Source organism: Aulonocara sp. 'chitande type north' Nkhata Bay, linkage group LG11 (genome assembly GCF_057382095.1).
Source record: "Aulonocara sp. 'chitande type north' Nkhata Bay isolate Kocher_YH1m ecotype deep benthic linkage group LG11, A_spYH_male_GT1.1, whole genome shotgun sequence".
NCBI classification, from domain to species: Eukaryota; Metazoa; Chordata; class Actinopteri; order Cichliformes; family Cichlidae; genus Aulonocara; species Aulonocara sp. 'chitande type north' Nkhata Bay.
Genome location: NC_141354.1, coordinates 25,762,988 through 25,833,831, shown reverse-complemented (window position 1 = coordinate 25,833,831; position 70,844 = coordinate 25,762,988). Strand labels below are relative to the sequence as shown.

Below are 70,844 nucleotides of genomic sequence, written 5' to 3'. Positions count from 1 at the left end.
CAGAAGCGAGGGTTAGGGTTATCGCGCCATCGGCCCTTCTGGCCAACACCAGTAGGCGGTAGGTAAAGTGTCTTGCCCAAGGACACAACGACCGAGACTGTCCGAGCCGCCTTGTAACCTTCCGATTACAAGGCGAACTCCCAACTCTTGAGCCACGATCGCCCTAGTAACCTGCTTATGGCTAATGTTCTGTTTAGTCTCGGGAACTCTAACAGCCTTGGTTTGCTTGTCTGTATCTCAGAGCTGTTCTCAGAGCTGTTCGGAGCTGACTCAGAACAAAGTTCACACAGATGGTCAAAAGACAGTGAAGGGACTCAATGTCGCGACTCTAATGACCAGTGGCTGGTGTTTTTTTTTTTACATGGAGGTGCTTTGGTCAAACTCAACCCCTTGGATTTTGGGGGTTTTGGGGAGGCTTTAGTGCCATCTAAAGTCCAACTGGTGGAATTATTTGTATGTTTTGTGCATGTTTGTGAGCATAAAACTAAAATGCCTTTTTTTTCCCTTGTGATTTGTGATGTCAGCTCGATCCAGTATTTGTGGTACTCCAGTAGCAGTGGTTCCCATTCCAGATGTAATGCCTCGAGAGCAGCCTTCTTACTGCCAAGAAACCTGCATCATGCCCGACTGCAAGTTACCAATTTTTAACGAAGGTGAAGAATCACATCGACTCTTTTACATCATTTACACATAATGTTACCGACTTGTTCTCAAACAGCAGGATTTAAGTTTGAAACAAAGTCACTGCGTGCAACAAAAGTGCCCCAAGACTTTTGTGTTGGTGCAGCAGTCCACTTGTTTAGGCTCGAAAATCATTTTCTGTAAAACATTTTCACCCGTATTTAGTGCCATTATAAAACCTTGCTCACATGCTTGGCTTGTTGAAACATTATTGTTATTAATTTCACTATAATGATTGTTTTTCAACACTGTATCTACTCTAAGCACAGCCCCATAATGCCTAGAACAACTCAGTTATCTCTCCACACACACTTAGTGTTTGACATTGGAATTAGTGATTGCAGAAATACAAGAACAATGTATGTAAATAATAAATCTCCAATGATCTCAGCTTAATTCAACACCTAGGTGAGACTGTGGCAGCCTTGGTTGATAATCAAAACAGCATTTCCCCCTAAAATCGTCAAAACACGGCCTTAATTCATGTAGGACGAGCCTGCTTCATCTATGCTGGGGATGTGAAACTCTTTTTATATCGCAGGCCACGACTTTGATCTTATGTGGGCCAGATGGGTGAAACTACAATTTCTGTCAGTGTGAAAAGTTGAACTACACATTTAATCAATGAGATAACTTAAAATAGGACAAAGAACCACAATTTCAACAGTATGACTCATTTTTCCTACATGGTAAAGAAGTGCTGCTCTGGTGTCACCGTGAGTTTTTGAGCTTGGATCGTGAGAACGCGCATTAAATTACACAACTCTAGAAATCAATGATCTTGGTGTATTGTGAACAGTGTTGGTCAAGTTACTTCAAAAAAAGTAATCAGTAACGAATTACTGATTACTTCCCCCAAAAAGTAATCCCGTTACTACTTAGTTACTTAGTTACTTTTTTAAAACACGATTTACAACCTGAAGAGGTGATAAAGCGATAGATCTTTCAGCCCAATTCTACTTTTACTGCATAATCCATCATACAAAATGTAATCAAATGGAAAAGTCTCTTTTTTTAACTTGTTTTATCAGTTTTAATCTTTTAACTTTATGCATCAAGCAAAAATTTAATTATATGCAACATTCTCTGAGTTGAATAAATTAGTTTAACATTTAAACCTATTTTCTACACATTCCAGCACATAAAATAAAATATTTTTTGTGTTTACACTCACTCTTTCAAATAGATGCAAGTAAAACACAGCAGAACATAAATAAAGTCAAAGACTCAGCGGTCCTGTGCTCTATTTTCACCTGTAAAGCAGGACTGCAGTAGGCGGAGGTTTACCCTGGTGCAGGTGTGCCCCGGTCAATTGAAGAATCCGCGAGTTTCTCTGTGAGTTTCCCATTACATCGTTGCGCACTCGGTGCTTGCTTGGAAGTTTAGGGGGTTTTTTCGCTGTAAAAAGAAGTTTTCTTCTCACGCACGATGGACGCTAATGTTTTTGTCACTTTTTATGGAATCAAAATCAAAGTAAGGTCAGTACTTCCACGCTTTAAACGCTGCACGCTCATACTCTCTCCCACAATCGATATGTGATCCATTGTTGATCTGCACACAGCTGTTGTCACTAACGCTGCACTCGCGTCCGTCATCTTCGTGAGACATTCTCGCAAAAAATCACGGTTTTAGTAACGCAGTAACGCAGCGTTCCTACGGGAAAGTAACGGTAATCTAATTACCGTTTTTGCAATAGTAATCCCTTACTTTACTCGTTACTTGAAAAAAGTAATCAGATTACAGTAACGCGTTACAAGTAACAATCAGAGATGGGCAGTAATGCGTTACAAGTAACGCGTTACTGCCCATCTCTGATTGTGAATGGCGATGAGGGAGGGTTTTATGGGTAGAAATGGTCTAAAAGCTTCCAAAGCCATCCAGTGGGCCAGATTGGGGTCTTTCCTAGGTCAATTCTGGACCTGAGGCCTTATGTTTGACACTCTTGATCTATGTGACACAACACTAAAGCTGGATGCTATATGTTGGTCATTTCTGCAGTTTCTCAGGAACTCATTTACATTCATCTTACAAACATTGCAGCTCATAAAGTGCAAAACTGCATTTCCAGTGAGGAATGGTCATACTTAATGATTTTATCGTTCTCCTCAGATGATCCTTTGGTCATTTCCTGCACAGAGGACACCTTGAACACCAGCCACCCCATAACTCCACTGAAAGCTTCCGTTTCCTTTGTCGAATCCAGTAACACGAATGGAAACGCGAGTTACTGCAACAACTTCTTCAGGTCGCAATCCGAGCCACAGGAGGACGAGTACTGTGGGACATAATCCAGTGTAACGGCATACTTACCCAACCTCAGACCCTCACTGGATCGGAGGCAATGCAGTTCTTTTCAAGACCTTTAAACCCTTTTAATACCAAAAGAGAGAGACTGGGCTCTCTTTCAGGTCCCTTGAAGGTTGACTGATGCCACCTGCAGGACACTCATGAGAATTTCCTCTCAAATGAAGTGACATTTCTGTGCTGTCCTGACCACACAGCTGAAAAAACACTGGTGATGCACAGTGGTGTCCTGTTCTCAGGAATAATCTGACATGTTTTGTTTTTGTTTAGTTTTGTTACTACAACAATTCTCACGAAATGACCAAAAAAAATTAAGCGGTGATAGTAACAAACAGAGCCTAATATAGTTTACATTTTAAGTGAGCCAAAGTGACGCAGTGCGTGATATCATCCTTCATCATCCCACATCCTGCTGCTGCTATGAGTATTTTTGAGCAGCGGGAATAAATCCTACAAAAATAGCATCATTTCCACCCATTTCAAAAACATTTTTAGGTATCCCGATGACCAAAGGCTTTTTCTTTGCTTTTAAAAGATTTGCTTTCTTTATAGGAACAAATCGTTTTATTGCTGATAAGATAGTGAAATCAGAAAATACATGAATCTTTGTAGCTTTTCCTTGGATTTGTTGATAGTGGGAAATCTACTGCTATCCTGACCGTTTAATGGAATCTGTATATATTGAGTTGTTTAACTTATATTGTTCCCACTTAAGTCAGTAATTCAGATTTGAATGTATTGTATATGTAAATCATTATAATGCGCATGAACACACTGATTCAAGTTTTCCTTTCTGCCATGCAGCACACATCAGTAAATAGTCGGCTTCACATAGAATTTGAACCAGGGAACAGGAGGTTAAAGGCTAATGTCTGAGCTGACTCTGTCAGACTGTTTTGTTGTTTTGTTGTTTTGTTGTCGTTTTTGCATTTTTTTTACTTTGGTACTTTCTGTAAAAGTTCAGGGCTGCAGTTCATGAGTGAAAATGACTTTAGATATGAAGCAGCAACACGCACAGACACACACGCACACACACACACACACATTTTGTATAATTTAAAACACGGAATAGAAACACGACAGATGCATGAATTATGACTTCTTTATAACATTGTGCAATATGGGGAAGGACGCAGTCATTCTGCTAAACTGCTCTCTTCTCTTTGTTAAACCCATCAGACATATTCAGTTCATATTCTGTTTTCAATATTCAGTACTGCTGATTATAATAAAAATGCTATAAACGTGACTCTTGTACCGGCTACTTTGTTTTAATAGGATTATTCGCTGTAAAACATTTCCTGTGACTTCAGTTTGCCTTCTTGAAGACTTGCTTGGCTTTGATTCCTTGGACTCTCATCTCCTGCAGAGAGGAAGTGGAAAAGACGAGAAAAAAAAAAAAAAAAAAAAAACACGAAGTGAGAGGGTGTAAATGAATGGTGAGAAACAACGAGAACATTTGGCACATTAAAGACGAGCACAAAACTGGGATTGTGTCCAGGACACCATTTCCACCCCACCTCTCTCCTTCTCATCCTTTGACCTCGTAATCCGTCTTCTACTCTCTCACCATCTATTCATCAGGTCTTTTCAGCCCGCTCTCTACTTTCCTCCTCCGCCTCTATATTAGTCCCTCACTGTTCCCTTCCCCTGCTTTGTGTAACCTCTAAAACCCACCATTATAAGTCTTGATCCTAGCTGGCATTTCTTTCCCAATTCTCTCTTGAGTTTAGCATCAACAACACATTGTTTTCTCCCGATTGCAACAAAGGTATTAAAAAAACCTCGTGAGAGCTTCTTAGCGGAACAATGTAGATCGTTTGAAAACGTAACCAGTAATGAAAGATAAGCTATGAGCTTGAACTGTTTGAGCTCAAAAGTGCCTCTGAGCTTCACTCCATAAAGACGTGCATTCAGGGCTCCTCTGCCTCCTTTGTGTGTACTCCTTTGTCAGGTCGTAGTTTGGCCTTAGGCATGTACAAACTCCACTGACCTCTTAATAAAAACCTCTTCACACAAAGACGGTAACAGAAATGAATAACTTCTAAAACCTGCCTTATTTGAATACCCTCCCTCATTTAGCATATCAATTTCTCCATCACTTCCCTTTAAGCTTTCATTTTCCTTCTTCCCTCTTCCTTGCTTTCTCTCTGCACTGGCCTCTTCTTCCCCTCGTACATCCTTACCAAATGCAGCTTGTCGCCCTCCAGCCAGTGCGTCCAGCCTCGTCCCTCTTTCTCGCCTCGCTGTACACAAACCAGCTTGTCGCCGTCCCAATCTACTGTAGTCTGTGTAACCACAGAGATGCCGTTAGTGTGAGACATTAGCATGTACAGTAGCTCACACAACGCTTAGCCACACAGAGACAAGAAGCTTTGTGCAGCGCAAAGAGGGGAGACTAATACAGTGATCCGTGAAAGGTCATGAACCCTTTAAAATATACTTCATTTGTTCAAACATGTGACAAAAAACATCTGATTTTTATACAAGTGGATTTAAGTTTAAGATTTATATGTATTAGATTATTTAAGTCTGACTCTGGTTTGTTTGCTGAGAAAAATGATCTCTGAGTGGAAAAAATTTATGAACCTTTGCATTTTTTTGTATCATGTAGACAGCAATGACTACAAAAAATACATTTTACATCTTCATTCTTCTTTGCCTCACTTTGATGGGGGAACTTGTGAGTTTGAGGCCATTATCTTGTTGTATAACCCACATTCTCGTGGGATTTAGTCCACGGACAGGCATCCTGTCACCTCCCTGAGAGTTTGCTGGTATCATTCAGAATTCATTGCTTCATTAATGAGAAAAAGACAACTAAGAACAGCAAAACAAGCCACCATCAACATTTCCTTCATTTAAACTGGTTTCTCATTTTATACCAAAAAGCTCTGCTTCAATATCATCTTTACCTGAATTATAGTTCAGTGTCCTGGTTTTTCAATTAGATGGTAAATGGTAAATGGCCTGCATTTGTATAGCGCTTTTCTAGTCCCTAAGGACCCCAAAGCGCTTTACACTACATTCAGTCATTCACCCATTCACACACACATTCACACACTGGCGATGGCAAGCTACATTGTAGCCACAGCTGCCCTGGGGCGCACTGACAGAGGCGAGGCTGCCGGACACTGGCGCCACCGGGCCCTCTGACCACCACCAGTAGGCAAACACGGGGTTAGTATCTTGCCCAAGGATATTTGGCATGCAGCGAGGAGGCAGCCTGGGATCGAACCACCAACCTTCTGATTAGTGGCTGACCTGCTCTGCCACCTGAGCTACAGCCACCCATTAGATCTTTTGCAAGATCTAATGGAGATCAGCAGCTTTCTTCTGGTAGCCCTACTCCACACCCCATTGCTGTTTAAAGTTCTGCTGATGTTAGACTCAGTAAGCTGAAGATTGTCACTGTTAGAGAGGCCTTTAAGTTTTTGGATGTTGCTCCTGGAGTGATATTTGTTGGTTGACTACACCTGGGGAGGGCAACAACAACCTATGATTTCCATCATTTGTCTGACTGTGTTTTGGTGTAGACCAAACTCTTTAGGGGTGGTTTTAGCCTTCACAGCCTGATGAGCATCAGCAAATCCTTTTCTGAGGAGCCGCATCTATTCGGGCTGTGATGCACGTTCGTGTTTTGAACATCTGACCTTCGATTCCCGTCCCACTCACACCTGAACATCATGCAAAGCAATGAAACCTAACCCAGTTTCACCTTGGCAAGTGAAAATACATTACATATTTTTCCACAGCAGATCTGCTTTAAATGCTTATGTGACAAACATATTTATTTAGAAAAAAGTTCAAACTTTCAAGCACAAGGTCTCCTCCTATCTTGGACCTTTTCAAAATCATTGTGGAGTTAATGTACGTTACTGCAATTCTTAAGCCCTCCTCTAAGCAGCAAGTAGCAGCTATGGAAAAAAAAACCTCAGCAGGTGTGTTGACTTTGTTTGAACACTAAGCATGCAAATCAAACTTGTATAACAAGTAATGACTTAATAAAATCAATGTAATGTTAAAACTGCGTGCATGTACAAACATGCCGATGTGCACATTTGGAAAAACCAAAACACGTACCTGACACACACGGCCATCCACTGGCCCAAGGTCCTCAGTAAATTCTTTTCCAATAGTGAAATCCATGTTGAAGTTCTTGAAGGTGGTGAGTGTGCGGATTTTCATGGTTCCTGTGGCCGGGTCATGGGTGACCTCTTTAGTGGGCTTCAACAGACAGACGATCTTCCTCAGAGCAAAATTAACATCTAAGAGAAGAAAGAGAGAGAGAGATGTTGTAGCATGAGCCACAGTCTGTTACTTCAGTAAAGCAGGTTTTTTTGTCTCTCACACACACTGCAGGCAGAGGGGACGCACAGTGTGAGGGAGTGAATGGATCCGGGGTCACACAGAGGACAAGGTGGTGATTTCATTACACTAATGTGCTTCAGCAAATAAAGATGGTCCTCACCATTAAATCAGACACTTAAGGTTACTACCTTTTAAAGTAACCTAATGGCAACGAGTCAGTGAACATATGAATACTTAAAAAAATAAAAGACATGAAAGATTATTGTTACATTGGAGGGTTTTAACTGCACATCTGTTACAAAAAGCAACGCACTTGAAGATTACAAAAGTATTTAAAATACTGTATACAGATTTGTACCCAAAGCTCCGAGGTAGGAATCCATATTCTCCTGTTCCACCATATGATAAGTGCCGCTGTAATTAGGTTTTGCCATTTTTTTCTTCTTCTTTGTTGTTTCCGAAACTCCAGAAATCCCCGTTTTTCCTCGTTCTTGCTTTTCCTCCAGTCCCGTGTGGATCTCACAGACAAGCTGCCGGTTCCTGTGATATCACTTTCAGTTGCGCAACGTTTTGGACAATGGACCCGGATTTGACGGGAATGCGCGTGGAATGAGTGCTGCCTGTTGCAGATTGTTGCTGGAGTTTGGTGCTCGGTTATGCTGCAAGCTGCTCCAAATATGCAACTCTGGTGGTGACTCACGCTCAGTATATGCAATCGTTTCCAGGGAGGGAGCGGGGCCTTTTCTGCAGGACCTCATGCAGGGGGAGGTTCATTCATCTTTACTAATGCTTTTCTCAGAGGGATCAGTTGCAAGAAGAGGCGGCGCTTCGGATCCCAGACATGCAGAGGGTTGGTTGATGCACTAAGTAAACGGGTATGCTCGTGCACTAGCAGCTGAGCAGCACAAGGTCAAAGCGAGGAACAAAGAGACATCAAGGATAACCTGATATGCTCATTTCCAGCGCCATCTTTTATTCTTTGACCATACTAAAGAAGTTTTGCATGTTCCAAATCGTCCTTATTTACTTTGATGTACAGACCTCATTTAATCATTCCTCTCAAAAAGGCTGTTTTCTCCGTTTAAGCCAGCTTTCCTCTGATTGGTTGGTTTTAATGAAAGTCCTCTTCAGTACACATGGCTAACTGACCCTATTTATACAAAAGAAAACTCACAGAGGTTTTTCATGTTTTACTGATTGATGCTTTTGTAGGTGTTTCCTTGTTGGTAGCCTCCCAACTGGTACTGATGAAGTTTAGTATATATAGTATAGCAAGTTTTGTTACGCCAACAGGTGAGAGGCAGGAAAACAAGTTCATAGTTAACCAATGAAACATTTTAAAGGGCCAGATTGTGTCTCTTACCTGTGTGCCGCCTTCTGCTTTCTCCCAAGGGTGTTCCATCCAAAAAAGTGCAGATCAATCCAAATACCTATAGTATCAGTGCCAACAGTGGATTGAACTAGTTCATATACTTGAAACATGCGCTATAAAATGTCTGAATGTTTTTGTGTCTATTTTATTTACAGCCTATAGCAGCGGTCCCCAACCCCCGGGCCTCGGACCGGTACCGGGCCGCGAGGGTAGAGGCTCAGGTGTGAAATGTATGGTTTTCAGGGTTTTTATCGGTTTTCAGCGTTATTTTGTTATCGTTTTTATTGTTAACTCGGTTTTCCTCGGTCTTTTCACGTGTGTTATGAATAAATCTTATTTTTTTCGATACTGGTACTAGTTTTATTTTGTTGTATTTATCCGTGACACCTTAAAGGCCGGTCCGTGAAAATATTGTCGGGCATAAACCGGTCCGTGGCGCAAAAAAGGTTGGGGACCGCTGGCCTATAGCACATTTAAACAACTGAAGTTGACCCAGATCACTTTTAAATTCCAGGTCAAACTCAAAATACTTGAAAAGCTGAAAGGTGTGTTTTGTTTTATTAAGTCATTATTGATTCTGATTCAGTGGTTGCTACAGTTTGTTCAGAATCTACCTCATAACAGTGATTTATCTTATATGTCATGACACACTACTCTCCTCTACAACTGCCTTTATAAGTTAAAAGTATCGGTGCTGGTATCGCCAATGCTGGGCCTGTATTTACTTGGTATCAGATCAATACCAAAGTTAGCTACATAATCAGTATCAATTTGAGATTTAAAGGAGGTCTGAGCAGTCTGTTGGTTTCTGCAAACAGAAACTGGGTAAATGTAAGAAAAAATGAAAATAGAAACTAAAACAATTTTTTGAACTCAAATAAATAATTTTAGAGAAAATATCCTTAGTTTTAGGATGTGCTAATTTAGTAAGATTTTCTATCATGACTGCATGACTGAGTCAAATGCTTTCAGTAAGTTATGTGATTTGTTGCAATGGCTGTGGGGATTTTCCTTAAAATAATACTTCAAAAGACTAAAAGTAACACTGAAATGAATAAAAACTCATTTAAAACAAAACATTTTCAAACAATAAGAAGGAAACTGAAACAAGCAAAGCCACTCTGACATTAAACTGAATTCAAAACAAAAATTAAAAACAAAACAAAAATAAAAACTAGAGTAGAAAATACAAATTCAATAACACCTGCTGTGGGCGAAACTTCCAGAGAGGCAGAAAAAGTCTGCTTAATGCTTCTAACTGAAAATGAATTTGATGAGTTTATAAATGGTCCAACCCAGAGAAGCTTTAGAAATTGAATAAATGCAAAATAAAATAAAAAATAAATAAAAACAAAAGAGAATTTTTATGGTTTCGTATAGTTTTGCTAAAACTGTGTGAGATTCATACTACTACTGCTCATGTTTCGCTAAAATTAAAACCTGACACCAGTTTTCTTTATGCAAACAGAAGTAAAGCGAAATTAAAAATGTTTTTCCCTCCTGAATGAAAACCAGTGCTGAATCCCTCCTGCTTGAACTGCAAACAGGGAGAAGCTCCCATCGGTGTTGCATGCCTTATAGCTTCTGATGTTTCATCTTGGAGAACAGACATAAATAAAGATGCAGCACAGAAAGTGTACACACAGCCCGCCTTTATTTTGAACAAACATCAGCCAAGCAATCATGTAGCATAGACGATGTCATCAAGTTATGCTGTTTTTCTGAACCTTCCTTTTATTTTGCGTAAGGCTTCAACAAATAGATTGCATTAACAAGGGTGTCTGCATAAATATAACATGACATACTTTGATAAAACCTCCCAGTCTTCTATCTCTTTTTCACGGAGCCACTCTTCTTGTCCGACTTTGACTTTTTCGCGTCTTTCTTTCCTTTTGACAGATTCTCGTAAACGTCCTCTTTGTTTCTGGAAAGAGCCGAAGAGAAAGCTGATTAGTGATTTCATCCTAGCCGCCAAGACTGATTAAACACAGATCTGTGAGAAACGCATCAGAGAGAGTGGAGAGATTAATGAAGGTCACGCTGCATGAGAAACGTTTAAACAATCCATCACTCAAAGCTGCAGGCCATCTATTCAGCTCTCCAAGTGGGTCAAAGTTTACAGCGTTACAGTGAACCGGCCAATGTGTGTCTGCTTTCTCCTAATAATTAAGTTCATTAAAAGCCTCGTCCAGTATGAGCATCTCATAGTCCAGAGGTCACAACAGACAACAGGTAAACAATATGACTTCATTCATTCACACAGTGCAAAATGTAAAAAAAAATTTTTTACACTTTTTTACACCTACATCCATTAAAAGTCCTCTTTGCATTAAGTCATCATGATGGCTGAAAGCAGCTTTTAGCAGGATACTTGTGCTTCAAGCTCATAAAGCAGGATGTAGCAAATGTAGGATCCAGTGTTTTTGGAGTTTGACCAAGTGGCCAGTGCAGTAGAGCCAAAAAACTGCACTTTCTCAAACAGCCACTTGGGGCTGGTTTCTAAAGTGTTATGAGGGGCAAAAAGCTCAATGTGAGGCTTCAGAAGAGTGTCTGTGTCCATCTTTTATACACAACCTGTGTTTGACTAATAGTCAGATCAGCTGCTTTGATCTTTAATCGTTCCTTCTTAAACTTGTCTTTGGACTTAACGCTAAAGACCAAATCAGCTGAATTCTACTTTTATTTTCTCTTTACAGGTATTGAGGCGCGCTACTACATCTATGAATCATCTACGAAAAAACAAGATTGTGGAAAGTCTTTTATGGCTCCAGAGAGAGCTCTGAAACCGGCCTGAAAAAAACCCCAACAAATAAAAAGGTCAAAGGTCTACTGATGCCGACTGAAAACTAAACAAGTGTTTCTCTCATTAGTATTTTTACATTGCAGAGATTTTATCTCCATGAGGTTAGCACCTGTCCTTTTTTGCACTACCTACACAGGGAACTACACAATATTTAAATAATGAAATATTTGGGTCGAGCCCTGCCTATTTCTCGATTTCCTCTCTGTATCTTTTCTAACATAATAAAAAAAAAAAAGGCCAAAATTGCCACAAAAAATCTTTCAAAAGTAAAATTCTTTCTAATTTCCTCTTGTACTGATGTCCCTTTATTAAATTAAAATGAATCAATCTGTTTTTCTAAGAATATTTAAACACATAAATCAGATTTTAATTGGTTAATTAATTGGTTTAACTGGTTTAAACTAGAGTACGAACTACTCGCCGATAGCTCCCCACGTTAATGAAACAAGACTGTAAATCAGTTCTTCCTCCAGAAACTGCAGACATGAACCCGAAGACGGATCGTGTTTTTAAACAAAAATAGGGTGGCAGTGTGAGATTTAGAGGAACAACGTGAGTGCATTCGGGACACTCGATTCACAATCACACACACAGAGTCACTCACTTTGACACCACTCTGCCCGCTGGTTGGTGTTTGATTTGGAGATTTCCATACTCGGTCTCGGTTTCCTGAGGAAGAGAGAGGCAAAGACGTTTCACAAGTGACTGAGAAAGAATTAGTCAAACAGGGAGTGAGGTCACGTTGCTGGATCAGTCTGCGTGGTCGACTGTTTTCGCGTCTTTGGGTCAACGTTCATCTTTCATGAGGGACTCTGATAACTTATCATTCTGCTGGCATTGAACTGCTCCGCTGTAGTGTTTAAATCAATGATGAAATGAGCCAACACTCATTCACAGCCTCTTTTCTATGTTTCCCAATTTTAAACTATATTTGAGCCACAGTGACTAGATTCTCTGCTCCTCTCACCATTGAGGCGGAGTCTTTGGCCTTGGCGATCTGTATGTACTCAGCCACAGCCAGGTAGATGAATTTGTACTGGGCCTCAGTCTGCACCATACCGGAGCGCTGCTCTCGCACCATCTGAATGTATTTCGCAATGTCAATATCAATGTCCAGACCTGCAATGAAAGGGAAGTGAAAAAAGGGGGTGAACGGAGGCACAGCAACAAAGAGTAAAACACGTCGAATGGTTTCATTTTTACTTGACTGATTTATCAAGAACATATTTCTTTACTGTATTGTTACCTAAAGTATCAATGGTCTCGATGATCATGTCAATTACCACGATTGTGCCCGTTCGACCAATACCAGCACTGCAAAAATCACAAAAGAAGCAAAGTTAATCTCACCCACGGAGACAAACAGGTCAGAAATTTGGACCAGAAAAGAAAGCACAAATGGATTAATGATGCAAAGTCCATTAAGTGTTCTAGTAAGCGGCGATACTGAACCAACATGTGCAACAGTAAGATCTCTTCTAAGTGCAATACAAACATCAATAACAATGTGCTTTGAGAAGTACTTACCAACTTCCCAATTTCTTAGTCTGTCACTTTCATGTTTCAGATCATCAAACAGATTTTATTATTAGACAAAGACAACCCAAGTAAACACAAAATGCTGTTTTATTAAAACCTCTGGGTGGTCTTGGGTCGATTTGTGCCATTTTTCATTGTTCATTTACACGCCATTTGCACTGTGTTGAATGGAATATAGCGAAAGTCTGCAAAAAAAAGTTCGGTCACATTTACTGTTAAAATTTCAGTATGACTTCCGGAAATTAGCTTCAGTGGCTAAGCTACAGACAAACTTACACTATCGGTCCTAGTGGTCGATTTGTGCCCCATTGAAACCCATTATAAACGCTATTTTTCACGGCAAAAAAATTACGGTCAAATCGATCGTGATCGGTTATGTTTCCGTTTCCGTTTGCAGTACTGGCCTTAGAGTTGTAATTTTTTTATTTGTCCACCGGGTGGCGCCCTTGCTCCACATTTGACCCCGGGCTGGAAAACAGCGGGCTGCTTAAACAGACCTGCGGGAAACGAAGCCTCATTTCCGGCGTGCAGCAGCGGCTTCGCCCGCTGATCGGGCGGGACCATTTTCGGCCCCTAGGACCGTTTGAGGGTGCTTTTTTTTTTTTTTTTTTAATCAACAGGAAATGACGTATTTGTTGTGACGTGGTACCGGACGTGTGTGTTGGAAAAAGGGGTCCGACGCAACATGCCCCGGTCATCGTCGGGAGTTAACCCGGGAGGATGCACTGATTTCGGCCTAGAGGAGGAGCATTTGCCGCCTGGAGACCATTTTCTGGTCCTGAAAAAAAAAAAAAAAAGGCGATCGAAATGAAGGTTGGTGCCAATCTTTAGTCCATCTAAAGGCCTAATTATAATAACAATCAAATATTACTTCAAATGTTTTTTTTTTTAAATATTTCGTTTTGTTTTGGGGGGCTAAAAAAAACGGTGCGCTCATGTAATTAAACTGCGATTAAAAGGGTTAAAATCCGCGAAATGTAATTAAAACTTGACATGAATATTTCAAGGAGAAGTAGGTCTAAAAGATTGGCTAATTTAAAGTGGAAAAAAATATTAATATATAAATTTTTTACAGCGCTTTTTAGGGCGTGGTCGATTTGTGGCTCTAAGCCCGATAGTGTATGCATTTTTCTAGGACCCCCCAGAGGTTAAGTGGAAAAAAGAGATCCAAACCACCAAGCCCCTTTGTGAAAAACTAGTTTTGCCACCTTTGGCAGCAAAAACTGCAATCAAGCATTTGCAATAACTGTCAATGATTATTTCAGATCGCTGTGGAGGAATTTTGCCCCACTCTTCTCTAGAGAATTGTTTTAATTCAGCCACAGTGGAAGAGGTTTGAGCATGAAACAGTTGTTTAGGTTATGCCAAAGCGTCTTAATCCGATTTAAGTTCAGATTTTAACAAGGCCACTCCAAAACTATTGTTCCTTTCTTGCTTTCTTTTGTTTTTGAGACACTGAGAGGTGGACTTGTTGGTGTGTTTCCAATATTTGTAGTGCTGCATAACCTGACAGCGACTGAGCTTTAGGACACAAACTGATGGCCGGACACACTCTGCTTCAGGATTTTCTGGTAGAGAGCAGAATTCATGGTTCCATCAACTGCAGCAAGTCATGCAGGTCCATCACACTATCAGTACCATGTTTGACTGCTGATATGATGTTCTTTATATTAGTTGCTGTGTAAGTTTGTAACAGGATTCAGCTTTTGTCTCAGTCCGTCCACAGAATATTTCTCCGATTACATTTTCACACAGGCAGCACTGACCTAGAGGCAGTTACACTCACAGCTCAGTGAGATGCCAACAGGCTCGCATTACTCAATCAATACTGGTGCTTACCATGTGCAACACGTGCAACATTTATCATCTAATATCTGGCTTACATACAGCAAAACCCAATGCAAAGCTAAAATTGGTCATAAATCAAAGTAATGCACACCATAATAGTAGTGAACGCTGGGAAGGGACTGGCATAAGAGGACTAAAATCAATGCAAATCTATTCAGTAGTTATTGAGACGTTTCTCCAAGAACCACAAATGTCAGCCTCATGATGCTGCAAGAGAAAAACTCATCTTGTCACAGCACCATTAATGCCAATTATAAACTTCCCGACAAAAACAGGGCACAGATAGCTCAGTAGGTAGAGTGGTCGCTCCATGATGGGAAGGTCAGGGGCTTGAATCCACTTAACAGCTACCCTGAGGTACCCCTGAGCAAGGCGTCGTCCCTACACATTGCTCCCTGGGTGCTAGATTGGTGGCAGCCTGCTGCTTCACTGAGTGAATGGATTAAATGCAGAGAGAAATTTGTCCCCACAGGGATCAATAAAGTATACATTATTATTATGTTGTTTCTGAATCACTAGTCACAAATCTATATTTATTTCTCTCTAAAGAAAAAATACACATGCAACCATTTGTGAATATTTTTTTAAGCCATTTTGTTTTTGCAGAGCCTCATGAGAATCATACAATTTTGATCCTGTTACTGGATTACTATATCCAGTGATCTGAACAAATGGCTCATTTGTGACTCATCCACGGCCCTGTGCAGGGGAAAGTGCACAGGATTTTACAACTAAACTTACACTTTTACTAGTTTGAAATATGTAAAACTACAAAAAAACAAACAAACAAGTTGTTTCAAAAAAAAAGAAGAAAGGCCAGGATGAAGCTTTAAAACAAAATTAAAATCAAGTGTTAAAATCATTTGTTATTAATTATTAATCAGAAAAATATTTTCTAAATCAATAGGTTTGTCTAGGAAATGTCAGAAATGTGGACTTGATGCTATATTATTAGCTGATGAGATAGGCACTCCCAAATAACCAATCTGAGAGTAGGAGAGATTTTAAAAAATTAATTTAAAGTCTTTACTTGTTTTCATTTGAAAATATTCTATATTTATATATTATCAGGCAAAAATCTAAGTGAAGGAAACATCATGCTGTTGCATGCAGAGTCCTGTGTTGGGTAAAGTATTAAAATCTTCATACTTCATTTTTTAAACATGTCTGTATCGTTCAAAAATGCTAACACGGGGATCACATAATCACTTGACCGACATCCAAAATCTCTTTAAGGAAGCACAAGCAGCCTCAGCATCTTTTAAATCACACTGGGAAAATTCCAGTAGGATAAACTGTCAGTAAACTTGAAGCCTTTTGTTTAGTTACTACTAATCTTAATCCAAAAAATGTGCTTGTTTTAATCTTAAACCTCTAAGTATTATCACCTAATTAAGGATTATGAAACCCAGCACTTTGCAAAAAAAAAGAAAAGAAACAGTGTTGCTTTGATATGTCTACTGTATTTAAAATGCAGATGTTTTCCACATCACTTGTTTAAAGTAGAAAGGATTTGAGAAGTGAAATATTCAGTGAAGAGTGTGGGTTGCAGCTGTTAGGTACCTGCAGTGGACGATCATGGGACCGGCGTTAGGAAATTCAGCCTGTTTAGAGTTCACTTGAGTGAGGAAGCCGAGGACACCGCTTGATTCCTGAGGGACGCCGTGATCTGGCCAGCTGAGGTACTGGTAGTGCCACACTTTGCGAACATGTTTTGGCTAAGAATGGGGGGGGGGGGGGGGGGGGGGAACAAGAAAGGTCAAAACCTGGAGAAATCATTAGGTGTGCAGAGATGAGGAACCACAGTGAGGTGAGAGTTTGGTGTTTGTAGGTCACCTGGTCCAGGGGTGCGATCTCCAGGACTCGGATTTTATAATCACCAGCTTCCCTCTCTAGCTCGCAGCTCACCACGTAGCGGCCCACCTCCTTAGTTGAGTGGAGCTCAGGCCAGTATGGAACGCATTTATTCTGCACAAAAATGAAAAATAACTTCACCTTAAGCGTCACTTCAAAATCAACTAACATCTCAGGCTTTTTAAAAATCATGGTTGTCTTTCCAATTATAGTAATTTTTTTTTTCTGTGCTTCCACTTTTAACTTAAAAGCCATGCAGACAACTATTTAAAGTAGTTTCGCGCTGATCATTGTTTACCAGTCTTCTCTCGAAGGACAAACGAGGGTTACTTTAAGAGGGAAGTAGTCAGATGACACATGCTTTTGAAGTGTTTTCACACATGAGCATAAATGGACCGTGTCGGGAGACGCAGGTCAGGGTGATGTATGAAGGTGGCTTTTCTCACACATAGCACACAACAGGAAATTGTTGGCTTCAGCCACTTTCTCACTCCCAAGAATTTTTTTTTTTTTGGGGGGGGGTAAGGGATAAAACATGGCGACCAATCACACTGTGAATTCACTCAGTAGGGTAAAGGCTTAAGATCAGGGCAGCATGGTAAGTGTGAAAACCACTTACAAATGTTGGATTTAAGTTGTTAGTCAGTTGTCTAGCACCTAACATGCACACAGCAGCTAATATGTGAGAGCTGGATAATCAGTGTATTTTACATCAAAAGCCACATACACATAATATTAAGTGGCACAGACCAATGAAACTATTACCTCATACTATTAAAAATACCCTCCAAATTTGTCTCTTTTCTTTCAGCTTAATGATACACAATAATTAATTACTTGTAAATAATTGTTTGTTTTAGCTAATTACTTTGGGACATGATAGGCACAGATAAAAGTCCAAAATTTCTCCTTCTTTATAATTTTCACATTACAATCACACTGAACTGTCTGGCCGCTCATTTCCGGCTCTTGGGCCTTATGTTTGGCACCTCTACTATAGATCATCAGTTTTACAGGTTCCAGCCAACAACACGCAACAGGTGTGAAACACAAACAAGAATCAGCACACTATAAAAAACTGAAATAAATGTATTAGAGTATAATTAAATGTCTACCAGTCACTTTATTAGGTATATCTGTTCAAACACCTGTAACCCCAAATGCTTTGACCTGATAGGAAGGCAACAGATAAACCTCATAAAAACCTCATTACAACGCAGGCATGAAGAAGGGCATCTCTGAATCTGTAACATGTTGAACTTTGAAACAGATGGGCTACAGCAGCAGAAGACCACACTGAGTGTTGCTTCTGTCAACTAAGATCAGGAAATTGAGGCTATGATTCACACACGCTCACCAAAATTAGACTGGAAGGCTGGAAAAACTTTGTTTGGTCTGATGAGTCTTAATTTTCTGCTGCATCATTTGGATTGTAGAGTCAGAATTTGATGTAAAAAAAACAAAAAAAAACAAAACACGAATCCATGGATCCATCCTGCGTTTTCATCATCAATTCAGACTGATTGGTGGTATAACTGTGTGGGGGACATTTTCTTGTCACACTTTCGCCCCCTTAGTACCAATTCAGCATTCAGCACAAGCTACCTGAGTATTGCTACTGAACATGTCCATCCCTTGACCAGAGTGCAGTGTTCTCAAACTAGTTTCCTAAGATGACAGTAAGCTCTCGGTACTCCAATGGCCTCCACAGTGCTCCGCGTAGAGCACATTTGGGATACAGTGGGACAGGAGATTCACATAATGCAGACAAATCTGCAGCAACTGTGTGATGCTTTCATGCCAATGTGGATCAAAATGTCTGAGGATCTAGCACCAATCTATGAAATGAAGACTTAAGGCCATTTTGAAGGCAAAACCCGAAGCTCAAATTAAGCGTTTAAGGATGTCCTGATCAGCTCACAAATTCATTCAAAAAGCACAAAAAAAAACCCCTCAAAACAAAAATGTAAAAGTCCCTAATCTGCTTTTATTTTATTATATTAATTATTCTGATACTTTTCGATAGATTGGTAACATGTCCAGGGTGTACCCTGCCTCCAGCCCAACTGTGACCCTGTATTGGATAAGTGGAAAAAAAGGATGCATGGATGTTGCTATACTGACCCGTCCTTTCTCGACCTCTCTTGTTGTCATCACGATCACGCTGGTCCTCTCTTGCCATACCATCTGCCAGAAATCATTAACTGTTGTTGCTAGACACCCCTGAGTGGCAATGTAAACTTTCTGATCTTCGGATTCCTGCAGTTTGTTCTGCAAACACAGAGCGAATCAATGCACACTCGGAACCAAGAAAGACTTCAAAGCAACAAATATCACAGTTTTCTTCTGTGTCTTTGTCACGCTGTGTTTCTATGAGCTCAGTGGCTTTGGATTCTTACTTTCACATAGTTGCCGTTGATGTAATCTGAACCCACAACATTGGGATCACTGTCCTCCAAGATGACCCTGGTGTCATTGACTTGTGAGAGGAAAAAAGTGGAAAGAAGTTCATTGAGAAACAGTGGGAAAGTTAGCTCTGTGTTGATTTCTTTAATTCAGAGAATAATAATGATAAAATAAAAATGCGCTCACATGGAAGTATGTTCTTGTATCTGTTTTTGCTCTTGTTTTCAGGTCTTTGGCCCTCATCTCTGCTCTTTTTCACCTTTGCCTCCAACTTTTGAAGAGCCTGGCAGGAGAGAGGATGACAGCGTGATGCCTGCTGTGACCTGTGCAGTATGCTCCATATACAAACCAACGCATGTTACAGTTTTATACTAACACGAAATGATAACAACAGCTGTTTTCACAGAAAAATGAGGTCAGCAGAAGGCCTGAACATGTCCTTTCTCACATGTAGCATACAAAAGGACATGTTAATCTAGCCTAGGCTACACCCACTTTGTCAATAATAACCCATTAACTCATGTCCTGTACTGCAGTCCTGGACATGAGTTCATAAATGTATCTACAGGAATTAATGTTTGTCCATTTTTACATTTTTTTTGGATGACCCTTCCTCCCCAAAAGACACAAATCCATCTACGTATGGTGATCTTTATGCACCATCAGTCACATGACTGACATGGGCTGCTTACTAGAGTGACAGCATGCTACAAACAAATGTCTTTTTCCTTGCACAGACAGAAAAGGATTACTTGGAATGGGAATAGTTTTCTTTTCTTTTCCTTTAGTTTCCCATGCGTACTTTGTCACTGGCCTCTTGCATGTTTATTACATTCTTAGTCATTTAAAAATGACTAAGGTTTTTCATACTACACCAATGTAATTAAGTCGTGGCTAAACAATTAACTGACAAAGGTTTCTGTTTTTTCACTATCTAACATAAAAAGTTTTGGGTTTCTAGTGAATTCACAATTAAAAACACGAAAATAGAACATTTTCTGTGAATTAACAAAAAAGTTCTGTTTTATAACTACAGGGACAGTCTGGACATGAGCTACTGCTTTTACACATTCATTTTATCATGTTCAAAAAATTAAATATACTGCTGAAACTGCAATGTTAAAATACCTCATGGATCAAAGTGGGCCGTGTGCGGTCCACGATGATTTCACCACTATAGGAGAAACTTGAAGGATAAGTTTAGTTCTCCAGAAAATCCTTTGAACTGATTTTTCGATTAAAATGTTCTTTTGTAAAAGAATTTCTGACTCTGGTTTTGGAAATTAGTTTACAATCTTTCCATTAAGTATTTACATTTTAATGAAATAATGAAATAAAGCCACGAGGGTTTAAATTTACTAATATTCTTTACCTGGTTTGACAAGTAAATCAACAGAAGTTCAAAATGAATCGATGAAAAGAAAAGAAACACTTAAATGTTCTGCTTGTGTGGTGATCAAAGCTGCAAATGAAGCTTTGAATGCCCCATATTTAGTGTATTCTCCAACCACAAGATGGTAGCATACTGCCTGTACAGTTGTTTAGGCCCCACAAGGAAGTAAAATACCAAAGCCTGATGGCAATTTCTGTTGGTTTATAAAATGCTGATGTGTGGTCTATTTTATGCTAATGCTTTGTGTGAAACAGCAATAAGTTTGGATTAAATCTTACGTCGAATTCCTCCCAGAAGCCCGCCTTGCTCTTCTCTCCCTCGCCATCCTGCTGCTTCTGTGTGGTCTGGTCCAGCTGTTTCACTCTGCTGTCAATATCTGCTGCGTTCACTCTAGTGGAGTAATACGGCTGAGGGAGGGAAGGAAAATTTTATATTAGAGATTAAAGGAAATAAGAAGCCAATGAGCGCGTTACACATCGTCATAATTAAGACAAACGCAAACAAGTGAGTAATGTTTCCTATCTGTGGGCTGTGCTGCTCGTCTTTTAAAATAATTTACAAAGAAGACATCCTGCCCTCGTTTTATAAGATTCAAACATGGTTTCATGTGACATTTACCTCAGACATCACTCACACTTTTAGAGTTTCTGGTCTATTGACATAATTTGTCTATAGTTTATCTCACCTGTTTGAGGTAAACCCAGTTTCCAGAGATCTCCTCAATGCCTTTGCGTTTGTAGTGCTCCACCAAGTCTGTCAGCGTGTCAAACATGTCTGAGCCTCCGATGGTATACCTGTCACTCTGCACACACCAATCATGTCAACGACAACAACAACAAAAAAAGTTTCAAAGACGGCCAAGTGAAAACCCACAATTAAAGACAAAGCAAAATTGGAGTTCAGTCAGACAACCCGAGCTTAAAATGTTTAGAGTTTAACATCTAGGCTCCAAACTCTTTCATATTTCAAATATGACACATAAAGTTATGTGTCATAAGTATAACACATAAATTGGGAAGTGATGAGTAGATATTGCCCCGAAACCTGCAGGTGGATCCTGGGGCAGTGTTTGACATGTCAAAGGGAGACATGGGAAATTCTGCAGAAATTCTGTGAATAGGTCACCAAATTGAGATGGCCTGTATGGTACAAGACGGTATAAGAGTGTAGAATAGGTGTGTATTAAGGAGCATACACGATTCAATCCAAAGTAAATAAGAAAGGTTTTGGTACAAAAGAGCTGTCAGAGAGCATCCCTCTGTGACATGCACATGCAAACAATATTCAAAGCATGTCTACAAAAATGCGTCAATGCTAGACTGCCCAAAATTCTCAGTTTTACAGTTGCTACAAAGCCGATTTCCTCAGGCAGCGAGCAACCTTCTGCAGCAGCCGACGATTCAGAGCAGTGTGGCCGGCAAACTCGCCTGATCTCTGCCACGTGCTTGTGAAAAGCCCCTTTGTGACCCCACCACTAATCTTATATTAATCTTGTTAACCCCAGCAGTGCACAAAACATGTAACCAATTTAAATGCAGGCCGAGGAGTGTTTTCTGTGAGGTGTGCCGTGGTTAAAAATAACATGCAAAGGCCCTGATAGTGACCAATGGCGGAAAGACACAATCTATGAAAATGAGTCGGCCATGTGAGACGTTTTTGTGAGTATCATTGGCAGTTGTTTGCTGTGGCTGTGTAAACAAAGACTGATATCAGGATAAGGTTGGGTTTCATCTGTTTGTCTATTTCCACTAAAACATGACACTGCTTTTTTTTTTTTTTTTTTTATTTCATCAGTAGCTGAAGTATGAGAAAAAAGTCTTTTATTACATAAGAAGGGGAAATGAGACCTAAAACCTTTTTTCAACGTGAGTTGCACATATACGGGAATGTCCCTCAGTATTTTTGTGATGGGACGCAGTTTCAAGGTCTCTTGTTTCTGTACGTTTACACTAAGACAGTGATAAAGAAAAACAATACCCTGGTTTCATGCATTCGTATTTGCCACTGAAACATGCATGGCACCCACCTGGCACATTATCTTTATGTGCGAGACCCTCTTTCCTCCGCTTTTGCTGATCTCGTCCGTCAGAACAGAGAGGACAAAGTCTCCAGGTTTGGACAGCGACTCTCTGACCAGGAAGGTCCCTGGCTCGTCTTTCACAGAGAGCAGCTTCTCGGCGTTGGACCCTGACAGGTGACCGTGGTACCACCTGAGACACATGCACACTTGTTTAATATTAAAATGGCAACTTGTGTCTCCTGCAGATTTTTGGCTTGTGAGCACTGCAAGATAACTTTGACATTTTAGACACAAAAATAAAAAACAAAAAAAACCTCCTTCTTACTGCTTTCTACACGTGAGCTAAGAACCGGTAGCGCCATGGGTGCTGCATTAAAGGCATTCAAGCCTGAGCGGTTGTCAGAGAGACACTGATGTGGTTCACTGGGCTGTTATGCGTACCGTACAGTAAAATAGAAATAGAAAGCCACAACAGAATCGGGAGAATTAGAGGAGTTATAAACAGCGAGAGAAAATACACAGATGTTGCCGTTATAGAGCAGGTCAAGTGTATTTTTATGTCCAACACTTACTTCGTGTGTGTGTGTGTGTGTGTGTGTGTGTGTGTGTGTGTGTGTGTGTGTGTGTGTGTGTGTGTGTCAGTGCATGCTCAGTCAGGCTGGGCTGTGACTTAATTTTAGGCACAGTTCTCGATTTCTTCGTCTAAACTTCCTGCATTGCGGTCGGAAAATTTCTGATGACAGATTTCGTGGCTGAAGAGGACAAAGTATTTATAGACTCCCCCCGGTTTATCATCCACAGATAAGTACGCTTTGTTTTTTTTTTCTTCTTTTTTTGTGTGTTGCAAGTAGTTTTTGCATGCTTTTAATAATTCCCTTCTTTCTTTTTTTCAAGATTTACTTCTTTGCCAAATCACACAGCATGCTTTGACAAAGAAAAATAAATAGAGACTGCACCTGGTGATTTTTATTTAAGGCAGTGTGCAAGAAAAACAGCAAAGACAGAAAAAAAGAGGTCGTTTTGGCTCCGTTTTACAGATGCTGTGCAGCAGAAAACAGCAGCTGTGCGTGTGAGTGGTCAAAATTTTTTTTAGCACAGTTTAAATATGCATGTGTTGTGTGAGGTTGAACATGATAATTGTCCTCAGAGCACTTTTGTCCTTTTTCTAGGAAGCGTTAAGCTTCTAGGTAAATAGGAACTCTCATATAAAGAGGACTGCATCACAATGCAACCTGGTGAGGTAACTGTGCTCTGCAAAGAGCCGAGAGAGAGTTCGGGTTAGATGAGGAAGATAGCAAGTGAGTGAGCAAGAACATGATGGAGTGTGCAATAGAGGAAGGCAAAGCAGGGTCTGGCCATTGCTTTCAAAAGTGTCAAAACTTAAAGTTTCCAACCGCAGCAACAAAAGGGAAGTTAGACAACCGACAGAGAGAGAAGGACGGGGAGGGAGGGGGGGCACAGGGTAGAGCATCTAGTTTGGGTGAAACACACCATAATACACACATACAGAAAGCAGTGTCCTCCTTGAGTCATAAAAGGAGTCAAAGTGTACAACTTTACCACTACAAGTTGGACATTAACCCACTTTAAGCAGCCTAGAGTCGCACAATGTTTCCAGCTTGGAGGAATATACCGTCAATTAGCCGCCACCTCTAGCAGCAATGTCATAGCGTTCAAAAGCCTGCGCATATAAGCTCTAAGAATATATATATGCAAGCTTTCTGATGTTGTTTTTGTCAAACAATACATAGATTAAGATTTGGATGTGTATAGCAGAAGGGCAGATTGTCCTTTGATGTGAACGCAGACAAAGACGTTAGAAAATCTGTATCATCTGTGGCTATATTTAGCAGACACGTCAGACATCAGCAAGAATGAAATAACGGAAAAAAAGTGTTTTAGGAAGCAGCATGATAACTGCTACAAACTCTGCTACGCGACTAAAATTCCTGCATTTGAAAACACATTTTTAGGTTAAATTTAAAAGCGGTCGTTTTAGTGAAGAACTACTCCTGTTACAGCAATGACTGCAATGCTGATTTGTAACCAAACCACTCAAAACTCAAGCGTTAAAAGGCAGGCTCTTCCTTATGCAGCTTCTCGTAACAAGATCCTCTCCAAACGGTTCGAAATGATATCCTCTATGAGTTCATTCCATCCTAAATAAAAATAAAAATCTTTATTTACATAAACTGTTTCAAATTATTCGTTAATATTTCTCTCAAAAAAATGGCTTTCGTGGACGATAATTGCTGGTTATTTTTTCCACATTCACTTACTTAAACTGCTCTGTTCTGGGAACAAAGATAAACAATGCTTCCGGCACTGCTGCGTAAAGTACTGACAGAATCTCTCGGATACATGGGTGCAAAGGTTAAAAATAAATCTACGCTATCAGAAGAGTCAAAGTCTGATATCACTGCATATTTAAATTCATGCCAGATATTGATTTCCCTTCTTTTTTTTTCTCTCTTTTTTTTTTGGCACCTCTGATTAAAAATAGAAGTAATTTTAGAGGGAATTCTGGTTGACTTTGATCTATTAAGAGGAAAAAATAAAACCAGTGTTGCAATAATCTATTTATATGCAACAAACACACCACCTGAATGTTTGATCATCACTGTGCGTGTGATGCATGTCCGGAGCTGGGTTAAAAGTGTTTTTAAATACTTCTGGAGGAAGTAAAATGTTAAGCCGAACTAAAAATCTGAGCTCAAGAGAAGCCCTAGGAGATGATGTTTTTGGAGTCGATCATGGGTGAATACCCCACTTAAAACAGTGTCATGCAGCATTTAAACCAAAACACGCAGAATATTTGATCATATGTCAGGATTATGGATTATGAATAATCAGGGAGGAAGGATGAGGTAAAATTTTTTGAGTCTTCTTAGTTTTTTGGGGCCCAAAGCCATATCCGATTGTTTTGAGGGAGCTACATTTTTTATATGTAACCTGTGGGGGTTTCTCTGAAGAAATACTTGAATTGCAAATAAAGTTTCCACCTGGAAAAGAATACATGCTGCTCGTATGTAATCCACAAGCTGCGGCAGGGGAGACTGGCGTAGGAATAAAGTCTCGACAGCTCGACAGCGTGGGCACTTGTTTTTACTGACTCATACGGTAAAAGAAAAGTTGCTATTACATATACATTTTTTTTTAAATTGGCCACAGATCAAAAGTGTTTCCCACAGAGGAAAAGATTAAAGCCGAAAGAAATATTGAAACAACAAATGATGCCTGTTATCCCAACTACAGAGGAAATATACCTGGTCACAGTTGACTATATTTGACTCAACCGCCTAACTAACCACTGTTTTAACTTAACCCGAAAGTGTAGGTGGAGCCAGCGCAGAGAGGCCGGTGACTGTGGGCCACATTAACCGGCTGGGGCTTGAACAGTGAACACAGAGCTGAGACGTAATGATGCACACACCTCTCTGTGGTGGGGTCGGAGCAGTTGAGGGGATATTTGAGCTCGATAACGGTGCCGTCCTTGTCCTGCAGGATGCCGTTCTCTGCTGTGTAGTAATCCACCAGCTCTGACAGCGTGGCAAACTTCTCACCGCCATATAAGTCATAGTAGTCTCCTGTATTTTGGATGCGGATGTGGGTCACCAGCTCACCCACCCTGAGAAGATAAAGCCACACCAACTAACCGTCAGTGTTTTCCTGGCATAAAACTTCCTGTTGACAGTGTGTAATAAAAATTGACCTGCACAACAAATTTTATGTCGTTTTTATCTGTCAAAAAAAAAAAAAGATCAAGGGCGCTCGGCCCACAAATTACTCAACCACAATCTCACAGAGCATTTCACAGATTCTGCAGCCAACAGTGCTGTATAGTACCTGTGTGTGTGTCAGTGCATGCTCAGTCAGGCTGGGCTGTGACTTCACTTTAACACATGGTGTATATATTTTGTATTCTCTGGTTGCCTGAGTAGTAAAGACTTTTCTAGATATATTGTGTTTCCTGTTATCACTTTGGACCAGGAATCTTGCCAAAGTCTTTTTCTTTTTGCATTTAACAAGACTTTGGCTTCAAGAAATAAATACCCTTTAACATCGACTGAATTTAGGCTTGGGACAAAATTTTAAACTGTTATCTTGGCACTGGAGCAACTGGATGTTACCGTTTCGTGTCTATTCAGTGTAAAGGCGCCAATCTGCAAGACGTGTCTAAGATGGAAAAAGAAACCTGTGTAACTAAAATGTGTTTTTAAAATATCCTCCGATGGTGGTTAATGGGTTTAATGTACTTTGACCTGGTATATGAGAGGAGCTGTGGTTTTGATCACCAACCTTCAACCCAAAAAAGACAAAAGCGCCAAAAGTGTTTTTTTTTAACGTGTAAAAACTGGACGATGGTTTCTGAAATATAAAAAAGCTACAATTTATTCCATCTTTTTGTCTCTTAAACAACAGATTTTACCCCTCGGATCATCAGTGAACAGATGTTTTATGTCATTTCAGCTTTCAGGATTATGAAACTGACCTACATGGTAGCTTTACTTTAAGACCTGCTTATAGGAAATGACCACTGACACACTGCAAAAGCATCTACAGAAATATTGTCTTTGGAAAAAGTTCTGACATGTGACCTTCACAAGTGTGAGTGTATCACACTTCTACTGCACAGTCACAACATAAGCCAACACTGTGAAACAAGGTTTTGCTACTCAGGATGATTATTTCAGGTATCAGATATATTTATCTGTACTATTTTAACAGGAATAAAATGGTAATTTACAATTCACAGTTTGACTTTGTCACGATCACAAAGTGTGGCGGGTGCTTTCATTTACACCTGCAGTACATGGAGTCCTCAAATATTCAGCATCTCTTTTTGTATTTAAAAAGAAAAAGACAAAAAATAGAGAAATACTTTATATTGTAGGAATTTAGGGATTTAAAGAAGCTGGGAATGCAGGAATCCAATTTTTGCGCTGGGGGTATCTTGAGATGAATCATGCACATCAAGCACGAGCTTTAAAATTCACAAAATCAAACAAAGATTTTGGGTGCTCTATTACCTTACAGACAGGGAGAAATCGCCAACATTTTTCTTACTGGGCCGAGCCAAAAAGCTGCCATGAATGCCTCGAGTCTTGAGTATCTCCTCGGCCTGCAGGCCTGTGATATCTCTGTGGAACCATCTGCATAGACATAAATATAGTGTGTAAAACATAGAAATGCACTCAATGCGAAGCCGCCACAAAAGACTTTACGAGATTAATGTCGTATGCATATTAACACGCAAGTAACTGTGCACAGGATCGCCGCGAGTATAAGGTAAACTGATTAAAAACACACAAAAAAAAACGCAAAATAGCTGCACATCCTCACAGAAACTTTGAGGCTGATCTCACCGGTCTACAAAAAGAAAAAGAAAAACTTAGTTCAGCCTTTCGAACACCAATTTTAGCGCATCTCTGATCTAATTGCTGCAAACTTCTGTTACTATTTTTAGATATTTTTAGATTATGCCAATTTTACAGTTAATATGTTATGGTTCACAGTCAAAACGGCAGTTTTTGCTGTGCATGCATATGAATCACGTTTACAGACTTTAATCTTGATCAGAAAATGCAAAATTACTTTTTCCGCTCATTCTCGTTATCATTTACTATTAAACAGGACATAATGACATCTGTTTAAACGTTTCAATAAGGCATTTCAGAATGGAATAAAACAGCAGCAGAAATATTGATACTATGCAGCACATCTGTCCAAATATAACCCACAAATCCACAAACTCTCCGGACCAAAACGGTGTTTGTCATTTGTTTGCTTTAAAGGTGTGATACACGTTGGCTAACACTCTGTGGCTAACCACAAAAAAAATTCAACAGACCTAACGTTGCTTTTTAAAGATTTTATGCACATTAGATTAAAAATGCTTTTTTTAAAAAAAACAGCAAGAACATTTTGAATGTCGCTGCATCAGGAAAAGTCACCTCACCAGCTCACTACAAGAGCATGGCACAAAAACGGGCCCCAGAAATGTTGGAGAATCCTAACTTTGGGTTTTTCGCGACAAATACGGTGAACTAGAATTAGTCAAGTTTGAATACATCACTGTCAAAAGGGTAGGGTGTATTCAAGGTTCATAAAACTACACTCACAGATAATTAAAAAAAAACCCAACTTGTTTTAAATGATTACATTTTCCATTTTAATCAAGGAAATCTTTAACTTTGGGATGCCAAAAGTGATCTTTATATGGGAATGGGTTGAAAAGGAGAACATCTGTAATACTGTTACCAATACACACTAGTGGCAGCTCATGCAAAGGGAACGTGATACAGAACCACTAAAGAAGGCAAGTGTTGAGGCTAACAGGTGTTTTACTCAAAGCTCTGAACTTAAACATCATCTATGACACATTTTTTTAGAACAAACAGACAAGACAAGGCAACCACATGATAGGGGAAGAGAGCAGGACGAGTCGGCAGCTGGAGAACGACACAGGAGGAAGAATGGAAAGAGAGAAGTTGTCTTTACGGCTTGCACAAAACACAAAGAACACGACCAGAGCTGGCTAACAGAGTACTACAGTGTCCAGCGGGGGACTGACTCACCGAACCATGTTGTCTCGTCAACGTTTCTGGGACCAAAGAGAAGAAGAAGAGCGATTGGTGAGCAGGAGCCGCTTGTACCTGTGTCACATGTGTAAACTCAGAAGTATACGTTTCTTCTTTTTTTCAAATCACTAATCTAAGACAAAAACTAGCCTTCCTCACTTCACGGTCGCTAAAACTGAAATTAAGTCTGGTTCATTCGTGTGCGTTTACTCTTTAACTTACTTACTCGACTTCAGACACCGACATTTCCCATCTAATGTTAACCTCTGCATAAGGCCACATTCACAAAACAACCATCAGCCCATGCCATTCTCCTCCATCTACTCTTGCCTCCACCCTCTTCCTACATCCTACCCCCCTCAGTCTCAGTAGGAAAACAGGTAAACACTTACTCTCCTCGGCTTCCTCGGCAAACAAGTGACACTCAACAAGACGTACAGACTGTATACGTCTGCCTCTCCTCCTCTCTGTCGATCTCTCTCGCGCTCCTCTTCCTTCCTTTTTACGTCTCCTTTCACAAAATAGTGAAAGCAAGACAGGAACCAAAATAGCTGACAGGCCGGAATTCCTCCACCAGATAGACTTTTTTAGACGACAACCACAACAGCAACCAAAAAAAAAAAAACTTGTTACATTTGACAACGGTGTCGTTTTAAGCTATGAACATGTGCCCTCTGGCGCTCCATCGCTTAGTTTTCTGTGCAGACCTCGACAAAAACGGCAGCAGGCGAGATTCAAACGGTTCCATTCGGCAGCGAATCACAAGCCAGAGCGACACACCAGTAATTCCAGCTCAGTTACAGGAATAAAACATCCACCAAATAGGCAGTTTGAGCTTCTCGTGCCAGCGTGAACAAGCCCGCACTTTGTCTCTCACTAAGCATTTGCAAAGCTTTTCCCCTCTGCCTGCCCACCTGTCTGCAACCACTGTTGACTGTTTGTGCTTTACTTCCAGGTGTGTATATAACGCACAAAGGTCAGAGTCACAGATCGCTTCCTCATTCACAGTTTAACCTTCCCCCCTCGGTGTGCAGAAATGTTTATACATAACTCTGTGTGTGTGTGTGTGTGTGTGCGCACATGTGCTGCTTTCAGCTGCAAGCGTGAGCGCCTTTCATTATCAGACTACAGAGGCAGAAGCACCAAACCCGAAGCTGAAAACTGGCATTAGGCAAATAATTTAATGCCACATCTTTGCTCCATAATTTTCAAGGAGAGGCCAGGTTTCTTGCAATGCAACACAGACACACATAAGAAATGTCTGGCTACTCTGCAAACACATGAAAAAAAAATGTTAAAGAACCACAGATAATCTGAATCTAACTTGCATGTCATATTTACCTATAACAGGCTTGAGAAGGCAAATTTGAATTCAAAATATTTAATTCCTTTTCCCAAGAATATATACCCATGGGCCATGCTGAAGTGTGAAATCAATTCTAACGGTCTTAATTTAAGATCGTTACAGATAAATTTGCAAAGCTGACAGTGAAGCTGTGCTTAAACTCTGGGTGAAAAAAAAAAGTTAAGACAAAGTGGAAGAAACTGCAACATATAGTTCACCTCACCCCCCCTATAGACACAAACACACACTCTCTCTGTCTTGCGCGCACACACACACACACACACGCACACACACACACACACGCACACACACACACACACACACACACACACACACACACACACACACACACACAGAGCCCTGCAGGTGCTGCTGGTCGTGGTTAACACAAGCTATTGCAGTTTGCATTATTCTGCGCTGAGGTTCTCATGTTTAACAGTTGAAGCTGGCTTCCCCATCTAACATCACAAAGCTTCAGTTCTCAGGCTGGGGGACACAGGCAGAAATGTGCACACACACTTTGTCTTTGTACCGCCTCAGAGTGACAACAAGGATGTTTCCCAGATTTGGTCAGTCTGCTGAGTGTTGCAATGCATCGGTATGTTGCAATGCATCAAACTGTTTCTGTTTAGAGGAATTTACAGTACACGCACTTCTGCTCTGTTCATTAAAGGCCTGAAGAGCGAAGATAATATTAGTGATTGGTGACAGAAATTGTTATTTTAGCCTCACAATCACAACTTCTTTGTTTCTAAATGTGAAGAGTTGTTCCTCTCTGTTTTTGTATGTTTCAAACTAAATGCCACCGCTTTGATTGGGGAACAGTCAGGCAGCATTTAGGCTGCATTTCCTACCAATTATTGCTTTGAGCTTTTGCCTTTAGTGCTGCTTTAATTCTTAGTGGCTTAGACTCAACAAGGTTCTGGAAAAATTCCTCAGAGATTTTGGTCCATATTGATCTGACAGCATCACACAGTTGCTGCAGCTTTGTCAGCTGCTCACCCATGATGTGAACCTCTCGTTCCAACACATCCCAAAGGTGCTCTATTGGATTGAGACATGGTGACTGTGGAGGCCATTTGAGTACAGAAAACTCATTGCCACGCTCAAGAAACCAGTTGTGAGCTTTGTGACATGGCACATTATCCTGCTGGAAGCCGACATCAGAAGACGGGCACACTGGTCATAAAGGTCAGCAACAACACTCAGGTAAGCTATGCTGTTCATGCTCACTTGGTATTAAGGGTCCAAAGTGTGCCAAGAATCATCCCTCACATCTTTACACCACAACAGCCACTTTAAATGTTGATACAAAGCACGATGGATCCATGCTATTGTGCTGTTTACACCCAATTCTGACGATATCATCTGAATTTTGCAGCAGACTCATCGCATGAGGCGACATTTTTCTAATATTTCATTGTCATTAACAGTGCATTTAGGTGTAAACTGTGTGAGCAGCACCTGGTTGTAAAGGCCAGAATGCAGTTTTCAAAGTTTCCAAAGCGAACTTTGGTAGATGATGCTTGGTCAATGTGTTGTAGATATGGATGAAAGGTTTCTCATCAGTACCAAGAAAAGCAACACTTTTTAAGCCTCAACAACACAAAGCAGATGGAAAATATCAGCAGGTACTGAAAAGGCTCAGAAAAGAAAAAAGAGAAAAAAAGAGAGAGAAAAAAAATTTCATTGTCTGGTTTTTGTGACCCCATGTAAATCATAGCCTCAGTGTCCTGTTCTTAGTTGACAGGAGTGGGAACTGGGTGTGGCCTTCTGCTGCTGTAGCCTATCTGCTTCAAGGTTCAGCATGTTGTGCATTCAGAGATGCTGTTCTGTGGCTGTAATGAGTGGTTATTTGAGCTACTGTTTCTTTTCTGTGAGCTCAAAGCAGTCTGTCCATTCTCTTCTGAACTCTGACATTAACAAGGCTCCACAGAGACGGTTGTGTGGGAAAATCGCAGTTTCTAAAACACTCAGACCAGCCCTCCTGATACCAATAACCAAACCATGTTCAAAGTCAATTAAATCATCTTTCTTCCTCGTTCTGACGCTCAGTTTGAACTTTAGCAGGTCATCTTCACCACATCTACATATAAACCTAATAAACTGAGCTGCTGCATTAAGAATTAATTAGACAGGTTAAGAAAGTGTCTGGTGAGTGTATGCGTAGACCTTTTAATTTCCATATGCGTGTTACCTGATTTACTAAAAAAAAGTACTTAAAAAAAAGGAAAAGAAAATAGGCAAATCCCAATTGGACATCTTCAGATATTTTCCAAGATTTATGAACCAATGTTTATTTTCTATAGGCATTTATTACCCTTTATCTAACCAGGAAGTGATACTCTTGAAATAAAGAATCTCTTTTGTGAGAGTGTCATGCATCCATACAGGCAGGTTAAGGCAGGTTTTTCAATGTAAAGTAGAGAAAACCTGCACGACTATGGTAGAAAATGCAAACTCCATACAGAAGTAATGAAAGCACAAATGACAGGTAATGGACTAAAGTGAGCAAATGCTTGAATACATTCGATCTGCATTCAGAACTACACTGAATTATGACCCACATTCTCTTCAGCCAAGTCCAGAAGCCTGAGTTCAGTTATAAAGCTACCACACAACATTTAAATCTTGCAACTACAATTCAAGACCCGTTAAATACTCAAGATATTTCTCATATACTCTAACCTTTGCAGATCTGCTTTCAGGTACAATGCACCACAAAGACTGAAGGAAATCCAAACTGTCCTAAAACTACAGACTTTCACTCTCCTCGGGGATCTTGGAGCTTTATTACCTGTTTTTTTTTGTTTGTTTTTTTTGTTCCTCCTGCTCATAATTTCCTGCTGTGTTTACAGTCAAAGAGTCAAACCTTAGATACTGATCTGTATGTGAAGGTTTACGGTACACATCAGCTTTTAGATGTCCCCCACTGATGGAAATCTCAGTAATAAGAAGGCTAACCTGCCACTTTTCATATCCTCCCTGGTGAATTTGATGTCGGTCCACCGAGTTAATGTGATCCGTGAATTAAGGTTTGACTCTCATCATCCAATGGAGCATAAACTGAGTGCCATCAGGACGCTACAACACAGAGCGAACACCATCCCCACAGACGCAGCGGCCAGGGAAGCAGAAGAACATCACATCAAGGAGGCCCTGAGTAAATGTGGTTATCCCAGCTGGACATTTGTCAAAGCTGGGAAGGCCCCTAAAGAAAGCTTCAGCCGATTCAGGAGAGAAGGACAACCGCCGCCTAAGCAAAAACCTGCAGTTATCCCGTATGTGTCAGGAGTATCGGATCAGTTGAGACTCTGTCTCTGTGGCTTTTAAACCTCAAAACACGCTGCGCCAAAAACTGGTCCACCTCAAGGATCAAACAGAGTAACATAGTGTACGCTGTTAAGTGCCGGGAGGATTGCAGGATTTATACATCGGGGAAACCAAACAACCTCAGTGGTCTAATCAGCGGGTGTTGATCAATGGTCACGAGAATTTGCATAATTACGATGAAGGAACTGACCACCCGGCCCATTGTTCCTTCACTGGGCTGGTTTCAGTCATTATGCAAATGAACTGTTTATAAAATGCAGTCAGCTGAGACTGAAGAAGTCACTTGGATGAGTGACAAAACGTTTCTTCCACTGAAAAACGCTACGTGAGATGAACAGAATCAACTTATGGAGTGCCACTGTGATATTTTTAATCATAAATATGCCACCTGCCATTAATTTGTCGACTTCTCCGACAGCTTTTTGTAGTTTTCATAGGACCATGCCCCTTTGCACTGCTTCCAAGCACTTTGCTTTCTATTGTGTGCCTTTCTCTTGTTTTGTGTGTGTGTATATATATATATATATCTTCTGTTTGCCATTTATTCCTAATTTATTTATTTTTTTACTATTTGTTTTTGCACCCGCGAGATGGCGTGGAGCACCTATAATTTCGTTGTACATGTACAGTAATAGTAAAGAGCTAATCTATCTATCGACCAATGTGGCAATTTTTTAAACATTGTAATCTCTGACTTTACTGTAACTTTTCACTTATAATTATCACATTTTACTATTCTATTGTGAACTAGCAAGTCTGTTTACGCAAATACTGTTTACGCAATTTATGTACTGTTTCCGCAAATACTCATAAAAATGATGAAAAACTATAATTAATTACATTAGGACAGCTCAGAATATCTGTCATGGATTAGGGGACCCGTATAGCTATAATAACCACAAATAAAGCCATTAAAAAAGCATTCTTGTATAATTTTTTTTTTTTTAAGTCAGTAATTTTATCTGTTAACTCTGCTTGGTCGTTTGAGGGTTAAACATATCCTCCAAAGTCTTCAAAGAGACAAAAGAACAGACAAAGCATAAAAAGTAAAGTAGCAGCAGTAGAAACAGGCAACAACGAAGCTCAATGACAAAAAAAAAAGTATTGCAAAGCAGCAGCAGAAAAAGAAATATTTGTCACATATGCACAAGAAACTTACCCACAAGACATTATGTGGACTCTCCTCTTTGCACTAAGCCTAGATTAGTCTGTACGAGGAAGTGATGGTGGGGTAAATCCCGAAGTCAATATTCCTCCGTCTCGGATCAGAGTAAAACTCACAGAAAGCATCAGGTTACTTTAACATTCTGCTCATGAATTTTGAGCGCAAGTTAAATCCCCTTTTCCTTACACCCAGTCAGGCTCAAGTTTAGCCTTCCTCTCTGGCTCACTCTCTTTCATGATAAGATATCAGGCTTCATTACCGGCCCAGTAACCCTCCCGCCCTGTAATTTACTCCAATTTTCTTAATTAGGATTCTATCTGTGGGAGAAAATGTGCCTGTTCCTGTCCCTTCTTCTTTGCTCTTCCTCTAACAAACTCTTCCATATACAAATTCTCTCGGGTTTTTCCGCCTCGCTGCATTTGCTTCCATGTAAATTCCAATTTGTCTTTCCAGGTTTGCATGCAAATTATGGCATGCTTTGTGTGCGAGAACAGTATCAGGCTGTTCTGAACGTGTACTTTTTTTGTGCATGCAAGCGTGAGAAAAACCTGCCTTAATGGAAGTTTTTAACGCCCCTTTATAAAAAAAAAACAAAAAAATGGTGTCATGTATTGATATGGCTATGTCTTAAGGTGATGACCTTTGAACCGGATGTTGTTGTCCGAAGGAAGCCCCGTTAAGTGGCTAGTTGTAAGATGGACAGTGTTCAATAAAGCAACATAAAGACCGTGCTTTATGTCCTGATTCAATTCAGAGTGCTCTGCCTAATTTAGTAATAAGGTGAGCATACAACAATGGCGACGAGGACGACACGGACCTGGATTTGTTTTTGTGAAAAGTAGACCCAGCGGCGGCACGGTGTTAGCGAAAAAAAAAACTTGTGGGCTAACATGGAAAAGTCGGGTATTCAACCGTTCGCCTGCTACACGGATCCAGCTACGCTCGGACCGAGATGGACGCGCTGGTTAACATCCTTCGAGTTGTTTGCTGATGGGAAAGGTCTTATTTTGACGGATGATGCTACAGACGCGATCAGACAGCGGAGACGCGCTCTTCTACTGCACATGGCCGGACAGGACGTGCAGGACGTCTTCTCCACTCTACCACAGACGGGAGAGGCAAAGGATTACAGCGCTGCGGTGACTGCGCTCAACACTTACTTTGTTCCTCAAGTGAATGCAGCATACGCACGCCAAACTTTCCACAAATTGTCCCAAACACCAGGTGAGACTGTGCAACAATTTTGTACACGTTTGAGGCGAGCTGCAAAAGACTGTGACTTTCAAGCTGACAATGATAACCAGATACGGGACGCTATCCTGAGTAAATGCACTTCTGAATATGTACGGAGAAAGCTGCTTGAGGAGGGTCCAGGCTTAACTCTTCTTATTGTATTCTAATTTTTGCCTCATAACTTTTGCACTGTCCACTTCCTGCTGTGACAAAACAAATTTCCCACGTGTGGGACTAATAAAGGTTATCTTATCTTAACTCTAAATCGCACGTTAGAGGTGGCTTCACACTGTGAACGTGTGGAGGAGCAGATGGCGGCGATGAGCGTCACCGGGGAAAAGAAAGGAGAGGACACGGTCAGCCGGATTTTTACAGCAAAGAAAGAGAAGAACAACAGACCAAAAGGAAAAATGAAAGATGATAATAAAACAGAAAGACAGTGTTACAGGTGTGGTTATACTGACCACATGGGCAAAGATCCCAAATGCCCAGCACGAGGACAAACATGTCACAAGTGTAATGGTAAGGACCACTTTTCAAAAATGTGTCGTACAAAAGAAACAAAATGTGAATGCTGTTGAACAAGATGATTATGCATTTACTGTAAATGATGATAATATACCTGAGAAACTTACCTTTTCTGTTGGGGGAATAGAGTTGAAAATGTTAGTTGACTCTGGAGCTACAAGTAATGTGATGGGAGAAAACATATGGGAAAAGCTAAAAGCTGAAAAGATAAAATGTCACTCATATGTACCCAAAGAGCAGAGGAATTTATATGCATATTCCTCAGCACAGGCACTCACGGTTAAAGGCGCATTCAGATGTGAAATCAAGATTGGTGACAGGACTGAAGAGGCTGAATTTATTGTGATTAGAGGTAATGGTGAACCACTCCTGGGGAAAAAGACTGCCATAAAGTTAGGAGTGTTGAAAATAGGTGAAAATGTGGCGGCTGTCACAGATTTAAAGCACACTCTTAAAGAAAAGTATCCAAAAGTGTTCAAAGGAGTAGGAAAGCTAAACACCAAACAGATCAGCCTGTACATTGATCCAAATGTGAAACCAGTAGCACAGCCACTGAGGCGCATACCTTATCATTTGAGGGATGCAGTGGAGAAAAAGATCAATGAACTAATTGACATGGACATTATAGAACGTGTAGAAGGACCTACACCTTGGGTAAATCCTGTAGTGGTACTCCCAAAGAAATGTGACAAAGATATCAGAATGTGCTTAGACATGAGAAAAGCAAATGAGGCAATAATCAGGGAAAGATACCCTATACCCACTGTGGATGAAATCTTGCAAGGACTAAACGGCTCTGCAGTCTTCACCAAACTCGATCTCAAGTGGGGATACCATCAACTAGAGCTTACCCCGGAGTCAAGAGAGATAACTACATTTGCAGTGCACAACGGAGTATACCGGTACAAAAGGCTAATATTTGGAGTCTCATCAGCTAGTGAGCAATATCAGCATGAGATTGCCAATGCACTAGCTGGCATTGAAGGAGTTGAGAACATTTCAGATGACGTAATCATACACGCGCCAGACCAAGAAACACATGATAAGCGCCTGCATGCTGTGATGAAGAGACTCTCTGACTGTGGCCTGACACTAAACTCAGAGAAGTGTCAGTTCAACATGGACAGACTCGTGTTCATGGGAATACTGCTGACACAGAAAGGCATCGGCCCGACTGAAGAAAGAGTGAGAGCTGTGGTGGAAGCCCGAGAACCGAAGAATGCTACTGAGGTGAGAAGCTTTCTTGGACTGGTAGGCTTCAGTAGCAGGTTCATACCACAGTTTGCTACACTCTCTGAACCACTAAGACGTTTAACTCGAAAAGAAACTATGTTTACATTCGGGCCAGAACAAAAGCAAGCATTTGAAAGACTAAAGACTGAGTTAGCCAGAGCAGGTACCCTAGCCTATTTTGACAAAGAAGCCCCAACCAGAGTCATAGCAGATGCAAGCCCTGTAGGCTTGGGCGCAGTGCTAATACAAATACAGAACGGAGAAGAGGTACCAGTGTGCTACGTAAGTCGGAGTTTAACAGACTGTGAGCGAAGATATTCTCAAACAGAAAGAGAAGCCCTAGCACTGGTATGGGCATGTGAGAGACTACATCCATATGTGTATGGCAGGAAGTTTGACCTCATCACAGACCACAAGCCATTAGAGGTCATATACAGCCAGAAATCTAAACCTTGTGCACGCATAGAAAGATGGGTTCTCAGACTGCAACCATATGACTTTAAAGTAGTGCACATTGCGGGAAAGCAAAACATTGCGGATTCACTGTCAAGACTGCTGGCTGACACCACGTCAAAAGAGATACATAAGCATGAATCTGAAGAATACGTGAGATTTGTTGCAGTTAATGCTACTCCAAAAGCACTCACAACAAGAGAGGTTGAAGAAGCCTCTGCTACAGACTCAGAATTAACAGAAGTGCGAAGAGCTATTGAAAACGGACACTTTGAAAAATGCAAAACATATGCACCCATTGCAAATGAACTGTGTGTCATCGGCTACATAGTTTTGCGGGGAACTCGCATTGTATTGCCAGAAAACCTCAGAGCTCAAGCACTGTCACTAGCTCATGAAGGACATTTAGGAATTGTTGGAACCAAACAGCATCTCAGAACAAAAGTTTGGTGGCCAGGGATGGACAAAGCTGCAGAAAAGTTTTGTAAAGCTTGTCACGGATGTCAAATAGTAGCCAGACCAGATCCACCTGAACCACTGAGAAACACACTTTTACCAGATGGACCATGGCGAGATGTGGCGGTAGACTTACTGGGACCACTACCTTCGAACCACTCAATACTTGTACTGATAGATTACTACAGTCGGTACTATGAGTATGATGTAATGTCATCTACAACTGCTGAAAAAGTCATCGACTCTATTGACTGTATATTTAGCAGACATGGGCTACCAGTTACAATCAAATCTGATAACGGCCCACAGTTCAAATCTGAGCTGTTCAGAGAATATTGTGAAACTAATGGAATCAAACATATAAGAACTACACCAAAATGGGCTCAAGCAAATGGAGAAGTGGAACGGCAAAATGCATCATTGATGAAAAGAATCAGGATCGCACAAGCCGAAGGACTTGACTGGAAGCGAGAGCTAAGAAAATATGTAACAGTGTATCGCAGCATTGAACATCCAACCACGGGCAAAAGTCCAGCAGAACTACTGTTCAACCGCAAAATGAGAGGAAAGTTACCGAACATCAGTGAGGCAAAAACAACGGAGTTGGACGTGCGTGACAGAGACGCTGAACAGAAGGGAAAATCAAAGACTTATGCTGATGAACGAAGGGGAGCGGAGTATTCAAAAGTTGACTCGGGAGACACAGTGCTGGTTCAACAAGACAAAGTGGACAAGTTTACAACACCATTCAACGCAACACCACACAAAGTTGTAAGCAGAACTGGAAACCAAGTCATTATTGAATCACCAACAGGAGCTCGCTATCACCGGAATACCACACGTGAAGAAATACGAGACGAATGAGACCAGAGAAGGACACTATGACACAATACCTGAAAGGGAGGAAGGTGAAACACCCACAAAGACTGACACCTTCACTCCAACACCACAAGAGGGCTCCCAGGGGCCAGAGAGACCAAGTAGATCACAGAGGGCTAAAAAGATACCCGAGAGGTTTCGTGATTTTGTGGTGAAATGAACTATACCGTATTTTCACGACCATAAGGCGCACTTAAAAGTCTTAGATTTTCTTCAAAAAGTACGGCGCGCCCTATAGCGCAGTGCGCCCTGTGTGATGTAAGGAGGACGTAGTAGAGAACACCATGAGAACGCTAAAGGGTGAAGTGTGGGCGCAACCCTGAAAATGGCAAAGAGACACGCTTATGAAGCACAGTTTAAACTGAAGGCCATCAGCTACGCGGAGGAACATGGAAATCGAGCAGCGGCGAGAGAATTTAAGATTAACGAATCGATGGTTCGCAAATGGAGGAAGCTAGAAAACAAGCTCCGGCAGGTCAAGAAAACGCAGCTGAGTTTCCGCGGACATAAGGCGAGGTGGCCCGAGTTGGAGGAAAGACTCGAGCGGTGGATCATCGAGCAAAGAACGAGCGGGAGAAGCGTTTCGACGGTCATCATTCGGCTAAAAGCAGTTTCACTTTCACTTTTTATGAAACGGTGCCATTTTTCCATCCGGACCAGGACTACGGTAGCGCAGCAACTTCCAGCGGATTATAAGGAAAAGCTGGCCATCTTCCGCTCCTACTGCAGCAAACACATCGGCGACAAAAACATCCAGCCCAGCCACATCACAAACATGGACGAGGTCCCGCTCACTTTTGACATCCCGGTGAGTCACACTGTGGAGAAGAAGGGGACCAGCACGCTAGCGATACGCACAACGGGGCACGAAAAGTCTTCTTTTACTGTTGTGCTTGGCTGCCATGCTAATGGACAGAAACTGCCGCCTATGGTGATTTTTAAGAGAAAGACTTTGCCTAAAGAGAAGTTTCCAGCAGGAATCATCATTAAGGCAAATGTAAAGGGCTGGATGGATGAGGAAATGATGAAAGGGTGGCTGAGGGAGGTGTATGTAAGGAGACCAGGTGGTTTTTTCCACGCATCACCATCGCTCTTAATCTGTGACTCTATGCGTGCCCATCTCACAGCCGATGTGAAAAAACTAGTGAAACAAAGGAACTGTGAGCTTGCTGTCATTCCGGGAGGCCTGACAAAGGAATTCCAACCACTGGACATCGGTGTGAACCGCCCGTTCAAAGTAAGGCTGCGAGCGGCCTGGGAGCGATGGATGACCGATGGAGACCACAGTTTCACCAAGAGTGGAAGGCAGCGCCGGGCGAGTTACGCCACAATTTGCGAATGGATTGTAGATGCTTGGGCTAACATGTCTGCTGGCACTGTTGTTCGAGCTTTCGCAAAAGCCGGCATCATTTCCGAGGAGCCGCACGGCACGGAAAGTGACTCTGACAGTGAAGAAAGTGAACCTGGCATGTTTGATGGAGATTTAGCGCAGCTGTTCAATTCAGACACAGAGGATGAGGACTTCGATGGGTTTGATTGATGATAAAAATGTGAGTACCAAACTTTGTTTTGCTCCTGCTTTATTTTTTAAATATGCACACTTGTATGCTTGTGTGTTGTTGATGATGACCATTACTGGTAATAAAAATGTGAGTAAGGTACCGAACTCAGGTTTGCTCCCGCTTTATTTTTAAATACGCATACGGTACTTGTATGCGCCCTATGATCCAGTGCGCCTTATGTGTGTGTTAAATACAGTAATGGCACACATAACTGAGACTGCGCCTTTTAGTACAGTGCGTCTTATGGTCGTGAAAATACGGTAATATGTTAAGGTGAAGAGGTAACTTAAAGTTGGCAAGTTTCAAGTTCATATGTGTATTTCGACATGTATATATTGAAAAAAGAAAGGTACATGTGTGAGACAGTTAGATTATATACTTGTTAGAAAGTAAGACAAGAAGAATGTTCAGTGTTGGAAAAAAAAAAAAAAAAGACATCAAAGTTATTACAACTAAAGTTTGAGTCTAAGGAAAAGGGGGATGTCATGTATTGATATGGCTATGTCTTAAGGTGATGACCTTTGAACCGGATGTTGTTGTCTGAAGGAAGCCCCGTTAAGTGGCTAGTTGTAAGATGGACAGTGTTCAATAAAGCAACATAAAGACCGTGCTTTATGTCCTGATTCAATTCAGAGTGCTCTGCCTAATTTAGTAATAAGGTGAGCATACAACAAATGGGAAAATAATAATCTATGACCATCTGAGCCACTTTGTGACAGTGCAGCTGAACATTTATGGCCAACTTCCTTTAAAAGGACGGTCCCTTTAGTTTCTGTCTTATAACTAGTTTTATTAAAGACACAAAGCTCGTCGTGACCTTAGAGGAAAAAGCCAGGAGGGTATCTCGTAGTCTCATTCGCCAATATGTGCATAAACATTCTTACTTAGCGGACAAAATAAGTGCGTACACGCAACTTGCACCTTGGCAAACAGGACACGCCCCCTTTCCCCCCTAGAAAGAACACATGGCTGAAGAAAGTAATTTAAGGTCATTTTCAGTGTTACCCGTGTCTCTTTAAATGGGAAATAAATTAACTGTTACTTTATTTATTTCACCGAGGTTTAAGTAAATCACTCGTTTTATCCCTTGCCGTGAGTTAAAGACCTTTGTTTGTGTCTAGCTGACGGTTTAATTGAAATATCTATGTTTACATTTTCTATGACGGCCTCATTCATTATCCATGCAGATGCGTCTTCTGAGGCACTGCTCAAAAAATTAAGGAAGCACTCGATCATCCCAGTACAACACGGAGTCAGTTAAACTACAGGGAAATCAATCTGTCCTGTTAGGAAGCGTAACCAATGTGAATAGGATACAGAGGTGCAGAGGCAACAATGTGTCAAAAAAAATGAACCTATGAATAATGTCTGGTGTCTAAATAAATTTTAACAGTAAACCACGCAGAGTCTGGCGTTGTCACTCTCTGATAGAACTTGCCATCCCTTTAGTATCACCGCTCATATGGTTAGAAACAGAAGCAGAAGAATGCAGTGCTCAAGAAAAGAAAAAGGAGAACCAAACCTATATAATCAGTTTAAAAATAAAACGTGGCAACAACAAGAAACTGTTGAGTTTTTTTTTTTTATTGTAGTCCATAAAAACAAACAGCAATGATAAAAACAACAGGGTGGTAACCATAATAATAATATTCAATAATGGAAAACAACATAACAATAGACAGTAAGAAATTAAATTAATTTAAGATTGCCATCAACCTCAACACCATCCCATGTACCTAAAAAGCTGGGGAGCTATTGCGAGTTTGTATTACAGGAGACTTCCCATGAAGCAAATCTGTGGTGCAGTTAGGAATGTCAAGGTGCTGTTTGGGTTTGTGAGCACAAAGAGTTGATCCCCGACTGGGTCACCAGTTGGACCAGGCAAGAGTTTGAGAAGGACGGAAGAAGAGGTAACAGATCTGACTGACTGATACAAAAGTGACAGGAACACCCTCTCAGTGTCGAGGCATTCTGCAGTAGAGATGCACGCCACTATGCCCTGTTTAACACACACATGCATACAAGAAAACACACACACCTTCACTCTGCACACACATACAGATGAGGACAGAGTTAAATGACTTCTAAAAAAAACATACAAACAAAAAGTTCACAATTTCCTAAAGGTGAAAACAAGCACAATAAAATCCCTTGAAGTCTGGAATAATCCAAAAGTTACCACAAAGCACCAGTATACTCCAAACATGCTGCTTTCCCTCCGGTCTAAGCTTCTTCTGCTTCATTATACATATAGTTACACACACATGTTAGATCCTGCTGGAAGGACAGGTCAGTTCAGTGTTCAGGACAGAGGGGTTCAATCTGATTCCCAGTGGAGAAGAAAGACATCTGTATCTAGTCTGCCGCAAAGAAAGAGAACTGATTCTTACATTCGCTTCCGCCCTACATCTACAGTCCCAGTCTTTTCAAAATAAAGTCCAGCAGCACAGCTGATGCTCTTCTGAGTCCGGAGATGGGTTGTGGGTGCAGAGGAAGAAAGTACTAACCTGACTGTGCTGTACATGGTGGCTGAGGGGGAAGAATTCTGCTACATGGCGGTGAGGTGTGTGCGACTGGCCTCGTTTGGGGAGTGTGAAATGTGCGATGGGATTGGTCAGCGCGGCACCTGCATCTGCTGTGCGGTCTGTGATTGGTTCTGAGCGGTGACCTCGGGGCCCCGGCTGGCCAATCGGCTGAGGATATTCCTCTCGGACATTTGTAGCCGCACGGCCACGGGGGGTATCCTGGCGATGGTAGCTGGGAGACGGGTGACGTCGGCCTTCATGTCGCTCAGCAGTTCCTCGAGCTGTTTGAGAACTAGAAATGCAGCACAGAAATCGGCATAACAGGGGTGAGCAGCCAAATTTTGGTTTTTGGTTAAAATTAACAGTGTGGCATCCCAAAAAGCAGCAGAGGACAGAAAACAGTAAGGATGGGTTTGTAAAACTTTAACAGGAATCTTCCTGTTAAAAGGGAGTTTTTCCTTCCCACTCTCACCAAAGTGCTTGATCATAGGGGGTCGTATGATTGTTGGGTTTTTCTCCGTATGTATTATTTTAGGGTCTACCTTACAATATAAAGCGCCTTGAGGAGACTACTGTTGTGAATTGGCGCTGTATAAATAAAATGGAATTGAACTGAATTAAATATGGAGCACAAGAGTTACACAGTATCTCTCCTTCAGTACCATTTGTAACATTTCACCAACACTCATAAAATAATGACAAATATAAACCTTACACATTTCCCAGATTGAGCTCTGTGTGAAATCAAGCTTGGAGGCAAAAGTGTCTCATCTCGTTCCAGGCCCATTACAGATGCATTGAATCCATAGTTGTGAGTTTAAAAGGCTCTTTTTCCTGAATTTGAGACAGTTTACCTCTAGACACCTTTAAACAGTGTTAATGGACAGTGCTAATTTTTGTTTATGGCGGAAATGTCTGTTTATGTAAAGTGAAACAGAATACTGGTGATGAGTTAAAATATGATGGAATATAATGGAGTTTTTGGACAAATATTTACTAAAGATTGAAATGCATTACCTACACAGCCCTTTTCTCATTCAGAAAACGTACTGTGGTAACTGAAGTAACTGAAGCAGAACTTTTAAAGCATTGAAGAATATCCAATATGTCTGCCTTCAAAAATTTCCAATGCTCACTCCTTTGTTTTTAAACAACGTGTGTAGCTGAAGTTGTCTACTGTCAAACAACTCAAAACACCATGACCCTGACATGTAAAGGCAATTATTCTCATCGTTGTGCTGCAGTTTTTCAAAATAACATAGTCAGAGAATTGAAAAATATAGAAAAGGCATTTCAGAAAAGAGCATCAAAAGCAAAACACAAGAAAAAAAACATTACTTTCACCATTTCATCACCACTGGATTGTGAAAAAAAATAAATTCTTCATCATTCATTCACTATTCGAATGATCTTTAAACATTACTGTTTTCACTAAACTCACATGCTTTATCAGCTCCACAAGGTCTTTTTTTTAATAAATATAAAATATGTCACATTATTGTTTCATGCCATTTAATAAAAGTAGTCTTAGTGTTAAACAGCCCCTGGCCCAACGCCGGCACAGAGGGAGAAAACTACTGCTGCTATAACTGAGACACTTTTCATTAGAAGGATAATTACTGTGAGTTCACTGTTGTCTAGGCAGCTGCAATTACGCATGTCATTATGTGCATATACTGTCATTTTGGTGAAGAAGCACCTGCAAGCAGCTGACTCTGCAGTTACTTGGTAAAAGGAAACCATGTGCAGAATAATGTCCCTTGACAGTCCCACTGTTTTAATCACGAGACTTCTCAGTGTTGCAGATATAGATTTTAAGTCAGTGAGAACTTTCGCTTTACTTTTCTGATTTGTAACGTGTCTCACCTTTATGCAGCACTGCATTGGCAGGCTTGTTTCCAGACATTGACTCTTTGCTGAGATGCTGGTGGGACTCGGCGAGACACTCCACCTCACTGAAACGTGTGTTTAGGGCCATGGAGGGGTGAGCCGGGTCCTCTGTCATGTTCAGGTAGGCCGCCCTGCGCAGCTGCTCTTCGATCACGAGCGCCTGCTCGAGTAACTGTACAGGAAACGCAGGTGGACCAGACGTGCTCAGTGAGATATGACACGCAGACAAACATTCACACAGAGAACTCAAAGGATAACCGTGTACTCGTTTCACCTTGAACCTGCGGGCCAGAAACTTGTTCTTGATCTCTAGGAAGTTGCCTCTGCTCATCTCCCCTTTGAAGGGCTCATTGAGGATGGCAAACCTCACGTCGTTCTGCACATCCTGCCACCGAGCGTAGCCGTGTCTGAGAGACGCCAAAGTCAAGAATAACAACACAGGTGTGTCTGGATGGTCAATGCCATTTAGAACAGGGTAACAATTTGGGTGGAAAGACTTTAAACATGCATCACTGTCCTTCATTCAATTAATAGCAGAGCTATTTCCAGAAGATGAACGCCTCAAATCACACACTGGTTTCTGGACATCACCATGTAAGCTTTTTTTTGTTTTTTTTGTTTTTTTTAGACATAAGTGACTATAGTTGGACAATCCAGTGAAAGAAATCTATGCTAACTGTATGATCAAATAGAATAGTAGCACAGGTAAGTCATTTTATTTGTCAGATAATTTAACTAAAATGCTCCAAAAGGCATTAACAGCACAAACATGGAGAAGTCCAGTTCAGTTAAAGTTAGCTATCAGCTACAGAGTCTACACCGGCACACTTGTCATTTTAAGCAACTAAGCTCCTACATTTAAACCAAAAGAAAGCATTATGTGTTTCTGTAGCAGGCTGCAACTATGTAGCTCTAAAGACACTGACCAATTTTTGGCACTTGTGTATTGATTTTTCAGCTCTAGAGGCTGCTACTGGTCGAAACCACTCAAACCACTTCATAGAATTGATATCGAGATAAATCCAGGCACATCTTAATGGATCAATATTAGCTAAATCCTCTCTTTATTCAATTCTGTGGTCAGCCTGAAACGGCCTGCTGCTTAATGACAGCTGTGCTCTAATGTGATCAGTTCACTTAATATGAGTGTGAAATTTACAGTCTGTAAATGTGAAATGATATTTGGTCACCCTGTTTATAAACCTGCAACAACTTTATGCACCTATGAAGACTGAAGAACAGTGTGTTAAAGATATTGTCCGTCTGAAAGGATACTGTATGATGCCAGCAAGCAGCCAGTAGTCATGGCGGCGGTGCCAAATCTCAAAGGTCTTCTTGGTGACGGTAGCTGCTCTCTCCTCATTCTGCCACAGAGAGTGAAGCTCTGGAAAGCAAGACAGGAAGGTCAAAACAGGCAGAAACGAAACAGAAGAAAAGAGAAGAGAAAGAAGTGTGAACGGCTGCATGTGTGTCCACCTGTGAATCCTCCGTCAGCGATGTTGAACATGAACCTCTGCTTGGTGGCTTTCTTCTTCTCTTCACTGACATTAACCACAGGTGCAGCTGTTCCTCCGTCTTTGGCGTTCTCTCCATTCTGCAGTTTGCCAGACTCGTCTGGTTTCACACTGTCCTTCTCCTCTTTTTGTTCTAAAAAAGAAAAAAATTCAAATTAAACATCTTAAAGCTGTGTGAACAAAATCCATGTGTAATAAAGGGCCCAGAATTCATCAGCTGAGGAGTTGAAATCTTGTATAGTATACATTTTAATGCGCAGCTCAAGCTTAAAAGGTCAAAAATAGCAGAGAAGGTTTGTTCCAGTGCTGTCATCTGTGCTTCAAATGTAAGACAGAGTGTAGGTGTTTGACTCAGAGCTAACCTTTTTTCTCCTCTGCAGCTTCCATTTTCTCATCTTTGCCTTCGTCAGCTAAAAGAAGAGAAATAAAGTTAAAGACTGAGAAGGTGAGAAAGAAACCAGAGAATACTGTACGTGGTTTAAGACAAGATAAGATGATATAAGATGGGGAAATTCACGTTATTACAGCTGCAAAACCAAGAGAGCAGGAAAAGTTAGATTCAGCATTACCTTTAACAATATATGTGTGTATATGGTTGTACCCACATATACATACGTAGGTATATATATATATATATATATATATATACACACACACACACACACACACACACACACACACACACACACACACACACCCAGCACGCCCCTGCGGGCGGTTTATCCTTCAAGCTCGGGTCCTCTACCAGAGGCCTGGGAGCTTGAGGGTCCTGCGCAGTATCTTAGCTGTTCCCAGGACTGCGCTCTTCTGGACAGAGATCTCCGATGTTATTCCTGGGATCTGCTGGAGCCACTCGCCTAGCTTGGCAGTCACCGCACCTAGTGCTCCGATTACCACGGGGACCACCGTTACTTTCACCCTCCACATCCTCTCGAGCTCTTCTCTGAGCCCTTGGTATTTCTCCAGCTTCTCGTGTTCCTTCTTCCTGATATTGCTGTCATTCGGAACCGCTACATCGATCACTACGGCCGTCTGCTTCTGTTTGTCTACCACCACTATGTCCGGTTGGTTAGCCACCACCATTTTGTCCGTCTGTATCTGGAAGTCCCACAGGATCTTAGCTCGGTCATTCTCCACCACCCTTGGGGGCATCTCCCATTTTGACCTCGGGACTTCCAGGTTATACTCGGCACAGATGTTCCTGTACACTATGCCGGCCACTTGGTTATGGCGTTCCATGTATGCCTTGCCTGCTAGCATCTTGCACCCTGCTGTTATGTGCTGGATTGTCTCTGGGGCATCTTTACACAGCCTGCACCTGGGGTCTTGCCTGGTGTGATAGACCCCAGCCTCTATGGATCTTGTACTCAGAGCTTGTTCTTGTGCTGCCATGATTAGTGCCTCTGTGCTGTCTTTCAGTCCAGCTTTGTCCAGCCACTGGTAGGATTTCTGGATATCAGCCACCTCCTCTATCTGCCGGTGGTACATACCGTGCAGGGGCCTGTCCTTCCATGATGGTTCCTCGTCTCCCTCCTCTTTCTTGGGTTTCTGCTGCCTGAGGTATTCACTGAGCACTCGGTCAGAAGGGACTGCTCTCACAGCTAGAGATTGACGAGGATATATATATATACACATATATATATACACACACACACACACACACACACACACACACACACACACACACACACACACACACACACATCTTTCAGCAGCAAAATGGGATCTTGCGTGGTGTAGTCGTTGAACGTTGATATCAGGACAGAGAGTAAAGAAAGCATTGTGCAGTTTCATTGTAACTATTGCAGATTACGATATAATAGAACCAGTGTGTGCATATATGTATACACATGTGTATTTTTAAATGTGGTCTGCTGCTGTTCTTCACTGTCGAAGGAACAACCTCCTAAATCTCCCCTTCATACTTTGTAGGTGTGGCCAGCCTGTCACTGACGGAGCTGCTCAGTGCTTTCAGGGTGGTCTGCATGGGGTGGGAGGTGATCTCTAACAGGGACGACAGCTTAGCCACACCATTCTCCTGTGGCTCACTACCTCCACTGCTTTAAGAGGACATCACAGAACAGAGCTGGGGGTCTCGATCTGCTTGTTCAGTTTCTTTTTGTTACCAGCAGAGATACTGCTGCCCCAGCCCAATGCCATCAGTGTCATAAAAGGTCTTAAGGAGCTCCCCCTGCACTTCCAAAGACCTACGTATCTGCAGCAGACACATCCTGCTCTTTCCTTTTAATGGCATTTATGCTGTTAGTACATTCCCATTATTGATCATATGAACATCACCATCCATGTTTTCTATCAAGAGACGGTCACATGGAGAAGTAAGGTGGGATTTTTCCCTTTGCCCCATAACAGTGCACATTCTGCTCGGCTTATTTTTTATTGAAGTTCTTCATTAAGGCAATTTTTATGTTTCAGATTCACCTGACATCTAAGTGTAGTCTGTATACACCCATGAACATGTGAACATTCTGGATGTCCAATTTTTATTTTACCTTTATTTATACAGGTAAATCTCACGAGGTCTCATTTTCAAGAGCAACCTGTTTAATAGTAAACAACAAGGTACTGAGACAAAATGTCAATTCTGCAAAACATGGATCAAATCTTTTTCATTTTGTAACGTTATTTAAGTGGAGTGAGACTATGAAACTGACAATGGACCACAACTGAGACGAAGCTTAAAAGTGACCTCCAATGGTCCTGTACTGTCCCTTTAAATGTGAGTAAGCAGGACTTTCAAGAGAAAACCAGAATAAAAATGGATATTTTGCAGACTAAAAGGCCTTAAAAGCTTTTTGTACTGTTAAAAACAGATGTTACAATCATCGTGTGCCTCACCTCTAGACCTGCCCTCCACTAAATCAGTCTTGCTCTCTGAACCTTCACCCTTGATGTCGGCAGAAGCGTCCTTCTCCACAGACTTCTCCTCTTTCTCTTTGCTCAGGTCTTCAGCTTCTTTCTCTTTCCCTTCAACTCCATCTGTCTCCTTCTCTCTGTCCTCCTTCTCTGCAGCAGAGTCTGCTTCCTCTTTCTTGTCCAGAACGGGGGATTTTTCAGACTCATCTGGGATTTCAATAATCTAGGCAAGAGATGGACAAAATAAAAGGAGATATATCTTCAAACTGTGCAATAGCTGAAGTGAAAGCAGAAGTTGAGAGCAGAATTTACCTCTGGATCATCTGCCTTCTTAGCAGCTTTGCCATCCTCTCCCTCCTTCTTCGTGTCTTCCTTGTCCTCTGACTTAGACAAATCCTCTGAAAACAGAAAGCACATGATATTACAGATATGGGGGGAGTGCTTTAATCTGTTATGTATACAACTAATTAGGATTCCTATTTAACATTTAATCTTAACAAGTGTGTGTTTCTTGGCCTATAACTTATTCATTGTAGTCTTTCCAAATGCATCCACAAGAGGGAGCAAATCTGGAAAATCTCTGGGGGTCAAAACAAACCTGATTGAATAATTACTTCTGAGGGCAAAACACGAAAATATCTCTTACACATCAAACAGTTATTTCAGGGTTAGTTGAGTCTTAAACATAGAATTCACATTACATCTGGTTCAAAACGAAGGTGAAGTATGTGGTGATGAGGTTACAGCTCAGAGGAAATGACAATGTGTTTCATCGTCACGAGTGTCCCCTTCTTACAACATGTAGTCAGAGTGTCAGAAACGGAGTCTAATTATAATGCATGCATCGTGTACTGAGTCTAAAAAAATGTTAACATTTGTTTAAAAAGCTCAGTAGTGAGTGCAAATAGTGTGTGTGTTTACCCGGCACAGGAGTGTTGGGCTGTGTGTCTGCAGGAGTCCCTGTGGAAGGAGTCTTTGGGTCTTCTCCTGCAGCCAAAGCTGCGGCTCTTTTGTTTTCCTCCAACTCGGCCATCCAGGGCATCGACCACTGACCATTCACATGTTCAAACTCCTGCACCTGTTAAACAACATGTGACTCAATGATTAAGAGTTTGGATAATTTAGACCACATTCTCAAGCAGGGCGACACTATTTTTACCATTTCTACTGGAGCTGTTGAACCGTACCTTTTTCCGTATGAGTGACATCACACCGATGCGAGTGAGCACGTGCTGTCTTGACAGACCCTCCCGAGGGACGCCGTCAGCAAACGTCTCGGCTCCGTCGGCCCCCGGCTCACAAAGGTGACGCATGAACAGAGACACATAGGCCCTGCAAAGAAAGCATGACATACTGAATAAATTTGAGCCAGGTGTATTTTATATTGCAGAGAGACAACATGCTAATTAAGCTGAATGTAACTATCCTGCTAGTATTTAGTACTAAGAGACTTCACGTTCTAATGGCTCAGTTACCAGTTTTAACAATAATTACTTTAGACAGTTGGCCAATTTATAAAACTGTCATTAACGGAACAGCTTAAACCTTTAACTGTGTAGACAAGTTTACAAATTTGAGCAGATGATTGATACTAAAAATTAGGTTCATAACAAAAAAAAAAAAAAAAGCACTTTACCTTGATATTAGACTGCACCCATAACAGTAGGAAAATTATAAAAAACACCCATCAGACTCACTTGAATTCTTTCTCTGACTTTCCTCGTAGGTCTCTGACCAGCCACTGGTTAGTAAAGGCATCTTGGGGAGGCATCCCATAACGCATCACTGCATTTAAGAAAGCCTTCCTCTGCCGTGCGTTGAATCCCAGCACCTGACAGGTAAGAGGTCAAAATGTAAAAGAAAAGCTTAATAGAAAGACAACAGAAAGATGTGACTCCTCCACCACTGTGCAGTTAATTTTTTTCCCTTGCACATTCACTCTTGTCTCGTGGAAGGAACCAAAAACTCACCTCGATGTTCCCACCAACCCTGGCCAACAGTGGGGGTAGAGGCTTGTCCCGGTCGTTCCTCAGCCCTTTGCGGTTTGGCCTGCGGGCATTGGCTATGAGCAAAGAAGCACGGTTAGTTAGTCTGTCTGAAGGCCTGAAAGTCAGCGCCAACTCCACCGAAGCCATGAGGACGAAAAGTTGAACAGTAAATTTTGCATGATGCATGATCGTGTGTGCACTTATCATCCTAAACTTTCCACTTACGGCTCATTGGCTCACTCTGATCCTGCTGAAGCTGGCCCTCTCTCCACACTTTACAATAAACGTTTCTTGAAGCGCAACGCTTTCAGAAAATTTACTACTGAAAGCAATCTGGCAGTACACATCATTTAATAAAACTCCAGTTACAGTAAGAAAAATACAACTGGTATATAAATGCACACCTTATAGCACCTTTTAATTGGAAAATAAATTTTTTACAACATGTTTATTAACGGATACAAATTTAATAAATAAAAGTGAACAGTTATATAAACAATTAACATAAACACAAACAATTTAATCTGCAAAGCAGATTAAAGGACTGGGAAACCATTGATCTTAATTTTCTTTCCCTGTTTCCTTCTCTTATGCTTTTTCCTTTCCTTTTTCTTTCTGCCTTGCTTTGCCTCTCTACGCTCAACGCAGATGATGCAGTCACATTTCCTTTTTCGGCAGTTGTTGTTGAGGTTGTCGAGGAGGATATCATAGCTCTCGTCTGAATCTGAATAAACATCTGCGGGGGTGTTGGAAGGATGTTAGTGAATTATGTATCTCAGATGTGGAAAGACTTCTTATCATCGGTTAATAATCTGAACAGGAACCTCCGCCTCCATGTCAGCTTGTTATGATCAATAACTTCACTCAACTCCATCTTTATGACTAATGCCAAACTCCTCAGAGCACAGACGTCCCAGTGTGAAAGATCTCCAACGGTTGTAACCAACTTACCTTCAGTCCGTTCATCAAAGTCCTCATCGCCCTCCTCTGAGGCCACCGAGTAATCAGACTGGTTATCAGACTGATCCTCCTGCCAGTCTAAAGAGACCACAGAGAAATGATGAGATGAGCGAGGAGAAAATACCAAAAAGGACAAAACTCTTCCCCACCAGGTCTGAATCTAACTGATCAACAACGAGATAAAAGTACACATACGAGTACACAATAAAAGTAACTCCTTTCAGAGGTTTAATCACAGGTTAGTAAGAGTTCAACCAGTAGGGGGAGTTACCGTGTTAAAACTGCATTTGAACTACTAGATTACTGCCACTGATTAGCTTTGACTGCTGCAATAAACAAAAAGAAAAGATCCTTCACTGATGTTGTTAATGTTTACACAGCTATATGCAAGTGAAAAGCCTACTGTGGCTCTAACAGCTTTGGTTTTTGGTTTATTTGGGGGCTGAGACAGGAAAAAAAACAGATCATTAAAACAAAACTAGTTCAACTGCTTCTGTGTTTTGCAGTTTGAGGTTTGTTTCTTCAGAATTGTCACTCTCCCAAAATAAGGTCTTAAAATGTGAAGCAGAAGGGTTCGGGAGAGGACTGTAGCTTTGGTGATTTTATCAACAAATCCTAATACACGTTCATGTTATTGCTTTTCCTGGACCTCCAAAATCTACATGAATAGTATGGACTTTTTTTATATATATAATTAATATTAAAACTTAACATATTTGAACAGAACCTTGTTGAAAGCAGAGGTGTGGACTCGAGTCACATGACTTGGACTCGAGTCAGACTCGAGTCATTAATTTTATGACTTTAGACTTGACTTGAAAAAATGTTCTAAGACTTGTGACTTGACTTGGACTTTTACACCAGTGACTTGGGACTTGAATTGGACTTGAACCGGTTTACTTGAAAAGACTTGATATTTTACCCCAAATATAAAATTTAACATGCATATTATATAGAGATTGAAAATGTGACGTCATTCACGGGTAGAACTGCAAAGGATTCTGGGAACTCGTGGCAAGCGGTACTAGCGCACGCAGGCTTTCAATTAAAATCAGTTACACAGCGATAAAAAGAAACACAAAAATGGCAAGAAGCTGTTGTATTATTAACTGCAATAGCCGGTCGCATGACAGCCACGGGAAGCCGACGGGTAAAGAGATCGGTTGTTATCGGATTACGTCGTTGAAGAGAAATTGTTCGAGCCATGTTTCCGAAGTAACAAAGACGCGACTGGATTGCAGCCATTCAAAGACCAAATATAACGTCCCAGAACACTCCAGCTCACATGTTAGTCTGCTCCAAGCATTTACACGAAGGTCAGTGTTTTTTAGTAGTTAATACGTCATTTTCATAACATAATTGGTGATATAGGTTACAAGCAAGTCTGGCGCTGAACAGAAATTGTCGCGCTATGCTCCTTTATTTATTGTGCATAAATAGTGAATTGTCCTGACACAATATTGCGTTTCACTTCTGTTATTATGGTACATTGACAAAAACATATACTTTTATTCACAGGATAAAACAGGTTTTTGTATCACTAATTGCCCAGTACGATTACAGCATACAGTATTATTGTCACTGCTACATTTCTGTGATGCTACCAGAAATTATTTCCACTGCTAATTAATTACCGTTGAGCTCAAAGGTCCTATTAATAAACGGTTAATGAATGTGTATTTATGACGACAATTTGTGAGACTGGTAAACTTATGATACGTACGATGGTCTTTCGTTCTACACGGTGCATTTCAAGGTCCTGCACCCATCCGTCGGTAAACTGTACCTGGGCTTGTTGCAGTGACCGGAAGATGGTCTAATATTTACATTTAGCATAACTGCAACATTCTTTTTTTCCTTTTTAAAGACTCGAAAGGACTTGAAATTCAAAGTTTCAGACTTGTGACTTGACTCGGACTTTTACACCAGTGACTTGAGACTCGACTCTGACTTGCCTGACATTACTTGAGACTTGACTTGAGACTTGAGGATAAAGACTTGAGACTTACTTGAGACTTGCAAAACAATGACTTGGTCCCACCTCTGGTTGAAAGCTGCACTTATTACAATTGCCATGGCTTGTTGTTTCCAGCTAATAATGTCCCTGTCTGTCATATATGATCTCTGACAATGGAGTTCACTGAATGGAATAATGTTTGAGAGCAAATAAGCACTGAATGAATGGAATACAGGCAACTGATAATTGATTTCCTCCTCTTATTAATGTTTGCATGTTTTTCTGCAAGTTTCAAGATGTAAAACTATAACATCAAGATTTTGCAGACCTGAGTCATGTGCATGATCTCCCCTTCCCCCTCTATGTCTACACTGCGTTTACACTCAGAAAAAAAGAAAAGAGGTCAGTTCAAAACCAGTGGAGGCCTGTTTTTCCCCACACAGGAAATTAATGATAAAGGTTGCAGAAAAAAGTTGACCCTATGAGCAGAATCTCCCTTCGATAGACTGCACTCCATCTCTCTTCTTATGAGAGCTGGGACAGGCTCCAGTCCAACTCCCAGGACCCTGCGGTTAAATTGGTTGGATGGATGAGGAGAATAAAAAGCAAACAGTCCGTGACAGATGCATTTTCTCATGTCTGTGCAATCAGACATCATACAGACTACACTCAGGAGCTGGCAGGTTAATCTCCACTTAATGGGCGATCACACACAGCTCAGCTGAGTGACGTCTAAGAAATGTTTATCAGCACATGAGTGAAAATGGCTGTTGTGTTGTTTGCTGTGCCCTATCGCACGCTCTGCCTGTGCATCCAGCCCAATCTGCTGCTGCCCCCTACTGTTTTAATGCTAAACCAACGGCTGTACTGCAATAATATTCCCTTTGTGCCATTTTCTAGTCCGAGCAAATTACATCTAGAAAAGGGGCCTTAACTACCTACAATGTGAGTCCGTCTATCCGCCTATTTTGTGTGAACGTATCTCCTAAAGGAAGGCGACACATTTCTGGCTTAGTGAGAGGCCTTATCCTTCTGAAAAAATCGATTTTAAACTGGTCTAAACATTTAAAAATAACATCAACTACCACATTTCTACACCCGAGCACAAACTAAAACAAAACTTCATGCCATAATCTCACTGTCGCTGCTACTATATTACCACCACATCAACACCACACAAACACAAATCCACCACTGGTACTGCACTCCACACACGCACAAGAAGAGGTTGCATTATATATTGTTCTGTACCCTGTCTTATACCTCGGTCCTCCTGGGAGCCATCATTGTAGTTGACTGGCTTTCGAGTTCTTTTGCCTTTGCCCAAATTGCGGGCGAGATCCTCCTGCTGTTGCTCGTAGTGGTGCCGAAGCAGCTTCTCCCAGTAGTCTGGATCAACACTTTCCTCCTGCTTGATCACCTCCCTTTCCACCTCCTCCTCCTTTAAAACATTTTTTTTTAATACAGTGCACATAAAGACTGTTTGTTCGTGCGTTGACTTGGAGTTTGACTACTAAAGATGCTCTAAAAATGACAAAAAACTAAAGCCCGATAGGTAAAGTGATATGCTCATATACGCACATTGTAGCCATGCTAATACTGTACCTCATCATCTTCATCTTTCACCACATACTGTGCCACTTTGAACGAGCTGAGGTATTCGTTCATGCTCTGGAGCTCAGTGTCGTCTGTGGCATCCTGGTTCCTGTCAAGCAAACGGTCAATTGCCTGATCATCGTAGTGGATCACACTGCTGTCATCCTCCTTGTTGTCCCCTGAAAGTAGAATAAGTGGAAAAAGAAGGAAGGATAGGAGGAAGAGAAATTTGAATTTAATGCTCAAAACATCTCTGGCATCCCAGTGGAGAAGTCATAATTCCACCTCTTTCTCTTTGCTTTTACACACAATGCAACTAGTGATGCGCAGAACCAGTCGACTGGATAATTAACCAATAAAACTTTGCTGCTTTCACTACTCTGCACCAGGGATAGTTGTTTAAACTAGTCATTCATATTTTTTTGTATAAGCCAATCAACCCCACTCCCCACCCCCATCTCTGACAGGAAGTTTTAAACAAGTACTGTGGAAAATAACAGATAAGAGACCTGCAAACCAGCAAAGTTCTGCACTATCTTGATCTAGAAAATGAAACAGCTGTGAGCTGAAGAGTAAACTGACATATAACCACTCAACTGGAGCAATGCATAAACCACATTCTGCAGTGTGGACGCTATGGCCTAATTTAGATTTCTGTGGTGAATCTCTGTAGATTCTATGACTTAACCTACGCAAGTGGCCAATATTGATGCTGGTATATATGCTTGTGTGTGGAGTATTATGTGACAGTTACCTGTGGTCATGTCTCGGCTTCTTATATGCGGTGCCAGCCGGCAGAACTAAATAAAATGCTGTGACTTTTTCCCCTCCTCAGTCCTTGCTCTGTGTTGTGTCTGGTTTTTTTTCAAGGGCAAACATATTTAACTTTTTCCACTTCTTTGCACATTCCCATTACGTCTAATCGGATAGTTTCAGCAATCCTCCAGGAATTTGCTGACATTTGTTAGTCCTTTTATCGATCCTATGATTATTATTCCTATTGAGGGGCTCATTGTTATTCTCTCACTGATCAATTTCAAAGCTGCAGTGAAAACATAGCTGTAGATGCACAGGAGTACTGAACAGGTACATCACATCAGGTGACTCTGTAGGCTTTCAGATGGCTTTGCAGATACAACATAACTATAGGATAGATTAACCAGACATACAGAGAAAGAGGCTCCCAGTGCTAAAATTAATATCAGCCCCACTCACCAAACTAAGTGGACTGTGTGTGTGTGTGTGTGTGTGTGTGTGTGTGTGTGTGTGTGTGTGTGTGTGTGTGTGTGCGTGCGCGCCATCTGTCAGAGGCTCAACACTGACTCACCATCTCCAATTTCATCTTTAAACAGTTCTTCAGTTCCAAACTTGAGGATGTCATCAAGCTCCTGCTTGGACATGGAGCCCATCTTAGATCCGAGGCCGGGTCGCACCACCAGGTGGGTGAGCATCATCTTCTTCTTTGCCACCTGGTGGAAGCAAGAAGGTGGAGGTCAAGCTACCAGTCAATATGTGATCATTGCAATTCAACACATTTGCTAAAGTGGTGTTAATTTTCACAGACCTGTGTTATCCTCTCCTCCACAGACGCTTTGGTAACAAAGCGATAAATCATCACTTTCCTGTTCTGGCCAATACGATGAGCTCTGCTGAAGGCCTGTGAAGCACACATGAAACACAGCATAATCACCCCTCAAAATAAACGCTCACACTGGCGCAGATGTGAGGTTAGTCATGTGGTTTGCATACCTGGATGTCATTGTGGGGATTCCAGTCGGAGTCATAGATAATAACAGTATCAGCAGAAGCGAGGTTAATGCCCAAACCACCAGCTCTGGTAGAGAGGAGGAAGGCAAACTGCTGAGCACCAGGAGCTGTTGGAAAGAGGAGCAAAATTAAAATTGGAAAAACAGACATGAACTCTGCTGTCCTGAGAGGCAAAACTGACAAATAGCTAAACACGCCTCACCATTAAAGCGATCAATGGCCTCCTGTCTCAAGTTGCCAGTGACTCCTCCATCAATCCTCTCATATTTGTAACCCTCGTTCTCCAGGAAGTCCTCTAGCAAGTCGAGCATTTTAGTCATCTGGGAGAAAACCAAAACCCTGTGGCCTCCTTCTTTCAGCCGTCTCATCATCTTCTGGAGCAGCATCAGTTTCCCTGAAGACTTGGTCAGGGCAGTGCCTTCATACATGCCATTTGGAAGTTTTGGCGCTTCCTGAAATTAAGGAAGTGATGTCTTAAACAAGTTTAAAAGAAACACGAAAAAACTAAATTAAACTAAATGTATAAAAAAAACATACATTGGCAGCTGCTGGAAAGAGGTAGGGGTGGTTACAGCACTTTTTGAGGTCCATCACAACATTGAGCAGAGATACTTGATTTCCTCCTCCACGAGTGTTCAGGGCCTCAAAGTTACGTGTTAAAATGAACTTGTAGTATTTCCTGAAGTACAAAAAGAGAAGTAAAAGAAGCGTGAAAAAATAGACTGCAAAGATAAAACAAAGGAAAACATGAGCAGGATTAAAGCTTCAAGGGTGACATGTTATGCTCATGTTGCTGCAAATGGTTCTATATGAAGTTTGTATTATTCACAGTTGAAAATAATATTCATCTATCTTATACTGGGCATTGCTGCAAGCCCTCATTTTAACCTCTACATGAAACAAACAGTTTAAGCTTCCCTCCGAACCACCTTCTGACTGACTGCCGCTTGCAAACAGAAGACAGTTATGAATGTCGAGTTGAGCTTAGTGCCTAAGAGGAGACCATCTTATGATGTGTTCAAATCAAAAACCAAGCCTGTTGCACAATTCCATACAAGGTTTTATGCAAAGACTATGGATTGTTTCCACATTGCAAAGAATACATGTGACTGTCAATCTAATTGCAGCTATCAGTAGTATTTATTACATTTACTCCTTCTCCTCCAACTCATAGCAAATATTTGTGGGTTTCCAAAACCATCAGACAGAATCTGTGACCAGCACAAGGGGAAACTTTGCTTTGTCTTTTCTTTGACCACAACATTAGGAATATCCCCTTTCACTGTCGACAGCAGAAAAACTGTCTGAGCTGTTTGAAGTCTGAGCTTCAGGCTCACAGGTATAACTCTGCCATACTCTGGGCACATTATTTGAAACTATGGCATGTTTAATTCAATTAATTTTAATTTTATTTATATACTGCCAAATTAACAACTGTCACCTCAAGGTGCTTTATATTGTAAGGTAAAGACCCTACAACAATACAGAGAAAACTCCAACAATCAATGAGCCTTTATGAGCAAGCACTTGGCGACAGTGGGAAAGAAAAACTTCCTTTTTTCATTTTTCCAAACATATATTTGCAGCTACTACAAAGTTCTTTATTGCTTACTTTTGCATGGAGCTCAGCTCCACTCGAACAATGAGCTCGGTCTTTGAGGGCATGTGTTTAAATACATCAGCCTTCAGCCTCCTGAGCATGTGTGGTCCCAGCATGTCATGGAGCTTCTTGATCTGGTCCTCTTTTGCGATGTCCGCAAACTCTTCCAGAAACCCTTCGAGATTACTGCATGAAAAAAAAAATTAAAAAGCCACATGAATCACAGTGGATGTCATCACTGTATCTGCAGTACAGCTACATCTGCTGTAGCCCTGCGCTGTGTGCAGGTACTGACTTGAATCTCTCTGGGGTTAAAAAGTTCAGCAAATGGAAGAGCTCCTCCAGGTTGTTCTGAAGTGGAGTGCCTGTAAGCAGCAGCTTGTGTTGCAGCGGGTAGTTGTTCAACACTCTGAAGAACTGAGAGAAAGACAGAAAACATACAGTACAAACCTGGGCACTGGAGCCAAGAAAATTACACCACTAAACTGTTATGTCCAGCATTGTGTGTCCAGTGATGAAGGGTCACCAACATACTTTGGTTTTTGTAAAAGAAAAAGAAAAGAAAAAAAGCCTTTGTTGTTACCTTGGACTGGTTGTTCTTCAGTCTGTGTGCCTCATCTACAACCAGACATGCCCATTCAATGGAGCCCAGCACAGCCTGGTCAATGGTGATCAATTCATAGGATGTCAGCAGAACATGGAACTTGACTGGTGAGTCTTTCTGTAATATGCAGAAAAAAGTGCTTTTTAGTTAAGCTGCAAAACTGGGAAATAAGTGGAAACGATTACAAATATTACAGCTGCAAGTGCTGCAACTAAAGCTGGCTCTGACTGGCTGATCCCAGAATGCCTACAATGCCCACAATGCCTTCCGAATCATGTGACAACCCCCTTGGCTTTTGTACTTGCACTTCGCTGTTCCACTTGAACAATGTATTGTTGTTGCAGTTAGCAATTAACCTATCGTTCACTCAAAAGGCGTGATGGGTGCTTCGACTTACGAAAAGTTTCGACTTACGAAAGACCCTCGGGAACGAATTAATTTCATAAGTTGGGGTTCCACTGTACTTCAAAGCCACTACACTCTGAAATAGCAGTTTGTTTTTTTTTACTTACCTTCATCTTGGACGCCTTTTTTCCTCCTCTGATGGCGTTTCCCTCAAAGGAGAACTCATTCTCTCTAATAACAGCCCTGCTGTCTTTATCCCCTATATAGGTGACCACATACATGTCAGGAGCCCACATCTCAAACTCCCTCTCCCAGTTAATGATGGTGGACAGAGGAGCGCTGACAAGGAAGGGGCCTTTGGAGTGACCCTGTACCAATGGAGAACAGAGTTAGAATACATTAACATGCAAAGATGATTCATAATTTAATATCAGATAAATTACACAACTGCATTTGTCTTGCCCTGCCTTTAGGATCGAGCTCCTTACTTGGAATTCATCCCCTTTAATGGGCAGAGTTACTGTGTGTCACATGTCTGCAACCCCAACCACTAACACTGACTGACAGGGGAGGGCAGACTGGACAAAACAGCGTCAGTTAGCATATACAAGTCTTACTAAAGATAAAACAGTACAGCATTAGCCTTATAAATCAAATATTATCAGGTACTGTGTTGTACTTTTAACTGTTAAAACAAGCTTAATGCATTCATATTTATAAAATAAACAGCCCCTTACCTCCTTGTACAATGAGTAGAGGAAGACAGCTGTCTGAACGGTCTTGCCCAAACCCATCTCGTCAGCCAGGATTGTGTCAGTGGCTTGAGCCCAAGAAAACCTGAGCCAGTTCAAACCTTCCAGCTGGTAGGGATGCAGAGTTCCTCCTGTGCTGTCCAGATAGTCAGGCTGACGGTCAAACTTGATGGTGGGCTGGAAAGGAAAAAATAAAATTGCTGACCCGATCTGAGGAGCGAGCTTTTACACGGTCATCAATAATCCATCAGAATAAAGCAATTTAAGAAAAAGGTTGTATTTTGGTGCACGTACATCTACAACTGGATTAGCAGGCGGTCGCTCTGCCTTCTTCACTTTGACTGTCTTTTTCAGCTTCTTGCCAGGTCTGCCTTCCTCACCCATCATCAACTCTCTGATACACAGAGTAGGAAAAAAAAAAGGTAAGACTGACTAATTTATTCACTGTTTTTTAATGTAAACAGGAAAAAAAAGACATCAAACTGCCACAAATATCTCTATATGGCACCTAATTTACGTCCTAGAAAAGGAGTAGAATTAATTTTACAATTATTTGATCTTACCCTACTTTAAGATATCAACAGTCCTTGCACAACCTGAGCAAACAGCTTCTGACACTTAGTACACTACTGCATACCTGTGATTCCAGTAAGTCTGTTTGTAGGGGTCATACTCTGGAATGTCCATGTCTTCACTCTCCCAGGTGGACTGATCATATGGCAGATCTCTCCACTTGATCAGGTAATGCACATTATTCTTTTTATCAACACTATCAGGATAAAACAGACAGAAGATATTCTGTTGTGATAAAATGGTATACCTAAATGCTTCTGTTAAAGTGTTTCTTTTACAAGGTGACATTATAAGACACTGGCTTCAAGATACTTCAATATGTGGAATCGATCCCTCTCATTCACTCTTCCTCTTATATTTCCTCTTACTACTCCAAACTTGGATACTTTGTCACCCTAACCCTTTATTGACAAAATAACCACAAAGAAACAACCAAACACCTAGTGACAAACATTCAGCATTACTCCTGCACAAGCATAAGCAACTGTGCACTGTGAATCGACACTGTGCACTGTGTTGTCATTGTGGTTTGTTATCACAAGTAGACAAAGGCCGTACACAGCATGAGAAAAAACAAATGAGAAAGGCATTGTGTTCTACTCTGAGTCCATGTTATGCATGCACATACAGTGGGGCAAAAAAGTATTTAGTCAGCCACCGATTGTGCAAGTTCCCCCACTTAAAATGATGACAGAGGTCAGTAATTTGCACCAGAGGTACACTTCAACTGTGAGAGACAGAATGTGAAAAAAAAATCCATGAATCCACATGGTAGGATTTGTAAAGAATTTATTCGTAAATCAGGGTGGAAAATAAGTATTTGGTCAATAACAAAAATACAACTCAATACTTTGTAACATAACCTTTGTTGGCAATAACAGAGGTCAAACGTTTACTATAGGTCTTTACCAGGTTTGCACACACAGTAGCTGGTATTTTGGCCCATTCCTCCATGCAGATCTTCTCGAGAGCAGTGATGTTTTGGGGCTGTCGCCGAGCAACACGGACTTTCAACTCCCGCCACAGATTTTCTATGGGGTTGAGGTCTGCAGACTGGCTAGGCCACTCCAGGACTTTCAAATGCTTCTTACGGAGCCACTCCTTTGTTGCCCGGGCGGTGTGTTTTGGATCATTGTCATGTTGGAAGACCCAGCCTCGTTTCATCTTCAAAGTTCTCACTGATGGAAGGAGGTTTTGGCTCAAAATCTCACGATACATGGCCCCATTCATTCTGTCCTTAACACGGATCAGTCGTCCTGTCCCCTTGGCAGAAAAACAGCCCCATAGCATGATGTTTCCACCCCCATGCTTCACAGTAGGTATGGTGTTCTTGGGATGCAACTCAGTATTCTTCTTCCTCCAAACACGACGAGTTGAGTTTATACCAAAAAGTTCTACTTTGGTTTCATCTGACCACATGACATTCTCCCAATCCTCTGCTGTATCATCCATGTGCTCTCTGGCAAACTTCAGACGGGCCTGGACATGCACTGGCTTCAGCAGCGGAACACGTCTGGCACTGCGGGATTTGATTCCCTGCCGTTGTAGTGTGTTACTGATGGTGACCTTTGTTACTTTGGTCCCAGCTCTCTGCAGGTCATTCACCAGGTCCCCCCGTGTGGTTCTGGGATCTTTGCTCACCGTTCTCATGATCATTTTGACCCCACGGGATGAGATCTTGCGTGGAGCCCCAGATCGAGGGAGATTATCAGTGGTCTTGTATGTCTTCCATTTTCTGATGATTGCTCCCACAGTTGATTTTTTCACACCAAGCTGCTTGCCTATTGTAGATTCACTCTTCCCAGTCTGGTGCAGGTCTACAATACTTTTCCTGGTGTCCTTCGAAAGCTCTTTGGTCTTGGCCATGGCGGAGTTTGGAGTCTGACTGTTTGAGGCTGTGGACAGGTGTCTTTTATACAGATGATGAATTCAAACAGGTGCCATTCATACAGGTAACGAGTGGGGGACAGAAAAGCTTCTTACAGAAGATGTTACAGGTCTGTGAGAGCCAGAGATTTTCCTTGTTTGAGGTGACCAAATACTTATTTTCCACCCTAATTTACGAATAAATTCTTTACAAATCCTACCATGTGGATTCATGGATTTTTTTTTCACATTCTGTCTCTCACAGTTGAAGTGTACCTCTGGTGCAAATTACTGACCACTGTCATCATTTTAAGTGGGGGAACTTGCACAATCGGTGGCTGACTAAATACTTTTTTGCCCCACTGTATAGCACGAGAGCGGCTGTCGTCTTCACCTTATGTGCACAGTGATGCTGTATTTATAGAATAATGTTCATTAAACATTAATGTTTTACTTTGAACTGAACTCCTTCCTGACACTCCACACACACAAAGCATACAGAATACAAATGATATGCATGCATTAAAACAGCAATGCTAATTCAGTTTGAGGTCTCCACTCAGCAAACTGTATTTACTTTGTTAACTTACTTTTATTGTTTCTTGCTTCGAAACCTGCTTAGTGTTCTTGTTTCATTTGTATCCTACCTGTGGTTAAGGACGCGGTGGATCATCAGCCACTCCATCTTAACTCCATAGCGGCTAAACTCCTCCTCCATGTGGACAAAGAGTGGATCTTTGTTCTTCCTCTTCGTGCTTTTGTCATCGTCACCCTCGCCTCCAAAGTCAGCAGGCGGCGGTTCATCCATGTCAGTCTTCCTTTGGTAGTTGCGGAACATCACTTGGCAGTTCAGCTCCAACTGGGCGAGAGTAAACAAGGGGGTGTCATGTGCTGAGTATGTTACAAAAAGGAAAAAATAAAACCTCATTCTCATCTACAGGTGGATGCAATGGTAGTACCTGTAGCTCCTGCACCCAGGAGCAGTGCCAGTACGACATGTTGCACCACTTGACAAAGAACTCCCTCTCTCTACGGCCTGCCAGAGGTGGTGGGTCAGGAGCATCAGCAGGCAGATCAGCAGGCCGGGGTACGGGCATAGGGGCTGGTGCTTCTCCCCAGCGCCATGTTAAAACCTTCTGCACTTTTCCCTTCATCTGTGGACACTGTGAGAAAGTGTGGATGGCAGAGGAAATTGTTATCTAAAATGCTGCAGGGTAAACTTATGCACATCAAGAGAAAAGGCTCTTTATCTCCAGTGCAACTTGGAATTTGTAATCCACATGCATGCCCACGTGAGCACGCGCAGTCTCGTATGCACCAGTGCTCAGTGCTCACCTTGCAGCGGGGGCAGATCCATTCTCCATTGGGGATCTCGGGGAGAGGAGGGTTGAGGCAGTGGATGTGGTAGGAGGAGGGGCAGGTGTCACAGCAAAGCAGCTCTCCCCCGTCCTTACACACACGGCAGAACTCAATGTGGTGGTCGTCTTCCTCCTCCATCCCTTCATCCCTCCTGTCGTCATCGTCCTCACCTTCGGCCTCGGACAGATCATCCCTGGCTTCCCACTGGATTCCCTCCTTCTCCTGGTGGCAGAATTACAGACAGAAGGAGGAGGTGTGCACGCGGGGGAAGAGGAAGGGGGGTTGGGGGGTGAGGGCAGACAGGCAGGGAAGGTATGCGGAACGAAGTGAAAGAAAAAAAGGGAGGGGTGTGTGTATGCGTGGGGGGGATTGAAGAGCGCCGAGGGGTGGGGAGGGAGGGTGGTGTGCATTGCGTGCGTGTGGAGCAGTCAGAGGAAGGGAGGGAGGCAGGCAGGGGAGGGCCGAGAAGAGGAAATGGAGGATGGGTGAGATGTGTGGTGGGGAGCAGGAGAGGATTGACGGGAACATGAGCAAAATGGTTGTTGGGGTGGGGGGAGAAAGGGACAAAGAGAAATGGAGAACACTACAGTCAACCCTGCTGCCAGTGCAACTTCCACACAAAATATTTTAACATCCATGTTTCATGCAATTTTTGCCCTCCTGATTCAAACTTTGAAAATCAGGCGCATTTGCTCTAACAGTCTGCCGTGCACATCTCTCAGAGGATTCAGGGTTCCAGTACTCACACAGTGCGGGCAGCTCCACTTGCCCTCAGGTGCCTTCTCCATGTCAGGGTCCAGACAGACCATGTGATAAGCCCTCGGACAGGTGTCACACAAAATGATCTCTCCTCCCTGCTGACACACCTCACAGTAATCCTGGTGGTCTGTCTCATAGCCGTCACCATCTTCTGTCTCGACTGAGAAAAGACAGAAAAGTAGCAGGAAAAAATAGGTATCAGCCTTCACTTCAGCCTTGACTTTGCTCTTGTTAAACAAGCCACCTACATTACACACATTTCTTTTCTTCATGGAAATGCTGATATAATATCACACTTTTATTTCAGTATGTTTCCAACCTTTTTTCTTTTTCTTTGCACTTTTGGGCTTCTTCTTAGGACGACTGCTGCGGCTGGAGCCATCTGACACTGAGAAGCTCCCATCATCAAAGTCGCTGTCAACATCAGGTTCGTCCTCATCGCTCTAATGAAGTCAACAAGCGAAGGGAAAAGATTGATATGAGTACCTTGTTTCATTTCATCACATCATCAGTATTTGGATCCCAGTGATTAAATATGCAGAAATAAAGTCACTGTGTGCCAATTTTAATAACTCACAGAGGAGCGCTTCCTCTTGCTGTTGAGGCCTCCAAGTTTAATTTTGAGTGGAGCCACCTTCTTAGGTTTTGGTTTCGGTGGAGGCTTAGATGTGGGCTTCGACCTCCTACGAGCATTGGGACCTCAAGAGAAGAGAAGATATAAATTTATTTAAAACAGCCAAAATCTTAATTCTGTATACACTTCATAAAGTCATAAACTCTGTCCTATTTTACCTTTGCCCTCTTTGGTCTTGGCCTTGCGGAGAGGAGGTGCTGGGGCTGCTGGGGGTGCAGTAGGCGCTGGAGCAGCAGCAGGAGTTGAAACAGGTGGAGTCAATGTAGCAGGAGCGGTATCTGCCCCGCTCTCTGTCCCTGCCACCACCATGTTCTCCACAGCTGTCGCCACATTGGCAGCTGCCAGGGCTGCATTAGCAGTGGCACAACCCTGCGGGGACACAAAAGCACACAGTGAGAACCTCTGCTCTCTAGAAGTGTATAGTATAACAGAAGAACAAAAGGCCTCAATATTTAATACCTTCAGAGGGTTGTTTGTACTGAATTCACGCCACTTGGCCATCATTAAAGTCATCATCTTGGACACAGCAATTTTGGGGTTCTTAGCTGCAATTAATGGCCTAAAAACACAAAGTGGGCAAAACTTTTATACTGTTACATAAATATTTATGCACAAATCTGTAGTCACAGAGTAGATGCAGACTTTACTGTCAAAGCCTAATAATGATGAGGGTGTCTTCACCTGACAAACTGACTGAAGGCCTTGTAGTTGGTGAGGGAGCTGTAGTCTTCCTGAGTAAAGACGTGGTCAATGTCTTTCATACCCCAGGCTTCCAGCAGCTGGGTGGAGCTTTTCGGCTGAGGTGGGAGGAGAGAGTCGAAAAGGACAACGAGGAAGGTTAATGTCACACGTCAGCCCTGCAGTAAGTAAACAAAGTCTGCATGAGGGCCTGAATTAAACTCTACCTGGCAATCATCGTCATCGTCCTCATCATCTTCTGGCTCTGGTTCTTTACGTTTGCTCTTTGAGCTGGACGAGCCTCCTTTCTCTGCCGCCGCACCTCCCTTCTTCTTGTCTTTGGCGGAGCTGGACCGTTTCTTCTTTTTCCTCCCTGGTGCATAATCACTTCCTTCACTCTCTGACCGCATACCTCCCTCATCAGCATCCCTCTCTGCTGCCTCCACTCCAAGCAGGTGCTCTGGGGAGCTGACTGGCAACTCCTGTAAGATAAAGAACCACACTGCTGGGTTTTATGTATAACACAGAAATTAGACGCTAAAATTACATCTTTCTTTGTCTTGTTTCTTGTAAAGGTCCTGGCACTCTATTAGGCTTGGGGAATGAAAAGACACTGGGCTGTCATTCACAGCGCTGCTATGGTCAACATATGACTCATCACTAATTTCAGAAGAAGCAAAAACAGTCAGTTGCTTCATCTATTGTTCAGTTGACACAGAACGGGTCTTTTTATTTATTTTTCAGCAAAAATGCTAAATATTTCCTGATTTTAATATTTGTTTTCCCCGTTTTATGTGAGTGGTAATTAAATATATATTGTAGACAATGTGTTTTAAATGCACTGACCTGGCCTATGGAAAATTATACATTTGCTAGTAATTGGTTCATTATACATTAATTGATTTGACCTCTTCTTCGTTCAGCTGCTCTCTTTAAGGGCCACTACAGTGGATCACCTGCCTCCATCTCACCCTATCCCTCCCTATTACCCTCCTCTGTCACAACAAACCCTCCTTTACTGCATCCATGAATCTTCTCTGAGGTCTTACTCTTTTTCTCCTGCCTGCCATCTCCATCTTTAACATCCTTTTCCCAATACATTCACTATCCCTCCTCTACACTTATCCTAACCATTTCAGCCTTGCCTCTCTGACTCTGTCTCCACAACTGCTTAAATTTATAATAAAAGTGCTACACCCTTATTTCAGGGTATTTGGGTCTTGGTTTCCCATCTCATGAAATCACTGTTTGCAACACATCCACCTATAGTTAAGTTGATTTTGTTTAGATTTTTACTTGTTCAGCTCCTGTATGTTAATTAATTTTCCTATTAAAACTTAAATCCTTTCTTTGAGTGCCTTATTTAGCTATTTTGTTTTCCATATTGCATTTTACCAAGCGATTATACTTTACTACTTTATTTAAACCTAGGCTGCACTTTCCTATTGAATCTTGTCAACTTTTTCCAAATAAAATCGACACTATTTTGTATTAAATACACCCTACATCCATGCAGGTTTTTTCACAACTTCGCAGAAAGAATTACTTTTGGTTGTTTTATGCATGTGCAGTAAAATCAAGAGCAGAACAGCATCTGTTGTGCTGACAGAAATGTTTACAGAGACAAATCTGTCACAATCTTTAAAAAAATGAAAAGAAAAGAGGATTCCCTCAGTCACAGGCTTAAACTTTGTGCAACTCACCTCTCGGATCGGTCTCTGCCGCTTGCTGCTCCTATTCTCTCGGCTGCTCTTCTTGGCTTTCTTCTTCTTCTTGGACTTTGGTACCTCTTCTACGTCAGACACAGCATCCTCCGGCTCGTCCTCATCTGCCGGCGACACGCTTTCATTAGAGACACAGTGCATGCACACGCACACACACACACACACACACGGACAGGAGCACCACCGCTGCAGGCCGAAGGGAGAAAACAGGAGACCGCGCACTGGCACACGTCCGTGCACGCACGCAGACACACACAAGGCGAAAGCCACAAAAGCGCAGGTTGAAACTTGTCCGTTTTCTGTGTTTGAAACTTTGACAGCTCACGCCCACGCTCGCGGAGGGACCCGCGAAAGAAGAAGGGGGCCGAAGAGGAAAAGGAGAAACTCTAAACACTTGCTTGCCAAGTTAGCTAACTAATCTATCATGGCGAGTGACGGACGGCCCGGGCAGACTACTCACGGCTAGCTGAAGCTAACATTAGCATCGCGTTGAAGGCGAGCTCAAGTTACGGAGATGGACCTTCTTCTTCGGAGGCTAAAAAAAAATAAATAAATAACAGGCGAGCTTACCGTGAATTAGTGAGTGCTCGTCCGCGGTCCCAAAGTCTTCCCTCTCATCCTCGCTGCACGACATTTTCCCCTGCGTTTTAATTTTATTTCTTGCTGGTCGAATTAATCCCTCCTAAACCTTGCTCCTCGGTCGACGAGGGAGGAGGGAAAATGACGTGGGACTGGTGGAGAATGAACCGGGGGTGTCCAGGAAGGGAGGGGGTAGTGGTGGTGGTGGTGGGTGCTGGAGAGAAAAATATATATAATAATAATAGCAATAAATGGCATCGGAGGGTAGCTAAGCCTTGCCCGTTTCCTATTATTTACACAGCATCTAATTGTCCACCTGCCTGCTCAAACAAGTTGGATAACTTCATTATCTGTGACATTTATCGGCTGTTGATTTCCAGGTATATTTTTACAATGAACTTCAGCGTGGCATCCGTGGTCACTTCAAATGCACACCGTGAAATCGGACTGTTGAGTTAAAGCGTTGTATGAGAGCAAAGTTGAAGCATTACGAAGCCAATCTCCTAACATTAGAAACTTACAGTAGTGTGCTTGTAGTCCCGGCTCGAGGTGTGCTCTCCCCCCTCCCCTCTTCCTCTCTCTCTGTCGGTGCGAGAATTGCCACAAATCAGCCTGTTTGTGTGGCAAGGTTCATTCATTAAGCCCGACTAAACGGGTGATGAGGGAAATTCAAAAAACGAGCCGTCAACGACCCCAAAACACGCTGCTCCGTCCCCCTCTTCGCTCTCTCCCCAGCCCTTACAGGCAGCGCTTAGCTAACATCCTCACAAACACACAAAGGGGGCAGACATCCCATAATAATCTCCCCCCCCCTCCCACACTCACACAGGACTCTGCATAGTTACCTCGCAACGGACAGACCATAATACTCAAGCCTGTCCCCACCCCCCACCCCTCCACCACCACGCGCGCGCCCGCACGCACACTTCCACACGCACCATGCTCACTGCATGCACTCACACTCCTTCCCCTCTCCACTGGCAGTCCCAGCCCCCTTAGCA

At 41.8% G+C, this 70,844-nt stretch overlaps 4 protein-coding genes across 8 annotated transcripts in view; 1 reads left to right on the top strand and 3 right to left on the bottom strand.

Annotated features, from left to right (window-relative positions):
• LOC147319099 (tumor necrosis factor receptor superfamily member 5) overlaps nt 1-4,772 on the top strand; it is an 11,507-nt gene extending 6,735 nt beyond the window's left edge. The window contains exons 7-8 of the mRNA XM_086311436.1: nt 525-653; nt 2,791-4,772. Of these exons, the coding sequence (XP_086167562.1) occupies nt 525-653; nt 2,791-2,969 (308 nt within the window). The 3' untranslated portion in view covers nt 2,970-4,772. The remainder of the gene's footprint in view (nt 1-524; nt 654-2,790) is intronic.
• rbp5 (retinol binding protein 1a, cellular) lies at nt 4,236-8,080 on the bottom strand. Of its 2 annotated transcripts, XM_086311435.1 has the most exons (4): nt 7,655-8,070; nt 7,069-7,253; nt 5,172-5,273; nt 4,236-4,348 (listed from the first exon to the last, which is right to left on the bottom strand). In XM_086311435.1, the coding sequence occupies exons 1-4, from the start codon at nt 7,728-7,730 to the stop codon at nt 4,295-4,297; spliced, it is 417 nt and encodes a 138-aa protein (XP_086167561.1). In that variant the 5' UTR covers nt 7,731-8,070; the 3' UTR covers nt 4,236-4,294. The 2 variants fall into 2 exon arrangements, with proteins under 2 accessions (XP_086167561.1, XP_086167560.1); XM_086311434.1 differs by lacking the exon at nt 4,236-4,348 and having other exon boundaries at nt 5,079-5,273; nt 7,655-8,080.
• Nucleotides 8,081-10,304: 2,224 nt separating this feature from the next.
• On the bottom strand, nt 10,305-35,518 carry ptpn6 (protein tyrosine phosphatase non-receptor type 6). 3 transcript variants are annotated; one of them, XM_086311431.1, is made up of 16 exons: nt 29,505-30,060; nt 29,110-29,187; nt 27,562-27,684; nt 25,965-26,159; nt 22,538-22,721; nt 21,197-21,313; nt 20,790-20,918; nt 19,305-19,401; nt 19,112-19,191; nt 18,837-18,983; nt 16,695-16,826; nt 16,422-16,576; nt 12,718-12,785; nt 12,439-12,590; nt 12,076-12,140; nt 10,305-10,592 (listed from the first exon to the last, which is right to left on the bottom strand). In XM_086311431.1, the coding sequence occupies exons 2-16, from the start codon at nt 29,115-29,117 to the stop codon at nt 10,496-10,498; spliced, it is 1,749 nt and encodes a 582-aa protein (XP_086167557.1). In that variant the 5' UTR covers nt 29,118-29,187; nt 29,505-30,060; the 3' UTR covers nt 10,305-10,495. The 3 variants fall into 3 exon arrangements, with proteins under 3 accessions (XP_086167557.1, XP_086167558.1, XP_086167556.1); XM_086311432.1 differs by having other exon boundaries at nt 29,110-29,135; XM_086311430.1 differs by lacking the exons at nt 29,110-29,187; nt 29,505-30,060 and adding an exon at nt 34,950-35,518.
• Nucleotides 35,519-42,862: 7,344 nt separating this feature from the next.
• Nucleotides 42,863-70,615, bottom strand: chd4b (chromodomain helicase DNA binding protein 4b). Of its 2 annotated transcripts, none has more exons than XM_086311428.1 (40): nt 70,365-70,615; nt 69,835-70,057; nt 69,244-69,368; nt 67,768-68,022; nt 67,544-67,659; nt 67,322-67,421; nt 67,021-67,231; nt 66,806-66,927; nt 66,548-66,671; nt 66,216-66,388; nt 65,446-65,691; nt 65,070-65,273; nt 64,758-64,969; nt 62,309-62,440; nt 61,966-62,065; nt 61,657-61,848; nt 61,087-61,287; nt 60,554-60,691; nt 60,266-60,387; nt 59,983-60,156; nt 58,908-59,049; nt 58,573-58,822; nt 58,353-58,477; nt 58,168-58,260; nt 57,931-58,072; nt 56,613-56,782; nt 56,259-56,448; nt 53,042-53,128; nt 52,073-52,164; nt 51,800-51,933; nt 51,290-51,434; nt 51,024-51,180; nt 50,415-50,500; nt 50,085-50,325; nt 47,591-47,638; nt 47,191-47,361; nt 46,990-47,098; nt 45,989-46,121; nt 45,691-45,886; nt 42,863-44,116 (listed from the first exon to the last, which is right to left on the bottom strand). In XM_086311428.1, exons 2-40 carry the CDS (start codon nt 69,896-69,898, stop codon nt 43,914-43,916), a joined length of 5,925 nt encoding a protein of 1,974 aa, XP_086167554.1. In that variant the 5' UTR covers nt 69,899-70,057; nt 70,365-70,615; the 3' UTR covers nt 42,863-43,913. The 2 variants fall into 2 exon arrangements, with proteins under 2 accessions (XP_086167554.1, XP_086167555.1); XM_086311429.1 differs by having other exon boundaries at nt 56,271-56,448.
• Between the last annotated feature and the right edge of the window lie 229 nt (nt 70,616-70,844).

Excerpts from the sequence above, each read along its gene's own strand:
- rbp5 (XM_086311434.1), bottom strand. The coding sequence starts at position 7,730 with ATGGCAAAACCTAATTACAGCGGCACTTATCATATGGTGGAACAGGAG. Across the intron at positions 7,254-7,654 it reads TTCCTACCTCGGAGCTTTGG|ATGTTAATTTTGCTCTGAGG; the intron begins GTACAAATCTGT and ends TTCTTCTCTTAG. Across the intron at positions 5,274-7,068 it reads TGGATGGCCGTGTGTGTCAG|ACTACAGTAGATTGGGACGG; the intron begins GTACGTGTTTTG and ends GTGGTTACACAG.
- ptpn6 (XM_086311430.1), bottom strand. Across the intron at positions 22,722-25,964 it reads TCCGACCCCACCACAGAGAG|GTGGTACCACGGTCACCTGT; the intron begins GTGTGTGCATCA and ends CATGTGTCTCAG. Across the intron at positions 10,593-12,075 it reads GCGGGCAGAGTGGTGTCAAA|AAACAAAGAGGACGTTTACG; the intron begins GTGAGTGACTCT and ends GGCTCTTTCCAG.
- chd4b (XM_086311428.1), bottom strand. The coding sequence starts at position 69,898 with ATGTCGTGCAGCGAGGATGAGAGGGAAGACTTTGGGACCGCGGACGAG. Across the intron at positions 62,441-64,757 it reads CACCGCGTCCTTAACCACAG|TGTTGATAAAAAGAATAATG; the intron begins GTAGGATACAAA and ends TTATCCTGATAG. Across the intron at positions 59,050-59,982 it reads GAGCTGAGCTCCATGCAAAA|GAAATACTACAAGTTCATTT; the intron begins GTAAGCAATAAA and ends TTTGTACTTCAG.